The 72089-nt window shown below is 46.5% G+C and overlaps 2 protein-coding genes across 4 annotated transcripts; one reads left to right on the top strand and one right to left on the bottom strand.

The window, feature by feature from the left end:
- Positions 1-31996: 31996 nt before the first annotated feature.
- On the bottom strand, positions 31997-57816 carry LOC115475483 (immunity-related GTPase family Q protein-like). 3 transcript variants are annotated; one of them, XR_003943041.1, is made up of 7 exons: positions 57560-57816; positions 50670-51252; positions 44121-44738; positions 42255-43684; positions 37628-37632; positions 36611-36616; positions 31997-32007 (listed from the first exon to the last, which is right to left on the bottom strand). XR_003943041.1 is itself a non-coding variant. In XM_030211236.1 (4 exons), the coding sequence occupies exons 2-4, from the start codon at positions 51239-51241 to the stop codon at positions 42478-42480; spliced, it is 2397 nt and encodes a 798-aa protein (XP_030067096.1). In that variant the 5' UTR covers positions 51242-51252; positions 57560-57816; the 3' UTR covers positions 41704-42477. The 3 variants fall into 3 exon arrangements, 1 of the variants encoding a protein (XP_030067096.1); XR_003943040.1 differs by lacking the exons at positions 31997-32007; positions 36611-36616; positions 37628-37632 and adding an exon at positions 35983-35995 and having other exon boundaries at positions 42118-43684; XM_030211236.1 differs by lacking the exons at positions 31997-32007; positions 36611-36616; positions 37628-37632 and having other exon boundaries at positions 41704-43684.
- Positions 57580-71447, top strand: LOC115475484 (interferon-inducible GTPase 5-like). Its single transcript, XM_030211237.1, has 4 exons — positions 57580-57637; positions 57737-57822; positions 63754-64456; positions 69788-71447. The coding sequence occupies exons 3-4, from the start codon at positions 63768-63770 to the stop codon at positions 70971-70973; spliced, it is 1875 nt and encodes a 624-aa protein (XP_030067097.1). The 5' UTR covers positions 57580-57637; positions 57737-57822; positions 63754-63767; the 3' UTR covers positions 70974-71447.
- Positions 71448-72089: the final 642 nt, after the last annotated feature.

Below are 72089 nucleotides of genomic sequence, written 5' to 3'. Positions count from 1 at the left end.
GCGGCTAGATTTTTGTTTTATTTATGGCATTTATATCCCACAATATTCCCACCCAGAGGCAGGCTCAATGTGGCGTACAGTAGTCTATTAAGCAAACATAAATTCAAAATACAGTATTCAGAGTCGTGAAAGGGATTTTCCCCTTCCTCTTCCCCATATTCTATAGAGGCTAGAGAAAACTTAATTGTCAGCGTTTGCTGGAGTAGGGAGCTCAGGAGCGCACATCCTCGATCGACGCCATCTTGCTCCCCATTTGTCCTACAGGTTTTTGATATATGTTTTACACATCTCATCTGTCACTGTACAGCCCAAGTCCTGTGACCAACTAGATGCCAAGCGCGCATAATCCAGCTCTGTTGTTGTGTCTTTTTTGTTCTCCTCTCTGATTGATTGCTATTTTTTTTTTTTTGCCTTTTTATCATATTTTTTTCCACATCTTGTTCCCAAAAGTTGTGGTCAAATACAAAAAATTTAATTTCCTTTAATTCCAATTAGGAATTGTTTTTGTTATTTCCTTATGACTATTTTCTAATTCTGTGCATTTATATGATATGAATGTAAATTATATAATTGAATAAATAAAAATGTTTTTAAAAACCTGTATAGGCGGAGAATGTCAATAATCCAGAGGGAAAAGTTATATAAGTTTTTCTTGAGGATGTATGTGTCCCCACATAGGGCATATCGGGCAAAAATAACAACTGATGATCGGTGTCCAAAATATGGAAGTGGATTAGCCACCCTTGGGCATATGTTTTGGAAGTGCTCGGTGGTTAAGCAGTTTTGGATACATATTCTGAAGGCAACGGACTGGATGTGGGGGTGTACATTAAAACATGATCCTATGTTACTGTTTAATATATATAATTTTACAGATGAACCACCCAAAGGGATAAAGGGATTTTTGCAGACAGCCATATTTGTGGGAATAAATACTATTTTGGGGGCTTGGTTGTTGAAGGAGGGGCCCCCGCTGGTTCTTTGGAGATCACAACTGATACAGCTTATGCGGCTGGACAGATGTGGGGTACATTCAATGGACAGTGACCAAGGAGCCCGATTCAGAGAAAAATGGGAGCCTTTATGGTTAGCACTTCCATCGAAAGGGAGAAGTTATATCTTGAACCTTTAGATACGAACACATGCGAGGGAGGGGGAGAGGGTATAGAGATGGGTAAGAGGGGTAGGAGGGAGAAGGGTGGGTGGGGTGTTAGGGGAATAATAATGATGATGCAATAACAGAATGAAGAGGCATTATGGAATGTAAAATGTACCAATCTATTAATGTGTTGAGAATGTGTTAATCAGCATCAATAAAAATTATTGAAACATATATTATTAGTGGTATGTGTGTGTTTCCTGTCCTTTGGCCTTCTAGAGATGGAATAAAGAGCCGCTGCTCCAGTGGGGTCTTAGGCAGTCAGTGTCACTTTTGACTCACATTCAAATTTCACATTGATCACATTCTGTGTGTGTTTCTTTCTTTGCCCTTCACAGAATTCGTGCTATTTGACACCTATTAGCTCGAAACTGTATTTGCTCTCCAGTCATCTACCTAGTCATTTCCCACCTCATTACTGAAATTCTCTTTTTGCTGGTCTACTCCAACTCGCCCTTAAGCACCTTCAACTAATACAATCCACAGCCGTAAAACTAAGCCCTGTCATGGCACCTGTCTACATTAACTGCCTACTCATTTCTTATGCCCCAAATCATACACTCCACTTTTCCCATGGCTCACTTTTATATCTCAGAGTTAAAAATCAATGTAGAGGAAAAAAGAGAAACAATATACAATTCTTCACCAAAAACTCTTTTCTAAAATCAAAGTAGCAGGGAGAATTTCAATCTCCCACTTTTGTACAAAAAATCCTCAGGTGGAAAAAGCCTCAGAACCCTATCCTGTGCAACAGAAGAAAGTTATGGTAGGATTACTTAGGTAACTCTTCTGTCACTGGCATTAAAAAAAACCCTTGGGAAAAATTTGTTAAAACTCCAAACAAATTAGTTTTCAAGGGTCTATTCAACATATAGTGATAAAATCAAAAAGACATTCAAACTTTACTTAACCTGTGACAAACACCAACTGTGGCCAAAGTTTTGCTCGAAATTGCTGTGTCAAGGTGCTAATTGTAGTGCACCTTAGTAAACAGGGCCCTTAATGTGTTAATGCAATCTGGAGGAAAAGGATATAGAATGTTATTGAATGGATGTAAGAATAATCCACTATTTCTGGGATAGGCAGGAAGAAATGCTTGTTCTTTTGGTCGCTGTCGGAGACAGGGTGCTGGGCTCGATCGACCCTTGGTCTGTCCCAGCATGGCGATGCTTATGTCTTATTAGGAGCACAGTCTGATCAGGGGTGGATCTATTCATTTACACTTATGACATCACAATAATGTGTCATTTAACAAAAGACAGGAAGGTTGTCTTGACAGGACAAAAATCTGCCTGGATCTGATACATAAGAAGCTGCCAACAGTGGTCAATCCAGGTCACAAGTACTTGGCAGAAACTCAGTTAGTAGCAATATTCCATGCTACCAATCCCAGGGCAAGCAGTAGCTTTCCCATATCTCCTATATAATAATTTGTCAATCTGCGTCCCTGGCTGGCTGGGTTCGTAACCGTATGCAAATGAGGTGCTACATAATCGGCTCGCATCCAGCCTTCCCTTCCCTTTCAGTGTCCTGCCCTCACGGAAAGAGGAAATTATGTCAGAGGAGGGCAGGACACTAAGAGGGAAGGGAAGGCTGGAGGCGAGCCATCCAAGCCAAGCCTGCCGCTTTCACTGCGACTTGAGGTAAAATAAAGGTTTTAAAGGCAAGGTGGCAGGAAGGAAAGGAGGGCTGTTGTGCGAGAAGAGGGCAGGCAGGTGAGGGCTGGGGTTGAACTGGAACTTGGGTGCTTAAAAGGGGGGCAGGTGGGGGCTGGGGCGAGTCACTGGACATGGATGGGATGGGAGGGAAGGGCAGAGGAGAAGCGCTGGACATGGAGGGGATGGGACTGGGGAGGGCAGGGGAGAATCGCTGGACATGGAGGGGAGGGCAGAGGAGAATTGCTGGACATGGAGGGGATGGGACTGGGGAGGGCAGGGGAGAATCGCTGGACATGGAGGGGAGGGCAGGGGAGAATCGCTGGACATGGAGGGGAGAGGAGGGTAATGATGGGAGTAACATTTGCTCCAACATTAGCCAATTTGTTTATGGCAGCGTTTGAAGATTGATGGCTGCACCGTTCTCCTTTCCAGTCTAAGATTGGCATCTGGCATCGCTTTATAGATGACGTTTTTTTATTATGGCTTGGGAATGCAGAGGAGTTAACGGATTTCCATACATGGTTTAACCAATGCCATTTGAAGATACAATTTACTCTTTCGTGGTCAAACACAAAGATCCATTTCCTGGATGCTGAAGTGCAATTAACCCAACGAATGTTTACCACTAAAGTATTTAACAACTAAAGCGGCAACATCAGCCCCATTGATACCTGAATGGGGAGTTCCCCAAGGATCCCCCCTGTCACCAACCCTCTTTAACCTAATGATGTTACCTCTAGCCAAGCTCCTGGACAATCAAAACCTTAATCCATATATATATGCAGATGACGTCACGATCTACATCCCGTTCAAACGCAATCTAAAAGAAATCATCAACGAGATTAACCAAAGCTTCCAAATCATGCACTCCTGGACGGACGCATTTCAGCTAAAACTCAACGCAGAAAAAACACAATGTCTTATACTTACCTCACAACACAACACAAGTAAATTCTCCACAATAACCACCCCAAACTTCTCCCTTCCCATCTCTAACACTCTGAAAATTCTCGGAGTTACCATTGATCGAAATCTTACACTTGAAAACCATGTGAAGAATACAACTAAGAAAATGTTCCCGTCCATGTGGAAACTCAAAAGAGTAAAACCATTTTTCCCAAGGGCCATTTTTCGAAACCTGGTACAGTCATTGGTACTAAGTCACCTGGACTACTGCAATGCACTTTACGCTGGCTGTAAAGAACAGATTATCAAGAAACATCAAACTGCCCAAAACACTGCAGCCAGACTTATATTTGGAAGAACAAAATATGAAACCCCTAAGAGAGAAATTACACTGGCTCTCACTTAAAGAACGGATCACCTTCAAAATCTGCAAGACTGTTCACAAAATCATTCAAGGAGAAGCCCCGTCTTACATGCTTGACCTCGTGGACCTCCCACCCAGAAATGCCAAAAGATCTGCCCGCACTTTCCTTAATCTACACTTCCCCAGTTGCAAAGGATTAAAATACAAATTAACACATGCATCAAGCTTTTCCTACACAAGCACGCAGATGTGGAATGCTCTTCCAAACCACTTGAAAACAATTAACGAAATAACAAACTTTCACAAATCGTTGAAAACTTATCTCTTCACCAAAGCCTACCACGAGAATCCATAACCAACTACAACACATTACTACCCCTCCCTACTATGATCGCCACTTTCTGTAATTGCTTGATTAGACCTACTGTTAGCCTTGTTATTATTGTTATCCTGTAACACCAATTGTATCTCTGTACCCTGAAATTGATGCCATGACAGGTTTTTGTAAGCCACATTGAGCCTGCAAACAGGTGGGAAAATGTGGGATACAAGTGCAATAAATAAATAAATAAAACCAACAGATAAGAATACATTTTTGGAGTATAGAAGTTGTCATCCAAGGGCGCTGCGGGAGAGTCTCCCTTTTTCACAGTTTCTCCGCTTCAAAAGGATTTGCATATCAGTTGATGACTATAAGACACATGCACAACAGTTTACTGCAAAATTGACAGAAACAATATCCACAAAAAGTGTTGAGGAGAGCTTATTGTAGGGCGAAGTACAATGACAGGGAACTCCTGTTACAAGAAAAGCAAAAAGAAGCAGATGAAGATCCCACAATGACATTCGTCATGAGATTTGCCCCGGAAGGTGACGCAGCAGCAAGTATCATAAGTAATCATTGGGATGTGATGAAGTCACACCCCCTGTTTGGTGAATACCATTTAAGAACGGCATTCTCCCGGTCGAGAAATCTGAAAGAAATATTGAGTCCAGCACAATTGCCAGAAGTTGATATAGCTATCTCAGAATTAAGATTAGGACATTTAAATGACATTGCAAGACTTGCGATTTAACACAGGAGACAGCTAATTTTACCCACAATGGCCGGCTTTACAAGTTAAGACACCATACCACATGCCATACTTTAGGGATTATATACTACACTCGCTGCCCATGTAATAAGGTCTATATAGGGAAATAGACGAGATCACTGCGTGCTAGAATGACCGAACATCGTTCAAGAATAATAGCTCGAAATGTTGGAGCTCTGCTGGTTCAACACTGTATACAAAATAGCATTGAAGTGTATGGTGATTGATCAGATTTATCCAGCGCCAAGGGGTGGTGATTACAACAGGAGATTGTTACAGAGAGAAACCTTTTGGATTTATCATTTAAATACCCTAGTACCAGAAGGGTTAAATACATATGTACATTGGGGGTGTTTCATTTAATTAGATTTAGACACCCGGAAGTGCGTAGAGAGATCAGCTGTTTCCGATTGAGCAGGTACAGATAAGACGCCGCCGCCGCCATGATGTGTCTTTCGATACACAGCGACAGGAAGGCAATAAGACAGTAAGACTGGGAGCCAAGGTTATATGTGAATGGGAGCATTCGACACGAGCTGTAGGCTAACAGTTTTCTTTATTATTTTTTGTATTATTGTAGGTCCGGTGCTATGACTCCCCCTTGACAAAGCTTGCACAGTGAAACAGGCACCCGTCGGGGAATATGAGCACACCAGCGGATTCAGATAAGTGTTACTGAGCCATCAGCACGAATAGTATTAACCAAATGATTATTTCTGTAAAGCACAGAGCGAATTAAGTTCTGCACATTAAGGATAGGTGGGGGGTGAGTCTGTGATTAAAAAACACACACAAGCAGAAGTTCACCGCATGGGTGAAGTGAAATCGGCCGTGGTGATTATATGAGACTCTTCCCTTATTATTATATACTAGTAAAAGAGGCCCGTTTCGTAGAGGAATGAAATGGGCGCTAGCAAGGTTCCACGCCCCCCTCCCTACCTCTCTGTCATCCGAGTTCCAGCCCCCTCCCCTCCGAGTTCCATGGCCCCCTCCCTTCCTCTGTCCCTGTCATCCGAGTTCCAGCCCCCCTCCCTCCCTCTCCACCGAGTTCCAGGCCCCCCTCCCCTTCGAGTTACAGGACCCCCCCTTGCCCTTCGAGTTCTACGGCCCCCTCCCCTTCAAGTTGCAGGACGCCCCCCTCCCTCCCTTCACTCCCCTCTGAGTTCTACAAATTATTATAGTAGAAGTGTGTGAAAAATTACTCCAAGGAGTGCTCTACTGTCTCCAGTTTTGTATGCAGGATAATATCAGGAGAGGAGTGCCTTACATATTTGACAGTTCCCTTTACCATCCCAGCATAACCAGAGGGTGCTACATAGGGTTACCTTTGGACTTCTTCAGATATGTCCTCCAGGATTTTTAATTTCTAGGCAAATGTCCTCTTTTTCTTTTATGTGCCTATGACCAACACACCTATCCACATAATGAGAGAAACCATCTGTGGCCTAGTGGTCAATGAGGGTACTAAAGAGAGAGAAAGGCATGATCCCCTCTCTGTTCCCCTGCTGGTTGAATCTGTCAAAGGAATTTTGTTTGTGCAGCACAGCTTTAAGCATGTCAAGCAAAGGCTTTCACATGTATCTCAGACGCCAGCCAAAGTGGTTGAGGGATATGCGCTCTTCTGATAAGTACGCTTGGGCTCAGACTCGGTCAAACTCAAATCCTGAAGTTTTTGAAAGTAGATTGTCTACTGCTGTACTGTAAGTCACTGTACTTTCATTAACTAAACGCTACGATTAAATATTTCTTTAGCATTTTTATTTCTTCTGGCTTTTTTTTGTCTCCACAAATATGGTAACCCTAGTGCTACAGCAATCAGAGACCATATTCAGTGGCACTGTCTGGTTAACTGGTACTGAATATTGGCTCCAAGCCCACTTGGTGTGGTTTAAAAGGGCAAAAGCCTCTCCTGTTCACTTAACCACATCGATATCGAGCCCTGAACTAATAAGGGAAACAGTGAGATTTATATGCGCTGAAAGATTGCCCAAAATGGGTTTATTTATATTGCAAAAACATGTTTAAGAAATTTAGGGGAGGAGTAGTTATTAAGGTGTGTTATGGCAATAATGCACATTATTTACTCCTTAATGCATAAGTACATAAGTACTTATGTATTAAATGGCAATAATATGCATTATTTGACTGTAATATATGCATTGAACAATGCAGGTTGCAGTGGTTATTCCTGGAAAAATAACATTAGCTCAAAACTGGTGTTAGGTTTCCTGCCCAGGAGCAGCAGTCCAATGCTCCCAGGTACCGTTTAAAAAAGGCCATCACTGGTAAAAAGCATTGGTACCCCCTCCCCTTTCCTCTTGAGGATACCCCTGAACTCCCCTCCCCAGCAGCCATGCCCCATTTCCCCCAACCAGGACCTGTACAAATCCCCCGAAAGAACTTACACACACCCTGTACTGGAAGACAGCCTTAGAGATCTAAAGGAAGCTGGGCAGAAGTAATCCCCAATCACACCTGCCCATGTATCACTGGGTTCAAAATGGCAGCCATGACCCCCTAGCAGTAGTACCACCATACTACCACTAGGGATCAGGCTGCCCTATAAAGTCTTTTTGCCCAGTCTGGCTTCCGCTAGACCAACAGGAACGCTTTCCAGTAGGCCAAGGAGGGCTCACAGAGGGAGTATGGCTTCTTGTGAGGGGAAGCTGGGGTATGGACCTGTTGGGAGGCAAGACTTGGCTGGTGGAGTTTAGGGATTATCTTGGGGGAGGGCAGGGTAGGGCTTGGTTTCTGGAGAGATGTGGGGGTATTTTGGAGGAAGCGGCAGTATAAATAACGCAGCTTGTGAGGTTGATTACAAGCTGTGTTATTCATGTACTGTGGGAGTTGCTTACCTTCATTACCGAGATACTGCAGGTTAGTGACTTCCATAGTAAACCAAGATGTGGTAAAAGCCCAACTTTTACCGCATCTTAATAATTATTCCCCTAGGAGAGTCACGTGATGGGCTGAGAGAAGAGGTCGCAGCCTTCTTCACTCTCGGGCTCTCCCTCCCTCAGACCCTCCATAAACTGGCCTGATTCGCTAAGAAACAAGGAAGCGTTAATAGGAGCAGATTTAAAACACATGGACTCTTACATAATTCGAGAAACCAGAGCGATGACCGGGAAAACAACGAAAAAAGAACCCGAGAAACAGCGAGGGCTCGGCGAAAGCAAGATGGCGCCGAGCCCGGCAGCAGACCCAGTGCCGCGGTTCCATCAAGCTCAACTGGAACAACTCACAGAAGCGGTAAAGACCGCACTAGAGCTGCAACTAAAACAAATCTCCGAGCGGCTGGCAAGTGTGGAGACGCAGCTTGGCGAAACAACTAAGAGAACAGGTGAGCTTGAGGTACGATTGTCGGAGGTAGAGGACGCAGCAGTAATAGCGGCAGCGTCAATGCAAGAGATGCAAAAAGAACTGAAATCGCACGCCGCGAAGCTGGATGACCTCGAGAATAGGTCTCGAAGGTCTAACCTGAGGCTTATCGGTGTCCCAGAGTCGATACCGGACCGCTCCCTGACAGAACAATTAGAACGCTGGCTAAAATCAGAATTCGCCCTCTCTGACAGCATGGGGCCGCTCTGCCTCGAAAGGGCTCACAGATTGGGGAAACGACTTAACAATGGAACTCGACCAAGAGCCGTGATTGTCAAGGTGCATAATTTTGTGCACAAAGAAGAAATTCTACGGGGGGCGCGTTTAAAATGGGACTCCCTAAACTTGGATGGAGCTAGCATTAAAGTGTTCCAGGACTATTCCCAAGCTCTGCAGGAACGTAGGAAAGCTTTCACCCCAATCTGCAGGCAGCTTACAGAGAGGAACCAGCGGTTTTTGCTGCTCTACCCTGCGCAACTAAAAATTAACATGGACGGCACCTGGAGAATTTTCAACTCTCCAGTAGAAGCTCAGGAAGCTCTTCAAAGCCAGGATTGCAAAAGCTCGGAACAGGGGTGAATTGATAGTTTGAAATGCATAATATTATGCTTCAGGAACTAGAACGCCCTGTTTACCAAAAGTTACGTCCCAGTTGGACAGCAGAATGTTGGTTGAATAGCTAAGTAATAAACTGTAAGTAACGTATGAAGCAATTCACAGCGTTGTACTTTTACTACAGGGGGAGATGGCTATGTTTCAGTTGTGTTTTACTGTGTTTAGCAGAATGTGGAGGGGGGATGGGGGAGGGAGGAAGTCCCACCATTGTTGACTCTGCACACCCGATCTAGGATAGGAGAGGGGAGTGCAAGGTTGGAGATAAGAGAGAGAGGAGGGGAAGGGAGGGAGGGTGGTTGGAGGGAAGGGAAGGGTGGTAAGAGAGATGGGGCAGAGGGAGGGGAAGCACCACGAAAAGATTTCTGGGATAACTAGAGAGCGGCAAAATGCTGGACACAAAGAGGGGGAAAGGTCAATAGAACATGACGCAGGAGTTAATTGGTTAGACAGGAAGGGACACGGGTGGAGCTGGGCCCCGGAGTTCCGCATATCAAGGAAATTTCACCGCTACATGACAACTGGGCATAGCAATGACTAAGAGTAACTCGGTCCGGTTCCTTACTTGGAACGTGGGTGGTATTTCCTCCCCAATTAAAAGAACAAAAATTTTAGCGGCCCTTAAAAAACACAGAGCGGACGTGGCCTGCTTACAGGAAACCCGCCTTACCGCAGAAGAACACCAGAAATTAAAGCATGCATGGGTAGGGGAAGTACATGCGGCTCCTGCTGAGGGGAGAAGTAGAGGGGTGGCCATCTTGATTCGCAAGGGACTAGTAGCCAAATCAGAAGTCATAGAGAGAGATCCCCAGGGGAGATTCCTGATGGTTCACTTGTGGCTTCAACACCGAGAATATATGATAGTGGCAATGTATGGGCCGAACCTATTTGACAAATCATTTTATGAGCGGGTAGTTCAGCGCTGTACCTCCCGTAGAGCAGTCCCTCTGCTTATAATGGGAGATTTTAATCTTGTAGCAGATCCAACATTAGATTGCTCAACACCTAGACGGGCTAGCAGGGGGGGAACAAGATCGAGAGCCCTCCCACAGTTCATGCAATCACTAAATTTGGTGGACGCGTGGCGGACCCTACACCCGGACTCGCGAGATTACACTCACTTGTCGCGGGCACATGGTAGCTGGTCAAGGATAGACTATATCCTTGTAGACCAATGCTTGTTTCACAGGGTAGTAGACGCAGTGATTGGACCAGAAGAGGTGTCCGACCACGCAATGACATGGATAGACTTGATGGACCCAGAAACATCTCGAGGCGGGGCGGGTTGGCGTTTCCCAGCATATTTAGCTGCGGATAAGGAATTCATACGATATATACAAGAAAGTTGGGAGGAATATGTGAAGTTTAATGCAGCTCACAAAAATCAGCCATCCCTGTTCTGGCAAGCAGCTAAAGCAGTTTTAAGAGGGGCAATCATAGCCTACACAGCTAAGCGGGAGCGACGAATTACTGGGGCGATTACCAATCTAGAAAAAAGATTCCAAAAAGCAAAACGCAGGTATATTAGCAACCCTAACTCTTACTTTAAAGAACAAATGCAGTCAGCACGAATAGCATTGAACACCCTCCTTCATGAAAGAGCTTCTAGGGCGCTAGTATATAGGAAATATCGGCTACAGCGCTTTGGGAACAAGGCAGGGGCCATGTTGGCACGAATAATTAAAACCTGGGGAGGAAATAGAGCAATCATGGCAGTTAAAGACAAAGAGGGCCATATTCAAAATCAAAAAGAAAAGGTAGCGAAGGTATTCCAAGACTTCTACCAAGATTTGTATTCGGCACCATTGCCCCACTCTACGAGTTCCATTAATCAGTATTTAGAGCGTGCAGGTCTGGCCAGGCTAGGCGAGACAGAGCTAGACGAGCTTAATAAACCAATATCCGGGAGGGAAATGCAGGAGACAATTAAGGCCCTTCCTACCCACTCAGCTCCGGGGCCCGATGGGTTCTCCAGTGAGTTTTACCAAATACTAGGTCAGTCAGTAATAGGACCGCTGCTATCATACTATGAGGAGGTGGTGGAACTTGGAGAATTTCCAGCTTATGCTAATGAAGCGTTAATTACGTTACTTTTGAAGCCCGGAAGAAAGGAAATACAGGCAGATTCTTATAGGCCCATATCACTAATCAATGTAGATACAAAAATCCTGGCCAAGCTTCTAGCAAACAGAGTACAGAGATTGCTGCCGATTTTAATAGAACCAGAGCAAGTGGGCTTTGTGCGCAACAGACATGCTGTAGTAAATGTGAGGCGTCTTCTTTTGGCAATGGGACAATGCTGTTGTGCAGATAAAGAGGCAATATTGGTGAGTCTGGACGCCGAGAAGGCGTTCGACAGAGTGGGATGGGAGTACATGTTCGCAGTGTTACATCATATGGGTGTTAAGGGATGGGCGTACCAGGTGATCCAATCTCTGTACTCGGGCCCCACAGCTGCAGTACTGATTAATGGCTCAAGAACAACTCAATTCCCCATAGCGAGGGGTACGAGGCAGGGCTGTCCATTGTCTCCGGCCCTGTTTCTTCTCTCGATAGAACCCCTGTTGAGGAGTCTAAAAAGGGAAAGGGAGATAGCTGGAGTGGAGGTAGGGGGAGAGACGGTGAAAGCTTTAGCGTTTGCAGACGACTTACTGATAATGACCACTAGACCGGCTGCATCCCTCAGTGTGCTGATAGATAGGGTCTCTCACTTTGGTACGCTCTCGGGATTCAAAGTCAACTTAGAGAAATCCCGTATCATGCACATTCAATCCAGTCCCGATGGCATGGAGGGGTTTAAGTTCCCATTATGCAGAGCAGAAGGAGCCATCAAGTACCTGGGGGTGCAGATCCCGAATGACATGTCCCAGCTTTATGGCTTGAACATTCAAAAGCTGATGTCTGAAATGGCAATAAGGCTGGGTCAATGGCAGGGGCTACCTCTCTCTCTCATGGGACGCATAGCGCTGTACAATATGATGATAGTTCCACGCTGGTTGTATGTTTTTCAGGTATTGCCATTGTATCTCTCTAATAAAGATGAGAAACAACTGAATGTAATGTTACGAAAATACTTATGGCGGGGGAAAAGACCACGATTGTCATTGGAAGTGATGCAGATACCAAAGGAGTATGGGGGAATGGGTTTGCTAAGCATGCGGCATATGACGGTAGCATGTGCAATGAGACATATTAATGACTGGTTCCGCAATACTACGGATTTCTCGGCAACCCAAATTGAGAAAAACTTACTTAACCCCCTTCATTTTAGCAGTGCCCTGCATGGCTTGGATAGAGGAACTTCCCCTGTTTTGAAGTTCACTAACATCTTACAAACTGCGCAAAAAACATGAAAGTGGATTTGCAAAATGCATCATTTCTCCCATAAAACTACTCTGTACTTACCACTGAGGGGGAACCCGGACTTCCCACCTGGAGACTTATATGCTGTGTTCAAACGCTGGGAAGGACAAGGAACAATTTATTTTCAACAGATACTTACAGAGGAAGGGAGACTAAAAGCCTTCGCAGAACTTCAAAGGTTAAAACTGTTAACTCCGAGGGACTACTTTCACTATTGGCAACTACAACACTATGTGTCTAGCCTGGAATGGGAAGACCTAGCAGAAGATGTCCAAGTGGAAGTAGCGGAGGCGTTTTCACTGAACTCCCAACAGAAGGTGCCTTTGAAATACCACCACAGACATATTAAAGATCATAAATTAGAGCTGGAATATGCAAAATATGCTGGGGAATGGGAGAAAGATCTGAACGTAGCTACTACGCTCGAAGTGTTCAAAAATCTTGTCCTGACCATACATCGAACTTCTCCGCTGTTGGCACACTGGGAGATGCAGTATCGCTTTGCCCTTAGACTTCATATCCCTCCACGGCGAGCGTTCCATATGGGAGCTTCCTCGGATGGGGCATGCCCCAAATGTGGGAGAGAGGGAGCGACTTTGGGACATATGTTCTGGCGCTGTGCACAGGTGGAGAAATTCTGGAAGAGTATTTTGGAACAGATCTCTAAACTGTGGGCCATAGTCTGCCGCTATTCTCCGTTGCTGTTGTTTGGTAAACCTGAACTGAGCCCCCCAGTCCCAGGGGGATGCATAGCCTTTATAAAACGAGCTACTGTTATAGCAAAGGCAACTATTCTTGCAGATTGGCTCTCTCCTGATGGTCCCTCAGCACAGAAGTGGAGAATGCAAATGGTGACTTTGATGCGTTTGGAAAGACAGATGTGTCAGGGTAAATCTGAGCCGGACTTGCAACAATTCTTAAAGAGATGGAGTCCATTCTTAGAGACATTACCCCCTGCTTCTAGGAGTCAGCTGCTGAACTTCTTAGTAGCTTTTAGATTAACTAACTGAGTATATCCCAGAACTTGAGGAATAGGGGAAGGATAGGGAGGGATGGGTGGGTAGTTAAGGAAGGGTAGGGAAGTTAGATGGTTACGTAGGGGCTAAGGGGTTATAATATGGTCTCATGGGAAATGTATAATGGAAATATGTGGATCTAGTGGTATAATGACTGCTAATTATTGTACATTCTGAAAGAGCATATGTTGTTTCTGTTATTGCTAATAAAAATGATTTAAACATAATTATTCCCCTAAATTACACTAACAAATATATCAAAGAATTTCCCAGGGACATTTTTATGAAATGGCAAACTATAAGTACATAAGTATTGCCATACTGGGAAAGACCAAAGGTCCATCGAGCCCAGCATCCTGTTTCCAACAGTGACCAATCCAGGTCACAAATACCTGGCAAGATCCCAAATATATACAAAACATTTTATACTGCTTATCCCAGAAATAGTGGATTTTCCCCAAGTCCATTTAATAACGGTCTATGGACTTTTCCTTTAGGAAGCCATCCAAACCTTTTTTAAACTCCGCTAAGCTAACTGCCTTTACCACATTCTCTGGCAACGAATTCCAGAGTTTAATTACACGTTGAGTGAAAAAACATTTTCTCCGATTTGTTTTAAATTTTACTACACTATAGCTTCATCGCATGCCCCCTAGTCCAAGTATTTTTGGAAAGCGTGAACAGACGCTTCACATCTACCTGTTCAACTCCACTCATTATTTTATAAACCTCTATCATATCTTCCCTCAGCCGCCTTTTCTCCAAGCTGAAGAGCCCTAGCCGCTTTAGCCTTTCCTCATAGGGAAGTCGTCCCATCCCCGCTATCATTTTCGTCGCCGTTCTCTGCACCTTCTCTAATTCCACTATATCTTTTTTTAGATGCGGCGACCAGAATTGAACACAATATTCGAGGTGCGGTTGCACCATGGAGCGATACAGAGGCATTATAACATCCTCATTTTTGTTTTCCATTCCTTTCCTAATAATTCCTAACATTCTATTTGCTTTCTTAGCCGCAGAAGCACACTGAGCAGAAGGTTTCAACGTATCATCAACGACGACACCTAGATTCCTTTCTTGGTCCGTGACTCCTAACGTGGAACCTTGCATGACATAGCTATAATTCGGGTTCCTCTTTCCTACATGTATCACTTTGCACTTGCTCACATTAAACGTTATCTGCCATTTAGACGCCAGTCTTCCAAGGTCCTCTTGTAATTTTTCACAATCCTCCCACGATTTAACAACTTTGAATAGCTTTGTGTCATCAGCAAATTTAATTACCTTACCTCACTAGTTACTCCCATGTCTAGGTTATTTATAAATATGTTAAAAAGCAGCGGTCCAAGCACAGACCCCTGAGAAACCCCACTAACTACCCTTCTCCATTGAGAATACTGACCATTTAACCCTACTCTCTGTTTTCTATCTTTTAACCAGTTTTTAATCCACAATAGAACACTACCTTCTATCCCATGACTCTCCAATTTCCTCTGGAGTCTTTCATGAGGTACTTTGTCAACCTATCTTTATTAACAGAGCAGCTAGAGAGAGCCCACTAAAATTAAGGGCTAACAGACCTTACCATCTTCAAAGAAAATATGTTTTAACTCAGGGGCAGTTGGAACAATTAGGCGGCACAAGTAGTTATGAATGTTACACCAGGTGCCTGAGTCATGAAGGCTTTTCTCCTATAGTCTATCAGAAAGAAAATAAAAGCTTAGGGGGTCTTTTATTAAAGCTTAGCTCGAGTTATCTGCAGCAGGGCCTATTTTATTCCTATGGGCTCTACTGCAGATAACTCGAGCTAAGCTTTAGTAAAAGACCTTCTTAGTGAATCTAGTCTTAAAACGATTCAAAAGTAGATTGGCAAATTGCCAGAGGAAAAAGATACTGATGGGTAGGATGCTTCGTGCTGGGTAAAAATGTGAATAATGGAGACTGGAACAGTTCACACGATGGGAGGGAGGCCCAGGGTGAGACTCCATCAAAGACTCATAGTGTATGAGATAAGTAATGGGAGGAATAAGGAAGATCCAATTTCAGTGTGAGGGAAAAGAAACTGATGGGTAGGATGCTTCGTGTTGGGTAAAAATGTGAATGCAGACTGGAACAGTTCACACGATGGGAGGGAGGCCCAGGGCGAGACTCCATCAGAGACTCATAGTGTATGAGATAATTAATGGGAGGAATGAGCAAGATCCAATTTAAGTGTGTGAAGTCAGGAACCAGAGAAAAGAGGAAGACTTCATTGTTATTCTCTACATTATCTGGAAAGAGAGATGATCTTCAAGTACTAAGAAATACGAACAAAGACCAAGAAAATGGGCAGAAAGACATGTGACACCAAAAGTGGTTTATGTGAGTTAGTTATACCACAAGATAGAGGGATATCAACTGAACATAAGAGCAGCAATACTAGACCAGACCAATGGTCCATCTAGCCCAGTATACTGCTTCCAACAGTGGCCAATCCAGATCACAAGTATCTTGCAGAAACCCAAATAATAGCAACATTCCATGTTACCAATCCCAGGGCAAGCAGTGGATTCCCCATGTCTGTGTCAATAGCAAAATATGAACTTTTCCTCCAGGAACTTGTCCAAACCCTCTTTTTAACCCAGATATGCTAATCAATGTTACCACATCCTTTGGCAACGAGTTCCAGAGCATATCTATTCATTGAGTGAAAAAATATTTCCTCCTATTTGTTTTAAAAGTATTGACATGTATCTTCATTGAGTGCTCCTTAGTCTTTGGACGTAATGCTAAACGCGAGTACTTTTCAAAGCATATCGCTCTTGCTATTAACCGGCCCCAAGCCGCGCATCACATACTAGCTGAATTTGCTCCTTCTCATGCAGTCCCCCCTCTTCTCCAATAAGATAATTTGGCTGGTGCATGGCTCTCTAAAATTAATACTCTCTGTCAAGCTGTCACACCCTCACCTCCTTTTTCCCTCACTGTGGCTCTGCAACCTGTTACAGCACCCATGGCCACTGTCTCACATGCTCTCTCTTTCCCTCCGTTACCTGCAGGTCCTTTCATGGAATCCTCTCTCCCCTCTCTTTCTACATCCCTCCCTGCCACATAGTCTTCCTTCAATCTCCCTTCTGGCCTGTATGTTCTTAGATTGGTTTGCACTCTCAAACCCTCCTTCTCCCCTCTCAATCCCTGGCCTGCTCGCCTTGCGAGCTGTTTGTTTTCTGTTCTCTCTCCTCTACTTTGACCTGTACTACAATCTAGCCTTTCACTAGGCCAGTTCCCACCCTCCTGGAAACAAACTTTGGTGTAATCCCTATTGAAGAAACCCCTTCTTGACCTCAGTCCCATCTAATTTTTGTCCTATCCTCAATCTGTGCTTTTTCTCTAAAATCCTAGAAAAGATTGTCTCCATCCAGCTTGACAGTTTCCTTCAGAATACTAAAACTCCATCTCTGTCAATCTGGCTTCAGTCACCATCATAGTACTGAAACCCTATTATCTTTTTATGACACAATCCATATTCTGCTATTGTTGTTTCAATGGATCTCTCTTCTGCCTTCAACATGGTAGATCATTCCCTTCTCCTGGCTAGACTCCATTCCATTGGCATAACCAGTATGGTTCTTAAATGGTTCACTGACTACCTCTCGGGACAGTCCTTTCAATTATTTCACGTTTTGTTATGTGGATGGTGTTCAGGTACTTGTCAAGGTCACTGACCCTACTATGGCTCTTTCCACCATCAACTCCTGTTTTAGTCACATCTCCTCCTGGCTTAAGAAGAATCGCTTATTCCTAAATATCTCTAAAAGTGAATCCATTTGGTTCCCTAACCCTGGTGTTGCTCCTCCCCACCACCCACAACTGATGGTCTTCTTCCTTATTCGGATACCATCAAAATTCTGGGCATGATTTTTGATTCTAAGTTGTCAATTAAGCACCAAATCGATTCTGTTCTTCATTCCACGTTCTTTGTACTTCACCACATTCATTCTCTCCATCCTTTTCTGGATTAATGTGAATGCTTCTTCTGTTATTATATCCCAATTAGCCTACCGTAATTCTCTTTACACAGGTCTCCCTCTCTATTCCATAAAACGCCAACTCACCCAATCCACCGCTGCAAAATTTCTGCACTCTGCCCATTAATTTGATCATGTCACTCCCCTTCTTTGTTCTGAAAACTGTCTCCCTGTTTCTGCCTGGATTAAGTTCAAACTTCTCTGCTTGGTCTATTAAGCACGCCTTCCATCCGCACCCTCCTACCTTCATTCAGCCCTCATTCCTTATAGCCCAGCTCACCTTCTTTGTTCTTGAGGTACTAATCTTCTTGTTGTGCCCTCTATGCCATCATTTCGCGAATCCTCCTTCAGCTTCTTAGGCCCCTCCCTTTGGATCTCTCTTCCTATGGCTCTATGCTTGGAGATTTACCCCAAATTCAAGAATCTTCTTGACTCATTTCTGTACTAAGGCCTTTGGCTAACGTGCAGTGTGTGACATCACTGTGTCGTTCCCTCTCCTTCTGTTTCTGTACCCCAGAATTTGAAGTTTATTATAAACTGCGCAGTAGCTGTGCGTTATATCAAGCGCTTGGAAATAAAGATATGGGTGTCTGCACGGAAATTTAGGCCCGTGCATTTCCACCATGTTTTCATGACCTGTTTGCTTAAGTGTTATTCTATAAACCATGCTGAATTTTAGGTGTGGCTTAAAGAATACCGCTTAAGCGTTTTTTTTTCAGCGCCATTTACACTAGTTACATGCAAATGTTTCAAATACTTGCATATATGTGTGTATGTGTGTCACCCATAGCATGCAGTCTGCAGGTGGGTATGCACATGGATGATGTCAGGCAAAACATGGGAGGGGCAAGTGTAAGCATCTACACAAGCTGTACTGCTTGCATAAGTGCATGTGCCTAAGCATATATAGACCCAGTTACACTAATATTCCATTTAGGAAAGTAGGTGCCTACTTTCCTTTAGAGAATATGTGCCAATTACCTATATACAGAATTCCCCCATCCCCCAGATTCTATATATGGAGCCAAAAACTGGGCGCCAATCAAAGATGTGCACCCAATTAAATTGGCTAAGGAGCCAAAGTGTCAATAATCGGGTGCTAATTGGCACTAATCGGTACCAATTTGGAACTGGGTGCACCTTCTATAACAGATGCTTTTTGGCTAGGATCAGGGGACCATCAGGGGGAGGAATGCTGGCTTCGGCCTAACCCCTGGTAAGCCTTTCCTCAGCTGAGAGGTGCCCAACTCTACCACTGGCTGCCTTTCAGGTGATGTGGAGGACTTGCACCACATCTGCATATCCTGCCTTCTCCGGGGTGACTCCCAGGTCCACTCCGATCCACTCAGGGCCTCAGCTCTAGGTGCCCAGCATAAGTACATAAGTAATGCCACACTGGGAAAAGACCAAGGGTCCATCGAGCCCAGCATCCTGTCCACGACAGCGGCCAATCCAGGCCAAGGGCACCTGGCAAGCTTCCCAAACGTACAAACAATCTATACATGTTATTCCCGGAATTGTGGATTTTTCCCAAGTCCATTTAGTAGCGGTTTATGGACTTGTCCTTTAGGAAACAGTCTAACCCCTTTTTAAACTCTGCCAAGCTAACCGCCTTCACCACGTTCTCCGGCAACAAATTCCAGAGTTTAATTATGCGTTGGGTGAAGAAAACTTTTCTCAGATTTGTTTTAAATTTACTACACTGTAGTTTCATCGCATGCCCCCTAGTCCTAGTATTTTTGGAAAGCGTGAACAGACGCTTCACATCCACCTGTTCCACTTCACTCATTATTTTATATACCTCTATCATGTCTCCCCTCAGCCATCTCTTCTCCAAGCTGAAAAGCCCTAGCCTCCTTAGTCTTTCTTCATAGGGAAGTCGTCCCATCCCCGCTATCATTTTCGTCGCCTTTCACTTCACCTTTTCCAATTCCACTATATCTTTCTTGAGATGCGGCGACCAGAATTGAACACAATACTCAAGGCGCGGTCGCACCATGGAGCGATACAACGGCATTATAACATCCTCACACCTGTTTTCCATACCTTTCCTAATAACACCCAACATTCTATTCGCTTTCCGAGCCGCAGCAGCACACTGAGCAGAAAGTTTCAGTGTATTATCGACGACACCCAGATCCCTTTCTTGGTCCGTAACTTCTAACGTGGAACCTTGCATGACATAGCTATAATTCGGGTTCTTTTTTTCCCACATGCATCACCTTGCACTTGCTCACATTAAACGTCATCTGCCATCTAGCCGCCCAGTCTCCCAGTCTCGTGAGGTCCTTCTCTAATTTTTCACAATCCTGACGCAAGTTAATAACTTTGTGTTGTCAGCAAATTTAATTACCTCGCTAGTTACTCCTATCTCTAACTCATTTATAAATATATTAAAAAGCAGCGGTCCTAGCACAGACCCCTGAGGAACCCCACTAACTACCCTTCTCCATTGTGAATACTGCCCATTTAACTCCACTCTCTGTTTCCTATCCTTCAACCAGTTTTTAATCCACAATAGGACTTTTCCTCCTATCTCAATGACCCTCCAATTTCCTCTGTAGCCTTTCATGAGGTACCTTGTCAAACGCCTTTTGAAAATCCAGATATACATAATCAACCAGCTCCCCTTTGTCCACATGTTTGTTTACTCATTCAAAGAATTGAACTAAATTGGTCAGGCAAGATTTCCCCACACAAAAGCCGTGCTGACTTGGTCTCAGTAATCCATGTCCTTGGATGTGCTCTGTAATTTTGTTTTTAATAATAGCTTCTACCATTTTCCCCTGCATCGACGTCAGACTCACCGGTCTATAATTTTCCGGATCTCCCCTGGAACCTTTTTTTAAAATGGGCGTTACATTGGCCACCCTCCAATCTTCCGGTACCACGCTCGATTTTAAGGATAAATTGCATATCACTAGCAGTAGCTCCGCAAGCTCATTTTTCAGTTCTATCAGTACTCTAGGATGAATACCATCCAGTCCAGGAGATTTGCTACTCTTCAGTTTGCTGAACTGCCCCATTACGTCCTCCAGGTTTACCGTGAAGTCAGTAAATTTCTCCGACTCGTCTGCTTGAAATATCATTTCCGACACCGGTATCCCACCCAAATCTTCCTCGGTGAAGACCGAAGCAAAGAATTCATTCAATCTCTCTGCTACGTCATTGTCTTCCTTGATCGCCCGTTTTACCCCTCGGTCATCCAGCAGCCCAACCGATTCTTTTGTCGGCTTCCTGCTTTTAATATACCAAAAAAATTTTTTACTACGTTTTTTTGCCGCTAATGCTATCTTTTTTTCGTAATCTCTCTTGGCCTTCTTTATCTGCGCCTTGCATTTGCTTTGACACTTCTTATGCTGCTTCTTGTTATTTTCAGACGGTTCCTTCTTCCATTTTCTGAAGGCATTTCTTTTAGCCCTAATAGCTTCCTTCACCTCACTTTTCAACCAGGCCGGCTGTCTTTTGGAGTTCCGTCTTTCTTTTCTAATTAGTGGAATATGTTTGACCTGGGCCTCCAGGATGGTATTTTTGAACAGCGTCCATGCCTGTTGTACAGTTTTTACCCTCTTAGTTGTCCCCCTAAGTTTTTTTTTCACCGTTCTTTTTATCATAGTCTCCTTTTTTAAAGTTAAACGCTAACGTATTTGACTTCCTGTGTATAGTTACTTCAAGGTTGATATTAAAACTGATCATATTATGATCACTGTTATCAAGCGGCCCCAGTACCATAACGTCCCTCACCAGATCATGCGCTCCACTAAGGACCAAGTCTAGAATTTTTCCTTCTCTCGTCGGCTCCTGCACCAGCTGCTCAATAAAGCTGTCCTTGAGTTCATCAAGGAATTGTACCTCTCTAGCATGTCCCAATGTTACATTTACCCAGTCTATATTTGGATAACTGAAGTCACCCATTATTATCACATTGCCCATTTTGTTAGCGTCTCTGATTTCTTTTATCATTTCTGCGTCTACCTGCTCATCCTGGCGAGACGAACGGTAGTACACTCCTATCATCGTCCTTTTCCCTTTTCTACATGGAATTTCAACCCACAATGATTCAAAGGTGTGATTTGTGTCCTGCTGAATTTGTAATCTATCTGACTCAAGGCTCTCCTTAATATACAATGCTACCCCTCCACCAGTCCGGTCTGGTGGAGGGGTAGCATTGTAGAAAAGGGAAAAGGACGGTGATAGGAGTGTACTACCGTCCATCTCACCAGGATGAGCAAGTAGACGCAGAAATGATAAAAGAAATCAGAGACGCTAACAAAATGGGCAATGTGATAATAATGGGTGACTTCAGTTATCCAAATATAGACTGGGTAAATGTAACATCGGGACATGCTAGAGAGGTACAATTCCTTGATGAACTCAAGGACAGCTTTATGGAGCAGCTGGTGCAGGAGCCGATGAGAGAAGGAAAAATTCTAGACTTGGTCCTTAGTGGCGTGCATGATCTGGTGAGGGACGTTATGGTACTGGGGCTGCTTGATAACAGTGATCATAATATGATCAGTTTTAATATCAACCTTGAAGTAACTATACACAGGAAGTCAAATACCTTAGCGTTTAACTTTAAAAAAGGAGACTATGATAAAATGAGAAGAACGGTGAAAAAAAAAACTTAGGGGGGCAATTGAGAAGTAAAAACTGTACAACAGGCATGGACGCTGTTCAAAAATACCAACCTGGAGGCCCAGGCCAAACATATTCCGCGAATTAGAAAATAAAGAAGGCAGTCCAAAAGACAGCCGGCGTGGTTGAAAAGTGAGGTGAAAGATGCTATTAGGGCTAAAAGAAACGCCTTCAGAAAATGGAAGATGGAACCGTCTGAAAATAACAAGAAGAAGTATAAGGAGTGTCAAAGCAAATGCATTGCGCAGATAAAGAAGGCCAAGAGGGATTATGAAAAAAAAGATAGCATTAGAGGCAAAAAAACATAGTAAAAAATGTTTCTGGTATATTAAAAGCAGGAAGCCGGCAAAAGAATCGGTTGGGCCGCTGGATGACCGAGGGGTAAAAGGGGCAATCAAGGAAGACAAAGACGTAGCAAAGAGATTGAATGAATTCTTTGCTTCGGTCTTCACCGAGGAAGATTTGGGTGGGATACCGGTGTCGGAAATGGTATTTCAAGCGGACGAGTCGGAGAAACTTACTGACTTCGCGGTAAACCTGGAGGACGTAATGGGGCAGCTCAGCAAACTGAAGAGTAGCAAATCTCCTGGACCGGATGGTATTCATCCTAGAGTACTGATAGAACTGAAAAATGAGCTTGCGGAGCTACTGTTAGTAATATGCAATTTATCCTTAAAATCAAGCGTGGTACCGGAAGACTGGAGGGTGGCTAATGTAACGCCAATTTTCAAAAAAGGTTCCAGGGGAGATCCTGGAAATTATAGACTGGTGAGTCTGACGTTGGTGCCAGAGATAATGGTAGATGCTATTATTAAAAACAAAATTACAGAGCACATCCGAGGACATGGATTACTGAGACCAAGTCAGCACGGCTTTTGTGTGGGGAAATCTTGCCTGACCAATTTACTTCAATTCTTTGAAGGAGTAAACAAACGTCTGGACAAAGGGGAGCCGGTTGATATTGTGTATCTGGATTTTCAAAAGGCGTTTGACACGGTACCTCATGAAAGGCTACAGAGGAAATTGGAGGGTCATGGGATAGGAGGTAACGTCCTAGTGTGAATTAAAAACCGGCTGAAGGATAGGAATCAGAGAGTGGGATTAAATGGGCAGTATTCACAATGGAGAAGGGTAGCTAGTGGGGTTCCTCAGGGGTCTGTGCTAGGACCGCTGCTTTTTAATATATTTATAAATGATTCAGAGATGGGAGTAACTAGCGAGGTAATTAAATTTGCTGATGACACAAAGTTATTCAGTCGTTAACTCGCGACAGGATTGTGAAAAATTACAGAAGGACCTTACGAGACTGGGAGGTTAAATGGCAGATGACGTTTAATGTGAGCAAGTGCAAGGTGATGCATGTGGGAAAAAAGAACCCAAATTATAGCTATGTCATGCAAGGTTCCACATTAGGAGTTATGGACCAAGAAAGGGATCTGGGTGTCGTTGTCAATAATACACTGAAACCTTCTGCTCAGTGTGCTGCTGCGGCTCGGAAAGCGAATAGAATGTTGGGTATTAGTAGGAAAGGTATGGAAAACAAGTGTGAGGATGTTATAATGCCGTTGTATCGCTCCATGGTGCGACCGCACCTTGAGTATTGTGTTCAATTCTGGTCGCCACATCTCAAGAAAGATATAGTGGAATTGGAAAAGGTGCAGCGAAGGGCGACTAAAATGATAGCAGGGATGGGACGATTTCCCTATGAAGAAAGACTAAGGAGGCTAGGGCTTTTCAGTTTGGAGAAGAGGCGGCTGACGGGAGACATGATAGAGGCATATAAAATAATGAGTGGAGTGGAACAGGTGGATGTGAAGCGTCTGTTCACGCTTTCCAAAAATACTAGGACTAGGGGGCATGCGATGAAACTTCAGTGTAGTAAATTTAAAACAAATCTGAGAAAATCTTTCTTCACCCAATGCATAATTAAACTCTGGAATTTGTTGCCGTAGAACGTGGTGAAGGTGGTTAGCTTGGCAGAGTTTAAAAAGGGGTTAGACGGTTTCCTAAAGGATAAGTCCATAAACCATTACTAAATGGACTTGGGAAAAATCTACAATTCCAGGAATAACATGTATAGAATGTTTGTACGTTTGGGAAGCTTGCCAGGTGCCCTTGGCCTGGATTGGCCGCTGTCGTGGACAGGATGCTGGGCTCGATGGACCCTTGGTCTTTTCCCAGTGTGGCATTATTTAGCGAATGCTACATACCTGTAGAAGGTATTCTCCGAGGACAGCAGGCTGATTGTTCTCACTGATGGGTGACGTCCACGGCAGCCCCTCCAATCGGAACACTTTCTAGCAAAGTCCTTTGCTAGACCTCGCGCGCCGATGCGCACCGCGCATGCGCGGCCGTCTTCCCGCCCGAACCGGCTCGTGCCGGCCAGTCTCATATGTAGCAAAACAAAGAGAAGGGAAGACACAACTCCAAAGGGGAGGCGGGCGGGTTTGTGAGAACAATCAGCCTTCTGTCCTCGAAGAATACCTTCTACAGGTATGTAGCATTCGCTTTCTCCAAGGACAAGCAGGCTGCTTGTTCTCACTGATGGGGTATCCCTAGCCCCCAGGCTCACTCAAAACAACAACCATGGTCAATTGGGCCTCGCAACGGCAAGGCCATAACTGAGATTGACCTAAAAAATTTACCAACTAACTGAGAGTGCAGCCTGGAACAGAACAAACATGGGCCTAGGGGGGTGGAGTTGGATTCTAAACCCCGAACAGATTCTGAAGCACTGACTGCCCGAACCGACTGTCGCGTCAGGTATCCTGCTGCAGGCAGTAATGAGATGTGAATGTGTGGACAGATGACCACGTCGCAGCTTTGCAAATCTCTTCAATAGTGGCTGACTTCAAGTGGGCTACCGACGCTGCCATGGCTCTAACATTATGAGCCATGACATGACCCTCAAGAGCCAGCCCAGCCTGGGCGTAAGTGAAGGAAATGCAATCTGCTAGCCAATTGGATATGGTGCGTTTTCCCACAGCCACTCCCCTCCTGTTGCGATCAAAAGAAACAAACAATTGGGCGGACTGTCTGTTGGGCTGTGTCCACTCCAGATAGAAGGCCAATGCTCTTTTGCAGTCCAAAGTGTGCAGCTGACGTTCAGCAGGGCAGGAATGAGGACGGGGAAAGAATGTTGGCAAGACAATTGACTGGTTCAGATGGAACTCCGACACAACTACTCTGTTATGATGAAATTTAGTGTAAGGGGCCTGGGCTACCAGGGCCTGAAGCTCACTGACTCTACGAGCTGAAGTAACTGCCACCAAGAAAATGACCTTCCATGTCAAGTACTTCAGATGGCAGGAATTCAGTGGCTAAAAAGGAGGTTTCATCAGCTGGGTGAGAACGACATTGAGATCCCATGACACTGTAGGAGGCTTGACAGGGGGCTTTGACAAAAGCAAACCTCTCATGAAGCGAACAACTAAAGGCTGTCCTGAGATCGGCTTACCTTCCACACGGTAATGGTATGCACTGATTGCACTAAGGTGAACCCTTACAGAGTTGGTCTTGAGACCAGACTCAGACAAGTGCAGAAGGTATTCAAGCAGGGTCTGTGTAGGACAAGAGCGAGGATCTAGGGCCTTGCTGTCACACCAGACGGCAAACCTCCTCCACAGAAAGAAGTAACTCCTCTTAGTGGAATCTTTCCTGGAAGCAAGCAAGATGCGGGAGACACCCTCTGACAGACCCAAAGAGGCAAAGTCTACGCTCTCAACATCCAGGCCATGAGAGCCAGGGACCGGAGGCTGGGATGCAGAAGCGCCCCTTCGTCCTGTGTGATGAGGGTCGGAAAACACTCCAATCTCCACGGTTCTTCGGAGGACAACTCCAGAAGAAGAGAGAACCAGATCTGACGTGGCCAAAAAGGAGCAATCAGAATCATGGTGCCTCGGTCTTGCTTGAGTTTCAACAAAGTCTTCCCCACCAGAGGTATGGGAGGATAAGCATACAGCAGACCCTCCCCCCAGTCCAGGAGGAAGGCATCCGATGCCAGTCTGCCGTGGGCCTGAAGCCTGGAACAGAACTGAGGGACCTTGTGGTTGGCTCGAGATGCGAAGAGATCTACCAAGGGGGTGCCCCACACCTGGAAGATCTGCCGCACTACCCGGGAATTGAGCGACCACTCGTGAGGTTGCATAATCCTGCTCAGCCTGTCGGCCAGACTGTTGTTTACGCCTGCCAGATATGTGGCTTGGAGCACCATGCCGTGACGGCGAGCCCAGAGCCACATGCTGACGGCTTCCTGACACAGGGGGCGAGATCCGGTGCCCCCCTGCTTGTTGACGTAATACATGGCAACCTGGTTGTCTATCTGAATTTGGATAATTTGGTGGGAAAGCCGATCTCTGAAAGCCTTCAGAGCGTTCCAGATCGCTTGTAACTCCAGAAGATTGATCTGCAGATCGCGTTCCTGGAGGGACCAGCTTCCTTGGGTGTGAAGCCCATCGACATGAGCTCCCCATCCCAGGAGAGACGCATCCGTGGTCAGCACTTTTTGTGGCTGAGGAATTTGGAAAGGACGTCCCAGAGTCAAATTGGACCAAATCGTCCACCAATACAGGGATTTGAGAAAACTCGTGGACAGGTGGATCACGTCTTCTAGATCCCCAGCAGCCTGAAACCACTGGGAAGCTAGGGTCCATTGAGCAGATCTCATGTGAAGGCGGGCCATGGGAGTCACATGAACTGTGGAGGCCATATGGCCCAGCAACCTCAACATCTGCCGAGCTGTGATCTGCTGGGACGCTCGCACCCGCGAGACGAGGGACAAGTTGTTGGCTCTCGTCTCTGGGAGATAGGCGCGAGCCGTCCGAGAATCCAGCAGAGCTCCTATGAATTCGAGATTCTGCACTGGGAGAAGATGGGACTTTGGATAATTTATCACAAACCCCAGTAGCTCCAGGAGGCGAATAGTCATCTGCATGGACTGCAGGGCTCCTGCCTCGGATGTGTTCTTCACCAGCCAATCGTCGAGATATGGGAACACGTGAACCCCCAGTCTGCGAAGTGCCGCTGCTACTACAGCCAAGCACTTTGTGAACACTCTGGGCGCAGAGGCGAGCCCAAAGGGTAGCACACAGTACTGGAAGTGACGTGTGCCCAGCTGAAATCGCAGATACTGTCTGTGAGCTGGCAGTATCGGGATGTGCGTGTAGGCGTCCTTCAAGTCCAGAGAGCATAGCCAATCGTTTTCCTGAATCATGGGAAGAAGGGTGCCCAGGGAAAGCATCCTGAACTTTTCTTTGACCAGATATTTATTCAGGGCCCTTAGGTCTAGGATGGGACGCATCCCCCGTTTTCTTTTCCACAAGGAAGTACCTGGAATAGAATCCCAGCCCTTCTTGCCCAGATGGCACGGGCTCGACCGCATTGGCGCTGAGAAGGGCGGAGAGTTCCTCTGCAAGTACCTGCTTGTGCTGGAAGCTGTAAGACTGAGCTCCCGGTGGACAATTTGGAGGTTTTGAGGCCAAATTGAGGGTGTATCCTTGCCGGACTATTTGGAGAACCCACTGATCGGAGGTTATGAGAGGCCACCTTTGGTGAAAAGCTTTCAACCTCCCTCCGACTGGCAGGTCGCCCGGCACTGACACTTGGATGTCAGCTATGCTCTGCTGGAGCCAGTCAAAAGCTCGTCCCTTGCTTTTGCTGGGGAGCCGAGGGGCCTTGCTGAGGCGCACGCTGCTGACGAGAGCGAGCGCGCTGGGGCTTAGCCTGGGCCGCAGGCTGTCGAGAAGGAGGATTGTACCTACGCTTGCCAGAAGAGTAGGGAACAGTCTTCCTTTCCCCGAAAAATCTTCTACCTGTAGAGGTAGAGGCTGAAGGCTGCCGGCGGGAGAACTTGTCGAATGCGGTGTCCCGCTGGTGGAGCTGCTCTACCACCTGCTCGACTTTTTCTCCAAAAATATTATCCGCACGGCAAGGCGAGTCCGCAATCCGCTGCTGGATTCTATTCTCCAGGTCGGAGGCACGCAGCCATGAGAGTCTGCGCATCACCACACCTTGAGCAGCGGCCCTGGACGCAACATCAAAGGTGTCATACACCCCTCTGGCCAGGAATTTTCTGCACGCCTTCAGCTGCCTGACCACCTCCTGAAATGGCTTGGCTTGCTCAGGGGGGAGCGTGTCCACCAAGCCCGCCAACTGCCGCACATTGTTCCGCATGTGTATGCTCGTGTAGAGCTGGTAGGTCTGAATCTTGGCCACGAGCATAGAAGAATGGTAGGCCTTCCTCCCAAAGGAGTCCAAGGTTCTAGAGTCCTTGCCCGGGGGCGCCGAAGCATGTTCTCTAGAACTCTTGGCCTTCTTTAGGGCCAAATCCACAACTCCAGAGTCGTGAGGCAACTGAGTGCGCATCAGCTCTGGGTCCCCATGGATCCGGTACTGGGACTCGATCTTCTTGGGAATGTGGGGATTAGTTAATGGTTTGGTCCAGTTCGCCAGCAATGTCTTTTTGAGGACATGATGCATGGGTACTGTGGACGCTTCCTTAGGTGGAGAAGGATAGTCCAGGAGCTCAAACATTTCAGCCCTTGGCTCGTCCTCCACAACCACCGGGAAGGGGATGGCCGTAGACATCTCCCGGACAAAGGAAGCGAAAGACAGGCTCTCAGGAGGGGAAAGCTGTCTTTCAGGAGAGGGAGTGGGATCGGAAAGAAGACCCTCAGACTCCTCGTCAGAGAAATATCTGATGTCTTCTTCCTCTTCCCACGAGGCCTCACCATCGGTGTCAAACACAAGTTCACGGACCTGTGTCTGCAACCGTGCCCGGCTCGACTCTGTGGAACCACGGCCACGGTGGGAGCGTCGAGAGGTAGACTCCCTCGCCCGCACCGGCGAAGCTCCCTCCGCCGACGTAGTCGGGGAGCCTTCCTGGGAGGCTACCGCAGTCAGTACCGCAAGCGGCACCGATGTCGGAGACCTCACCCCGGACAATGGGCCAGCCAGCGCCTGGCTCGACGGTACCGGTGGCGCAAGCACCCCCGGTACCGGAGGGGTAGGGCGCAACAGCTCTCCCAGGATCTCTGGGAGAACGGCCCGGAGACTCTCGTTCAGAGCGGCTGTAGAAAAAGGCATGGAAGCCGATGCAGGCGTCAACGTCAGAGTCTGTTCCGGGTGTGGAGGCTGTTCCGGCCTGTCCAAAGGGGAGCGCATCGACACCTCTTGAACAGAGGGCGAGCGGTCCTCTCGGTGCTGATGCCTACTGGGTGCCGACTCCCTCGGCGACCCAGAGCTCTCGGTGCCGACATGGGAAGGGGACCGGTGACGATGCTTCTTCGACTTCTTGGGACGAAGCATGTCACCGGAGCTTCCCGGCACCGACGAGGAGGATGTAGAATCCAGCCGTCGCTTCCTCGGGGCCGAGACCGAAGGAGGTCGGTCTCGGGGGGGGGGGGGGGGGGCTGTACCGCAGGAGCCCTCGGAATGGGGGGAGACCCACCCGAAGGCTCATCGCCACCAGCAGGGGAATGGACAGCCCTCACCTGCACTCCAGACGAAGCACCACCATCCGACGACATCAGCAGCCGAGGAGGTCTCGATACCGACGCCGACGCAGCCTTCCGATGTCGCCCCGATGCAGAGGGCCGATGCCTCGATGCACTCGATGCAATAGGGGGCGAAGATGAAGGTCCAGGCGCCGACGACGTCGAACAAGTCGATACTCCCGGTGCCGATGCCGACGAAGAGCCCGAGAACAAAATGTTCCACTGGGCTAACCTCGCTACCTGAGTCCGCTTTTGTAAAAGGGAACACAGACTACAGGCCTGAGGGCGGTGCCCAGCCCCCAGACACTGAAGACACGACGCGTGCCTGTCAGTGAGCGAGATTACCCGGGCGCACTGGGTGCACTTCTTGAAGCCGCTGGAAGACTTCGATGTCATGGGCGGAAAAATCGCGCCGGCGAGATCAAAACTCGAAATGGTGAAAATGGCACCGCAAAAATAGGGGGAAGAAAAACTTCGACCGAGGCCTAAATAGGGCCTACCCCGACGACGAAAGAAAACTTACCGGGGCAAAGACTGGAAGTACGGGAAGGGAGAAAACCATAAAGGTCTCCTTCCGACACCTTTTTTTTTTTTTTTTTTTTAACAGTCGATAAAACGACGCGTGAGGTCAACTTTGGGGCGCGAACGGTGAAACACGACCGTACCGAGCGCGGACAAAAGAAGACTGGCCGGCACGAGCCGGTTCGGGCGGGAAGATGGCCGCGCATGCGCGGTGTGCATTGGCGCGCGAGGACTAGCAAAGGACTTTGCTAGAAAGTGTTCCGATTGGAGGGGCTGCCGTGGACGTCACCCATCAGTGAGAACAAGCAGCCTGCTTGTCCTCGGAGAAATGTACTTATAATGTGCACTCAAATCCCACAGTGCAAAACCAAAAAGGGGGTGTAGCCATGGGAGGTGCATGGGCGGGTCAGGGGCGTTTCTAAAATTTGCATGCAGTGTTATAGAATACCAGGGATGTGCACCCATATTGGGCTCCGGGAATTACACCTGGTTTCAGCAGACGTAACTCTTGGCACCCAAATCGGCACACAATGCTATTCTATAAAGGGTGCTCATCTTTGAGTGCTTATTATAGAATAGCATCGAATGCCAATTTTTTTTTGGCGATGATGTTTGACCGCCATTTACTGAATCTAGCCCTATGAGTGTAGTTTCACTCTGAAAGTTGCCAAGGGGCTTCTGAATAGGTAGATTTCCTATGGAAAATAATGCATGTAGACTTGAAAATAAAATCGATGCCTGTTATTTCCTGATCTCACCCAAAATGGTTCTAGGTCATTTCCCACGCACCAATTCCCATCTGGAAAACTGCCACCTAGGACAATTACCACCGCTCCAGGGAGGACAATTCCCACCCTTAACAATCATGAAGCATGACAGTCTGAAATTTATCTCCTTCCCTTTCCAGATCATTTGGGGGGGGGGGGCAATGCCCCCCCCCCCAAACATTACCTTTAACACACCAAACCACACAACAAAAATGAAAATAAACCAAAATCCAAATTAATAAAAAGCATAAAATATATATTGTGAGGAACCCGAGGGTCAGGGAAGAAGAGATCCAGGAAAGGGGCAAGATGGGTAGGTTTCATACCCGGGATTCCAACTACAAGTCCAAGGATCCTAGGGGCTGGGAAGCCATGCCCCCACGGAGGCATAAGTTTCCCAAGAGCCGAAGGGAGAACTACAGTTCCAAAGAACCCCTGCAAAGCCCAGGGGGCAAGCAAAGGGAGCAGCAAGGGAACTACAAGTCCCAGGATCCTGAGGGAGAGGAGGGGGATTGGCTGAGGAGGAATAATCAGGAGGGAGAGGACCAGCTGGGGACAATAAAGGGAGAGGAGCCCATGGAATGGGAGGTGGAGAAAGAGGACGGAGAGGAGATCCAAGCCCAAGATGACTGGGGAAGTGAGCCCATGGAGATTGCTGCTCTAGCTCAGGTACAAGGGAAGAAGTTGAAAGGCTTCATAACAAACCTTCTTCAAGGCTGGGGAAAGCTTGGAGGAAAAGTTAAGCAGCTGTTCCACTCAAGGGGGAGAGAGGTGCCGTGCTGTAAAATAGTGAATGATTTCAGCTGTGGCCAGAAATCAAGACCCAGCTGGAGAAACAGGTAGTGAGTGACTTGAACTGTGTCCAGGAACCTGGCCATGCTGGGAAAGCAGTGAGTAATTTGAACTATGTCCAGAAGTCATGCCATGCTGGGGAAGCAGTGAGTGATTTAAACTGTGTCCAGAAGTCATGCCATGCTGGGGAAGCAGTGAGTAATTTAACCCACTCCCTCAACCAATCAACCCAGGCCTCTTTCTCCTCTTTTCCTGATATCACCGAAGAGGAAACCGCCCATCTTCTTTCCTCATCGAAATGCACTACCTGTTCCGCTGACCCCATCCCCACCAACTTACTCAACACCATCTCTCCCACTGTCACTCCCACCATCTGTCATATCGTCAACCTCTCTCTCTCCACTGCAACTGTCCCTAACACCTTCAAGCATGCTGTAGTCACACCACTCCTCAAAAAACCATCACTTGACCCTACCTGTCCCTCCAACTACCGCCCAATTTCCCTCCTACCCTTCCTCTCCAAGATACTTGAACGCGCCGTTCGTAGCCATTGCCTTGATTTTCTCTCCTCTAATGCCATCCTCGATCTGCTTCAATCCGGCTTTCGCCCCCTACATTCGACAGAAACGGCACTTGCTAAAGTCTGTAATGACCTGTTCCTTGCCAAATCCAAAGGCCACTACTCCATCCTCATCAACCTATCTGCCGCTTTTGACACTGTCAATCACAATTTACTTCTTGCCATACTGTCCTCATTTGGGTTCCATGGCTCTGTCCTCTCCTGGTTCTCCTCTTATCTCTCCCACCGTACCTTCAAAGTACATTCTCATGGTTCTTCCTCCACCCCCATCACGCACTCTGTTGGAGTTCCTCAGGGATCTGTCCTTGGTCCCCTTCTTTTTTCAATCTACACCTCTTCCCTGGGCTCACTGATCTCATCTCATGGTTTCCAATATCATCTTTAAGCCAACGACACCCAGCTTTATCTCTCCACACCGGACATCACTGCGGAAACCCAGGCCAAGGTATCGGCCTGCTTATCCGACATTGCTGCCTGGATGTCCAACCGCCACCTGAAACTGAACATGGCCAAGACCGAGCTTATTGTCTTCCCACCCAAACCCACTTCTCCTCTTCCTCCACTCTCTATCTCAGTTCATAACACTCTCATCCTCCCCGTCTCATCTGCCCGCAACCTCGGAGTCATCTTCGACTCCTCCCTCTCCTTCTCTGCGCATATCCAGCAGATAGCCAAGACCTGTTGCTTCTTCCTCTATAACATTAGCAAAATTCGCCCTTTCCTCTCTGAGCACACCACCCGAACTCTCATCCACTCTCTCATTACCTCTTGCCTTGACTACTGCAACCTACTCCTCACTGGCCTCCCACTTAGCCATCTATCCCCCCTTCAGTCTGTTCAGAACTCTGCTGCACGTCTTATCTTCTGCCTGGACCGATATACTCATATCACCCCTCTCCTCAAGTCACTGCACTGGCTTCTAATTAGGTACCGCATACAGTTCAAGCTTCTCCTACTAACCTACAAATGCACTTGTTCTGCAGCCCCTCCCTACCTCTCTACCCTCATCTCCCCCTACGTTCCTACCCGTAACCTCTGCTCTCAAGACAAATCCCTCCTCTCAGTACCCTTCTCCACCACCGCCAACTCCAGGCTCCGCCCTTTCTGCCTCGCCTCACCCCATGCTTGGAATAAACTCCCTGAGCCCATTCGCCAGGCCCCCTCCCTGCCCATCTTCAAATCCTTGCTCAAAGCCCACCTCTTCAATGTCGCTTTCAGCACCTAACCACCATACCTCTATTCAGGAAATCTAGACTGCCCCAACTTGACATTACGTCCTTTAGATTGTAAGCTCCTTCGAGCAGGGACTGTCCTTTGTTAAACAGTACAGCGCTGCGTAACCCTAGTAGCGCTCTAGAAATGTTAAGTAGTAGTAGTAATTTAAACTGTGTCCAGAAGTCATGCCATGCTGGGGAAGCAGTGAGTGATTTAAATTGTGTCCAGAAGTGGTGCCATGCTGGGGAAACAGTGAGTAATTTAAACTGTGTCCAGGAATCAGGCCATGCTGGGGAAGCAGTGAATGATTTAAACTGTATCCAGAAACAGTGGCTGGCGGGGGGAAGGAACAAGGGGTGATATGTGCTGTAACCAAGGACTGTCTGGAAGAGGAAATATCTTGGCCTTGCTGATGGAAAAAAGCGGTTTTAAGCATATTTTTGGAGTCTGCTTCTGGGAGTGCTGTGTCCAGGGAAGGGCCCTTCCAGGGTCAGCCGAGTTCATACCTGCAAGAAGGCCTGAAGGTGGTGGCCTGCTGACAATACCTATATAAAAACTTACACAAAATATTACCAACAAATCCACACCACAAAACAACACTTCTGATGAAAAAAACAATGTATAAGAAAAAAAAAAACCCAACAGAACACCAACACAAGAAAAAACAACGAAAACTACATGGCAGTAAGAAATAGCCAGGGAGGAACAGTTCTAGGAGGGAATTGGTGGGTGGGAACTGTCTGGGTGGCAACTAGCCAGATACCCCCAAAACATTACATTCAGCCAGATTACGGGCGTAAATCACTCACATACTTAAAATAAATGGCTTCAAAAAAACGTACTCTAATTTGCTTCATCATTCTAAGCAAATAACATATTATACATTTTATTTAAAACTACACTTGTACAGTGATAATAAAATACAGAATTGGATTGTGATAGTCTACGCCTTTCTCTGTCTTATTTTCTTGCAGATGAAATCACTATGATCAGTTCGGCGACATCTGCAAATTTTCTGTGTATGAAGCAAGCAGGGACAGCAGTCAGAAAAATCAGCTTGATACCAAACAGGAACACCCTCAATTCAATACCCTCTGTATTTCTTTTACAAAGGTGTCAAATGTGCCTCCACCTGTGCCCCACTCTAAATCACTTGCCAGCTGTGAAGTGGAAAGATCTGATGTTTCTGCAAGGACTTATGTCCACATAAAGTTTGATAGAGCTATATCCAACCATCTCAATGCTCTGAGGAACACATACAAACACACAAAGACCACATAGTATGTTTCTTATTGGATTGAAGGTCTCAAGTTTCACATTTTAGCTTTGGTTGGATAGTACAGGAAACCTTATGAGTTTGTACCGAATTTCAGTACAAACATACAAATCATACCACACTAATACAAAGTTTTACGTTTATTAATACATGTTCTATCAGTCATAACACAGTGTATTTTATAATTTGATTGTGGATCGTTGTCTAAACAAGAGATCTGGGGCACAGATTCTGATGTCATCATTTTTTATAAATGTTCACCACCAAGGGGGGGGGGGGCAAGGGGGAGGGGTCATGATTATTTATAACACTAGTTTAATTTTTCATCGGGTAGCGATACCTAGTGATACTTCGCTGCAGTTACTTGTTATCACATCAATGTTTGTAACTCTCTATTTAATGTGTTGTCCTTCAAAATTTACTATCTGCAAATTATTCTTTAGTTGCAGAGGACATATTATTCTAGAGAACTGTATTGTACTGGGTGATTTCAATATGCATGTGAATGAGACACCACTGTCACCTCCTTATGTAGATTTTTGGGACTGTCTGTGTCAGGTGTTCAGCACTGCGTGCGTCTGGTAGCGCTATACAAATGTTAATAAGAATAATAATAATTTTTAAAAACTATAATGGATGCCTTAGGCTTTGAACAATTTGGACAGAATATACAAAATTGTTTTGCTACTTCGATTGTTTCTGAACAATGTTCATGTTGGGTTAGGTCATTGCTGTTGCAGTAACATAATGATGATGATCCCACTGGCCAAGTCCTTATCAAAGCAAGGCCTCAACCCGTTCATCTAGGCAGACGATGTCACAATATACATTCCCTTCAGACATGATCTAACAGAAATCACCAACAAAATCAGACTCGGTTTGAACACCATGGGCAAACTCTTTTCAACTGAAACTGAACACTGAAAAAACACACTGCCTCATCCTCTCATCTCAACACAATACGTAGCCTGGAACAGAATAAAAATGGGCCTAGGGGGGTGGAGTTGGATTCTAAACCCCGAACAGATTCTGAAGCACTGACTGCCCGAACCGACTGTCGCGTCAGGTATCCTGCTGCAGGCAGTAATGAGATGTGAATGTGTGGACAGATGACCACGTCGCAGCTTTGCAAATCTCTTCAATAGTGGCTGACTTCAAGTGGGCTACCGACGCTGCCATGGCTCTAACATTATGAGCCATGACATGACCCTCAAGAGCCAGCCCAGCCTGGGCGTAAGTGAAGGAAATGCAATCTGCTAGCCAATTGGATATGGTGCGTTTCCCCACAGCCACTCCCCTCCTGTTGGGATCAAAAGAAACAAACGATTGGGCGGACTGTCTGTTGGGCTGTGTCCGCTCCAGATAGAAGGCCAATGCTCTTTTGCAGTCCAATGTGTGCAGCTGACGTTCAGCAGGGCAGGAATGAGGACGGGGAAAAAATGTTGGCAAGACAATTGACTGGTTCAGATGGAACTCCGACACTACCTTCGGCAAGAACTTAGGGTGAGTGCGGAGAACTACTCTATTATGATGAAATTTGGTGTAGGGGGCCTGGGCTACCAGGGCCTGAAGCTCACTGACTCTACGAGCTGAAGTAACTGCCACCAAGAAAATGACCTTCCAGGTCAAGTACTTCAGATGGCAGGAGTTCAGTGGCTCAAAAGGAGGTTTCATCAGCTGGGTGAGAACGACATTGAGATCCCATGACACTGTAGGAGGTTTGACGGGGGGCTTTGACAAAAGCAAACCTCTCATGAAGCGAACAACTAAAGGCTGTCCTGAGATCGGCTTACCTTCCACACGGTAATGGTATGCACTGATTGCGCTAAGGTGAACTCTTACAGAGTTGGTCTTGAGACAAGTGCAGAAGGTATTCAAGCAGGGTCTGTGTAGGACAGGAGCGAGGATCTAAGGCCTTGCTGTCACACCAGACGGCAAACCTCCTCCATAAAAAGAAGTAACTCCTCTTAGTGGAATCTTTCCTGGAAGCAAACAAGACACGGGAGACACCCTCTGACAGACCCAAAGAGGCAAAGTCTACGCTCTCAACATCCAGGCCGTGAGAGCCAGAGACCGGAGGCTGGGATGCAGAAGCGCCCCTTCGTCCTGTGTGATGAGGGTCGGAAAACACTCCAATCTCCAGGGTTCTTCGGAGGACAACTCCAGAAGAAGAGGGAACCAGATCTGACGCGGCCAAAAGGGAGCAATCAGAATCATTGTGCACCGGTCTTGCTTGAGTTTCAACAAAGTCTTCCCCACCAGAGGTATGGGAGGATAAGCATACAGCAGGCCTTCCCCCCAGTCCAGGAGGAAGGCATCCGATGCCAGTCAACCGTGGGCCTGAAGTCTGGAACAGAACTGAGGGACCTTGTGGTTGGCTCGAGATGCGAAGAGATCTACCAAGGGGGTGCCCCACACTTGGAAGATCTGGCGCACCACTCTGGAGTTGAGCGACCACTCGTGAGGTTGCATAATCCTGCTCAACCTGTCGGCCAGACAGTTGTTTACGCCTGCCAGATATGTGGCCTGGAGCCACATGCCGTAACGGCAAGCCCAGAGCCACATGCTGACGGCTTCCTGACACAGGGGGCGAGATCCGGTGCCCCCCTGCTTGTTGATGTAATACATGGCAACCTGGTTGTCCGTCTGAATTTGGATAATTTGATGGGACAGCCGATCTCTGAAAGCCTTCAGAGCGTTCCAGATCGCTCGCAACTCCAGGAGATTGATCTGCAGATTGCGTTCCTGGAGGGACCAGCTTCCTTGGGTGTGAAGTCCATCGACATGAGCTCCCCACCCCAGGAGAGACGCATCCATAGTCAGCACCTTTTGTGGCTGAGGAATTTGGAAGGGGCGTCCCAGAGTCAAATTGGTCCAAATTGTCCACCAATACAGGGATTTGAGAAAACTCGTGGACAGGTGGATCACGTCCTCTAGATCCCCAGCAGCCTGAAACCACTGGGAAGCTAGAGTCCATTGAGCAGATCGCATGTGAAGGCATGCCATGGGAGTCACATGGACTGTGGAGGCCATGTGGCCAAGCAATCTCAACATCTGCCGAGCTGTGATCTGCTGGGACACTCGTACCCGGGAGACGCGGGACAGCAGATTGTTGGCCCTCGTCTCTGGGAGAAAGGCCCGAGCCGTCCGAGAATCCAGCAGAGCTCCTATGAATTCGAGTCTCTGTACTGGGAGAAGGTGGGATTTTGGATAATTTATCACAAACCCCAATAGCTCCAGGAGTCGAATAGTCATCTGCATGGACTGTAGAGCTCCTGCCTCGGATGTATTCTTCACCAGCCAATTGTCGAGATAAGGGAACACGTGCACTCCGAGCCTGCGAAGCGCTGTTGCTACCACAGCTAGGCACTTCGTGAACACTCTGGGCGCAGAGGCGAGCCCAAAGGGTAGCACACAGTACTGGAAGTGACGTGATCCCAGATGAAATCGAAGATACTGTCTGTGGGCTGGCAGTATCGGGATGTGTCTATAAGCATCCTTTAAGTCCAGAGAGCACAGCCAATCGTTTTGCTGAATCATGGGAAGAAGGATGCCCAGGGAAAGCATCCTGAACTTTTCCTTGACCAGATATTTGTTCAGGGCCCTTAGGTCTAGGATGGGACGCATCCCCCCTGTTTTCCTTTCCACAAGAAAGTACCTGGAATAGAATCCCAGCCCTTCTTGCCCGGATGGCACGGCTCGACCGCATTGGCGCTGAGAAGGGCGGAGAGTTCCTCTGCAAGTACCTGCTTGTGCTGGAAGCTGAAGGATTGAGCTCCCGGTGGGCAATTTGGAGGTTTTGAGGCCAAATTGAGGGTGTATCCTTGCCGGACTATTTGGAGGACCCACTGGTCGGAGGTTATGAGAGGCCACCTTTGGTGAAAAACTTTCAACCTCCCCGCGACCGGCAGATCGCCCTGCACAGACACTTTGACATCGGCTATGCTCTTCTGGAGCCAGTCAAAAGCTCGCCCCCTGCTTTTGCTGGGGAGCTGTGGGGCCTTGCTGAGGCGCATGCTGCTGACGAGAGCAAGCGCGCTGGGGCTTAGCCTGGGCCGCAGGCTGTCGAGAGGGAGGATTGTACCTACGCTTACCAGAAGAGTAGGGAACAGTCCTCCTTCCCCCATAAAAACGTCTACCTGAAGAGGTAGATGCTGAAGGCTGCCGGCGGGAGAATTTGTTGAAAGCGTTATCCCGCTGGTGGAGCTGCTCTACCACCTGTTCGACTTTTTCTCCAAAAATGTTGTCCGTTCGGCAAGGGGAGTCCGCAATCCGCTGCTGGATTCTATTCTCGAGGTCGGAGGCACGCAGCCATGAGAGTCTGTGCATCACCACACCTTGAGCAGCGGCCCTGGACGCAACATCAAAGGTATCATATATCCCTCTGGCCAGGAATTTTCTGCACGCCTTCAGCTGCCTGACCACCTCCTGAAACGGCTTGGCTTGCTCAGAAGGGAGCTTGTCCACCAAGCCCGCCAACTGCCGCACATTGTTCCGAATGTGAATGCTCGTGTAGAGCTGGTAGGACTGAATCTTGGCCACGAGCATTGAAGAATGGTAGGCCTTCCTCCCAAAGGAGTCTAAGGTTCTAGAGTCCTTGCCCGGGGGCGCCGAAGCATGTTCCCTAGAACTCTTAGCCTTCTTTAGGGCCAGATCCACCACCCCAGAGTCGTGAGGCAACTGAGTGCGCATCAGCTCTGGGTCCCCATGGATCCGGTACTGGGACTCGAACTTCTTGGGAATGTGGGGATTAGTTAAAGGCTTGGTCCAGTTCGCCAGCAATGTCTTTTTTAGGACATGATGCATGGGTACTGTGGACGCTTCCTTAGGTGGAGAAGGACAGTCCAAGAGCTCAAACATTTCAGCCCTGGGCTCATCCTCCACAACCACCGGGAAGGGGATGGCCGTAGACATCTCTCGAACAAAGGCCGCAAAAGACAGACTCTCGGGAGTAGAAAGCTGCCTTTCAGGGGAGGGAGTGGGATCAGAAGGAAGGCCATCAGACTCCTCGTCAGAGAAATATCTGATGTCCTCCTCCTCCTCCCACGAGGCCTCACCATCGGTATCAGACACAAGTTAGTGAACCTGTGTCTGAAGCCGTGCCCGACTCGACTCCGTGGAAACACGGCCATGGTGGGAGCGTCGAGAGGTAGACTCCCTCGCCAGCACCGGCAAAGCTCCCTCCACCGACGTCGTCGGGGAGTCTTCCTGGGAGGCGGCGGCAACCGGTACCGCAAGCGGTACCGATGTCGGAGACCTCACCCCGGGGAAAGGGCCAGCCGGCGCCTCGCTCGACGGTACCGGTGGCGCAAGCACCCCCGGTACCGGAGGGGAAGGGCGCAACAGGTCTCCCAGGATCTCTGGGAGAACGGCCCGGAGACTCTCGTGCAGAGCGGCTGTGGAGAAAGACATGGAAGCCGATGCAGGCGTCGAGGTCAGAGTCTGTTCTGGGCGTGGAGGCGGTTCCGGGCTGTCCAAGGTGGAGCGCATCGACACCTCCTGAACAGAGGGTGAGCGATCCTCCCGGTGCCGATGCCTACTGGGTGCCGACTCCCTCGGTGACCCAGAGCTCTCGGTACCGATGCGGGAAGGAGACCGGTGTCGATGCTTCTTTGATTTCTTCAAACGAAGCATGTCACCGGAGCTTCCCAGTACTGACGAGGAGGACGTAGAATCCAGCCGTCGCTTCCTCAGGGCCGAGGCCGAAGGTCGGTCTCAGGGGGGCTGTACCGCAGGAGCCCTCAGGGCAGGAGGAGACCCACCCGAAAGCTCACTGCCACCAGCAGGGGAATGGACAGCACTCACCTGCACTCCAGTCGAAGCACCACCGTCCGACGACATCAGCAACAGCGGAGGTCCCAGTACCACCGACGCCGACGCAGCCTTCCGATGTCTCGGTACCGACGATGCAGAGGGTCAAAACCTTGATGCTGTCGATGCAGTCGATGCCGAGGTCGAAGACTTCGATGCTGTCAACGTCGATGCACTCGATGCCTCCGGTGCTGTTGTCGACGAAGAGCCCGAGAACAACACTTTCCACTGGGCCAATCTCGCTACCTGAGTCCTCTTCAATAAAAGAGCACAAAGACTACAGGCCTGCGGGCGGTGCCCAGCCCCCAGAAACTGAAGACACGAAGTGTGCCTATCAGTGAGCGAGATTACCCGGGCGCACTGGGTGCACTTCTTGAAGCCGCTGGGAGACTTCGATGACATGGGCGGAAAAATCGCGCCGGCGAAATCAAAATTCGTGATAGCGACGAAGGCACCAAAAATAAGGGAGAGAGAAAAAACCCGTACCGAGGCCACGAAACAGGCCTACCCCGAAGCAAAAGGAAACTTACGCCGGGGAAAACAAACTGGACACACGGGAAGGGACAAAGACCAAAAGGTCTCTCTTTTTTTTTTTTTAACGAAAATCTCGAAGACGCGCAAGGGTCAACTTGAGGGGCACGAAACGGCGGCAAAACACGACCGTCCCGAGCGCGGACAAAAGAAGACTGACGAACACGAGCCGGTTCGGGCGGGAAGACGGCCGCGCATGCGCGGTGCGCCTGGGCGCGCGAGGACTAGCAAAGGCCTTTGCTAGTGAAGTTTCCGGTTGGAGGGGGCTGCCGTGGACGTCACCCATGAGTGAGAACAAGCAGCCTGCTTGTCCTTGGAGAATGGACACTACATAACCTTTCCCCTCCTCGACCCCCATTGTACCTGAAACACACGTACCTTTATTCGACCACAATATCACCTTGTATTTGTTTCTCTACCGGACTTGGTAAATGCCTTTACGGTACTATGTAAGCCACATTGAGCCTGCAAATAGGTGGGAAAAAGTGGGATACAAATATAACAAATAAAAATAAAGTTCTTTGTATGGATCAAATAATTTGATAATTTGTAGACAGCCTTGTACAGTTCTGTATCTTAAGAATTCTTGGCTTCTGAGATTGAGGTCTCTTAATTTTAATAGGGTAAAGGGTCATGGATTTCATGTACCACCTTTCTGTGGTACAATCAAAGTGGTTTTAATTTTATTATATGGAGGTACTTTCTCTGCCCCTGGAGGGCTCACAATCTTAGTATTTGTATCTGGGAAAATGGAGGGTTGCGTGACTTACCCAGGGTCACAAGAAGCCGTATTAGGAACTGAACCCATTTCCAAACAATGCCGATTCAAACAGATCCACAAAAACTTGTATATTACACAATGCTAACACTGGATCTGTGGCATATAGTTAAATAGAATGCATGACCACACTAACCCCCCTGTTAGCGGCTACCATGTGGCAATGTCTACACAGCCCATTCAAAAGGGGAAAAGTTAGACGTACACCCAAGGATCTATCTCCATACAATGTTTGGTGGAGCCAGGTCTAGTCATTACAAAAATATGGAGGGAATGGAGGAAAGTGAGAACACCTGACATCTTCAATCCAATAAGAAACAAGGAACAAAGCTGGAGCATTGTATTCTGTTGTCATTGATGGTGTAGGAATTGTGAATTGGAGAAAAAATTATTTCAACTGTTACACTGAAATAGAGCTGAACTGACATATTTTACAACTGTAATACATTTAAAGTGCTTGCAATGGATATTGCCGCTTCATCTACTACAGGACAACAGCCTTCATTCTGCCTCATTAGACTTCTGTCTCAAAGGCCTTCATCAAGACTCTCTGGGAGTCAGAGGCAAGATCTTCAAGGGCCTGGGTCAGCATTGCATAAGTAGCCCTGAAGGCAATGCCTCCTGATGCCACCGAGCCAAAAACAGGAATTCTGTGGAAGAAGAGATTTGCCACAACAAGCCCAGTGCCTGTAGCCTTGGACAGCATGTGCACCACTAGGTCCTGGTTTATGGCTTTTCCCAGAGGACTCTGGATCACAGATTTCAGCACCCCTACAGGCTTTCCAGACTTTTCCGCAAGTTTGGCCAGGGATTCTTCATCCAAGTCAAAATCCTTACGGTAGGTGGACAACCTTGCCAGTAACATGGAGATGTCACAGACAAAGGCAATGCCTGGGATGGGCACTGCAGCCACCAAGCATGAGATCATTGCTAATTTAAAGATTTCCTGGCCCAGGAGCTGCTTCTTCTTTTGGATGATGCTTTCAGAGAGGTTGGGGAGGGACAGGAGGAATGCCCTTTTCTTATGTCCTGGGAGTTCCTGCTCCATGGTCTCCTGAAACCTCTGGAAGTCATATTTTTCCAGTTCATGGCTGGACAAAAGAAAGACCTTCACATTCTCCAGACCTTCTTTTGCTAGGTTTTCCTCACAGTTCTTTCTGATTGTTTCCAAAATGTCTTCCTCCTTTACATTCTGTCTTCTGCTTTTTTTCATTGAATGTACATCGTTGTCTACCTTGGTACGAACAAAGTAGAAACTCTTACCCTGTTTGCCTATATCCTTTGCCAGTTTGATGTGATTCTCCTTGAAGCGCTCTGAGGCAAGGAGAATGAAGAAATCATAGGTATGGAAGTTCACACGTTCCAGGTAATCCTCTGCTTTGAACATTGGGGTGCCAATACCAGGAAGGTCCCAGATCTTGACACTGGAGTATTTGGGGTGGATGTACTCTTGGGGAGCACGGGTACATTCTACTACACCAACTTCTGCTGCCCCTGGATCATCATCTTTAAGCCCCAGCAGCGCATTGACAAAGCTAGACTTTCCAGCACCAGATTCTCCAGTGATAGCAATGTCCAACCTGGTGTTGAGAATGATGTCCAGGCTGTGCTGGATACGGGCAACCACTGCGGGCACGCCCCCGCTTTCGTAGGCCGCCCTGATCTCCTCAATCTCCTTCTCATCAATGATGTCATACTCCTGACTTGAGGCTTGGTGTGAACTATGGGAGAAGACATAAGATGATGCTTTAATGATGCATACACATATATGCAACTCCAAAATATAAATAAACCAGTGCCCACATGCAATGCATCCCACCAGTAACCAACAACTTGAATTTATTTCCACGCATAAAGACAGACAGATATAAATACACACCTCAGCAACTCTATCACACTGCTGCTTAACCACCGCTAAAGAAATGTGCTACACATTATATATGAATGATCCTCTAGAAGGCAGTCTCACCCAACATGTACACACAAAGCTCAAGAACAGTACACATCCACATGCACACAGCTTCATGGAAAGTACTTCAGGTGAAAATTCTTTAAGAGAGAACAAAAATGTCTCTCACTTTTTCTGCTTTTCAAGGGTTAATAAAGAATTTAATTGTCACTACAGGGTCAAAAGGGTTTATCACATTAGACACAAACCGTTCACATGTTCGCACATCTTCCTTGAGAATTTGCTGTAGCTGTGGACAATCCAGCTTATAGGGCTCATAACTGGACACCAAAAAGATCTGGGAGTTCTGCAGGCCCTGACTCTGGAGAAATTCCATCTCAATGTTCTTCATCACCTGCAGAACCTTTTGCTCCTCATAGTTGGCCTTCATTTTACGTTTGACAGTATGAAGGTCCAGGTCCACCTTGCTGCGGACAAAATAGACCATCTTGTTCAGTGCCTGAACTCTCTTGGCTTGGGCTGTGTGCCACTCGCAGATCCGGTTGGCGGTAATTAGCACCAGGATGTCTGCCTCAGCCATCCAGTTCTCTGGATGGCTGGTAGGATCCTTGCTGTCGACACGCAGCTCCCACAGAAAAAAGTTAGGGTGAGCAGGCTGCATCTGGAGGATGGGGCCTTTGGTGCACACCTGGGGCTTCACTGTCTCTCTGTGCTCTCTATCAGCCAGACCCAGGAGGGTATTTATGAGGGAAGTCTTCCCAACTCCAGTTTCTCCAGCGATCATAACATTAACATCACCTCTCTCCCCAGATGGGGTGCTGGGCTCTGTACTCATGGGTGTCTCTGGTCCTGATGGTGTCTCCATCCTACCAACACAAAAGAAACATTTACAGCATCAATACTATAAAAACGTGAAACCCTGACTGACACTATAGCTCTATCAGTGCAAAGGTCAAAGAGCCCTGAAGGCCAAGACAGAGAAAAAGTGTGGAGAGAAGCAAAGGGAAAGGGACATGGGACTCGATATACCGCCTCTCTGTGGTTTTTGCAACTACATTCAAAGCAATTTACATAGTATATTCCGGTACTTTTCTGTACCTGGGGCAATGGAGGGTTAAGTGACTTGCCCAGAGTCACAAGGAGCTGCAGGAGATGATAAGCAGCAGGTGAATGTGCGTATACAGTGTGCTAGAAATTCAAGCGTGCTGTGAAAGACATGGGTTCCCTAGAAATCCAAGTGTTAGGCATGTAAACCACATGTTTCAATAGGAGAGTTCTCCCTAGGATAGTGCATAAACATCTGCCTACCATATTTTCTGGTATTTCCCATACTTATTTTGACTCTTGCGGGCCGATATTCAATGCGATTTAAACAGGCAGGAGCCTCTTCTGCGTGCTTAAATTGCTTCCCACCGCCTAAATGGAGATATTCAGCGGCACTTAACCGGAGAGTGCAACTGAATATCCCCACAGAACACTCAACAAAAAAGTGGGCAGTTCAGGAGCGGTGCTGGGGACAGCACGGGAGGAGCCTGAGGTTATGCGAGTGCCGGCAATATTCAGAGCTGGCACTCACATAGCTAAGCAGTTTAATTTAGGACAGCTTAATAAGGCCGCTTAGCTATGTTGGTGCCAGCATTGAATATTATCCCCCAATATTTTGGATCGGCGTTGCAAAAGGCAGGAGTGAGGGGGCTATGCTCCTGCCCCCAACGAACACCACTGGACTACCACGGATACAGGTACGCCCAGGAGGGGGCCTACCAGGACAGCCAGGGAGTAGGGGCATTCGGGGGGGGGGGGGTCTTATAGGCGAGGGCTGGGGGGACAGGAGGGGGGCATTGTCAAGGGGTAGGAGCCTTGTAGCACTATAGAAATGCTAAATAGTAGTAGTAGTAGCAGGCTCCAGAGAACTTAAAAATATATATAATATGCGCATCACAGCCCAATATTCAGCCAGGCCCCAGCTGAATATCATCCGGGCCTTCTTATGTTCCTGTGCCCAAAATTATCCCCCAATATTCAGTGCGGGTGCCTGGACATGGCCCAGCACTAAATATTAGGGGATAATTTAGCCGGCGACGATCATCGTTTAAAACAACGCTGAGTGCCGCCAGTTGAACATCGGGGGGGTTTGTGTTTAACCACATTAGTTAACCTCTAAAATCATACACAACTCTATTTCTGGCATTGCACTGCCTATACTCTAGGTATTTATTTAGTTTAGTTTTATGTATTTAATTTTAACGATTTATAACCTACTTTATCAAAGCAATTCTATGCAGCTTACAAAATAACATATATAATCAGGTGGAGGACAACAGATACTAAACTGAAATTAATATGAGCATAAGAAATAAGCCAAAATAAATTTTAAAATACTTAAAAAAATAACAACTGACTGTCCTCCAATTTAGCACAACAGAGTACCTGGGGTGGGGAGGGGGTGGGGGTAAGGAACAGGGAGGTCATATTAGTAATGGGGGAGGACTGCCAATTCCATTACAGCACCTGAAGCAGTTGGGGGGAAAGGCACCACAATCCTTGCCCCTTCCAAACTATGCTTAGACCCCAGGGAATTACTGGTAACTGGATGCCTTTAATGCTGTGCAGTAGTATCTCATGGCAGGAAAAAAAACAGGCATTCCTGTCACTGGTAATAGCACAGAGGGGTTTTTTGGGTTTTTTTTACAGTATCACAGTTGGGCTCATTTACAAAACAGAAAAACGTCTAAAAAGTAGCTTAAAGCAGCATTTGGATGTTTTTCTCACAAAGATGTCCAAATCAGTATTTTTGAAACCTATTTTTAGATGTTTTTCTTTCAAGTCCGTCAAGGGGGCATATCAGGGCAGGACTTGGGTATTCCTGAGACTTAGAAGTTTTTTCAGCCATAGGAGGAGATCCAGATCCAGATCCAGAGGAGATCTGGGAAATTATAGACCGGTGAGCCTGACGTCGGTACCGGGCAAAATGGTAGAGGCTATTATTAAGAATAAAATTACAGAGCACATACAAAAACATGGGCTGATGAAACAGAGTTAGCACGGATTTAGTGAAGGGAAGTCTTGCCTCACCAATCTACTGCATTTTTTTTGAGGGGGTGAACAAACGTGTGGACAATGGGGAGCTGGTGGATATTGTGTATCTGGATTTTCAAAAGGCATTTGATAAAGTGCCTCATGAAAGAATCCTGAGGAAAATGGAGAGTCATGGGATCAGAGGTAGGGTATGACTATGGATTAAGAACTGGTTGAAAGATAGGAAGCAGAGAGTAGGATTGAATGGTTAGTATTCTCAATGGAGAAGGGTAGTTAGTGGGGTCCCATAGGGGTCTGTGCTGGGACCGCTGCTTTTTAACATATTTATAAATGACCTTGAGATGGGATTAACTAGTGAGGTAATTAAATTTGCAGATGACAAAATTATTCAGGGTCGTCAAGTCACAGGAGGAGTGTGAAAGATTACAGGAGGACCTCCCGAGACTGGGAGATTGGGCATGCAAGTGGCAGATGAAGTTCAATGTTGACAAGTGCAAAGTGATGCATGTGGGTAAGAGGAACCCGAATTACAGCTATGTCATGCAAGGTTTCGCGTTAGGAGTTACGGACCTAGAAAGGGATCTGGGAGTCATCATTGATAAGATGTTGAAAACTTCTGCTCAGTGTGCTGCGGCGGCTAAGAAAGCGCACAGAATATTGAGTATTATTAGGAAAGGGATGGAAAACAAACACGAGGATGTTATAATGCCGTTGTATCGCTCCGTGGTGCGACCGCACCTTGAATATTGTGTTCAATTTTGGTCGCCGCATCTCAAAAAAAGATATAAAGGAATTGGAGAAGGGCGACGAAGATGATAAAAGGGATGGAACGACTTCCCTATGAGGAAAGGCTAAGACGGTTAGGTCTCTTCAGCTTGGAGAAAAGGCGGCTGGGGGGTGATATGATAGAAGTCTACAAGATAATGAGCGGAGTAGAGCGGACAGATGTGAAGCGTTTGTTTACACTTTCAAACAATAACAGAATCAGGGGACACAAGATGAAGCTAGAATATGGTAGATTTAAAACAAATAGGAGAATGTTTTTCTTTACTCAGCATGTAGTTGGACTCTGGAACCCGTTGCCGGAGAATGTAGTGACAGCAGCTGACCTTACAGAGTTTAAAGGGGGTTTGGACAGATTCCTGAAGAAAAAGTCCATTGAACATTATTAATTTTTCTTTTTTTCTTGGGGGGGGGGGGGGGGGTGCCGGGTTCTTGAAACCTGGATTTGCCGCTGTCGGAGACAGGATGCTGGGCTTGACGGACCCTTGGTCTTTTCCCAGTATGGCGGTGCTTATATGCTAATGGAAGAAAACAAAAACGACAAAAAAACAGGAGTGGGAAGTGGACCAATGACTCCAGAGACTGGGACAGGAGGGTAAAACGAGAAAACCTTCATTACAGACTCGACACAGATCCGTGTTTCAGTCAGAGAGACTCCTGAGGCAGGCCTGTGGCCAAAACACGGATCTGTGTCGAGTCTGTAATAAAGGTTTTCTCGTTTTACCCTGCTGTCCCAGTGTCTGGAGTCATTGGTCCACTTCCCACTCCTGTTTTTTTTGTCTATTTGATTTGTGGGATTTCATTGTTCATCCACCTAGGTGGATTACCTGTCCCTACCCCATTTTTAGAAAACAAAAACGTCCAGGACTAAAACTAAGACATTTCGAGCTAGACCTGTTTTTATAACGAATAAGGCACAAAAAGGTGCCCTAAATAACCAGATGACCACTGGAGGGAATCAGGGATGACCTCCCCTTATTCCCCCAGTGGTCACTAACCTCCTCCCACCCCCAAAAAATGTGATGAAAAACATTACTTGCCAGCCTCTGTGCCAGATTTTATACTCAGGTCCATTAGAATAGCATGCAGGTCCCTGGAGTAATCTAGTGGTGGATGCAGTGTACTGCAGACAGTTGGACCCAGGCTTCTACCTCCCCCTACCCATTACACTTGTGGAGGAAACTGTGAGCCCTCCCAAACTCACCAGAAACCCGCTGTACTCAAATCAAGGTGTCCCCTTCACCCGTAAGGGTTATGGTAGTGGTGTACAGTTGAGGGTAGTGGGTTTTGGGGGGCTCAGAAGACACGGTAAGGGAGCAATGGTCAGATGTGTAACTGGGAGCATTTTATGAAGTCCACTGCAGTGCCCCCTAGGGTGCCCTAGTGCTTTCCTGAGATGTCAGGGGGACAAGTCTACTAAAATTGTTGGCTCCTCCTACAACCCAATGGCTTGATTTTCTGCGTTTTGCACTTGGATGGTTTTTTTTTTTTTTTTTCAAAAATGGACCAAAAAATAAAACATCCAAATCAGAAAACCTTCTATTTTCAAAAACAAAAGATAGACGTTTTTATTTTTTGAAAACGACCTTCTTTGCTATTCAGATTTTGGACGTTTTTTGCAAAATGTCCAAAGTCGGACTTAGACGTCATCGAAAATGCCCCTCCACGTATCTTAGTTCTGCAGATTATTTCCTTTCTAAAAGGGCAGCTCCCCTTATCTCTGTACATTAATACTCCCCATCCCCAGAGTTCTCTTTCCCTGTGTCTGACATTCACAGGTCCCTCCTCCAGCTCTGAGAAGTGTGATCTCACTTGCAATACACAATAGGAGTTTCTAAGGCTTGGAAACCAGAAAGGCCAACTGCCAAGGTCTCTGGTCGAAACACAGGCCACCACTAGAGATCAGAACCCTGGCAGAAAGCCAGTTCTGGTGGCAGTCTCGCAAGGCTGCCACGGGAACTCTCGGCAGCCATTTTGATGGAGGAGCTGGAGGGGGCAGGAGTAACTGGGATAGCTCTTGCCCCTTTGAGGCCACTAGGCCACAAGGGATGTTAAAGGTAGGCCCAGGGAGGGCCTTCGGGTGGGTGAGGGACTGGTTTTGTGGCACCTGTTCCGCTCCGGTGGGAGGGGTGGGGCAGGCAGTCATTTCAAGTCTCTGCAGAGGGGAGTGGTGGATAGTGGCTGCGGCGGAGGCTGGAGGACTCGCTCTGGTGGGGGGAGCAGATATTTCAGTTTCAGCTGAAAATGTACTTACATTTTCTGCAAAAACCTGAACTCCAATTTCGGCAAGGCTTCGGTAGGAGCCTCTGGAACAATCTGGGGCTAATCCGCAGTTGGTGCAAGCGACCTTGATGCCTGAGTGGAATGTATCTGCCCCAGCTCTTTTCTAAGCATGGCTCGGTACTGCTCATTGAAGGAAGGCATTGACAGAAGAGGGGGAGCCGGGACAGAGGCAGCCTGAGAAGGAGTTGGTGCTGAACTGGAAACAGGAACCTGGCTGCTCAGAGACTTGCTCACTGGCAACTCTACCATAAATGGGGAGCACTCCTCCCACTGAAGGCACTTCTTGGGTACTGGCAATGCTCATGCCTCAGCACTCCCTGCACCATACAAAAAAGAAAGGAAACTTAAAGAGCAGAAAATACTAAAAACTAAAATGAAACAAAATAAAATAAAAGATTAAGGATAAAAGAATTGCAAAAGGGACAAAAATGCTCGTACAGGAAGGCACTGCAATATCACAGAAAAAAAAACTGCGGAGTACATGACGATGTATCCTCCCTGCTCCATGGAAAAAATAAGACTGAAGGATTCATGCTCACACATCGGGCGGGAAGGCACCAGCGCATGCACGGTGAGACGCAGCTAGAAATTTCTACAATCATCTCGCTAGGAAGCATCCGCACTGGGATCTGTCGGATGTCGCTCAGATGTGAGAATACATCTGGCCTATTTGTCCTTGAAAAATCAGTTACCTGGGAAAAGGTGACATTTCTCTCTGCAGGATTTTGAAAAGTTCAAGGAAGTCAAATTTGTTTTGGTCAGATGGGGAGACCAGGAAGATCCTTGGGGAATCTGAGTGCTGTACTTGTGGGACTCTAGTAGTCTCTCTTCTTGCTTCTTCACCAAGTGCTGTTCCCATCTCATGATCTTCCACAGTACGGACAAGCAGCAGGCACCTGTTGCCCTTCATCAGGTGTTTGGCAAGTTGCTGATGCTCCTCTGCTAACCCCACACCAACAACAACGATGACAATGTCATAGAGCGCCCCTGGAAGCTGCTGAACATAGTCATTGCAGTTAGAACTCGGAATCTCTAGAAGCAGGGCGAAGTCAATCTTCCTTTGGGCAGGGTGAGACAGTTCTTCCCCAGAGAATGCGTTCTTGATCATCTCAGTCACAGCCTCAGCCCTGGAATCTGGGGTTCCCAGGACTGCCACCTTCAGTTCATGCTGATGCTGGGGATCTTTCTGCTGACCTTTCACCTCTAGCTCTCTGGGATCCATGTGGGCCTCTGTGTCCTTGCTCTGCTCAGCACCCTTGTCCATTGGTCCAGATCCTGCAACACAAGGTGAGGATACATTAATATCCTTTGTGTACTTGGATGTGGGACCTGTCAAAGGATGCTGATAGGGCCCATTTTTTCGGTGCTATGGCTGGTCAGTGATATTATTATTATGACCACACTCTGGAACTCACTCTCAGAGGGGTACACCAAACTCAAGACTACCTCTACTTCAAGAAGTAGGTGAATGCTTGGCTCTTCACCCAACAGATTCTATATATTGCACCCAAAGTTAGGCATGGAACTCCAGATGCAGTTTCCATTTCAGCGTGTAACTTAATAGGTTAATTGTCTCTTAATTGGTGCTAAGGATCAATTGACCTTAACAAGTTAATTGGACCCAATTTATAGTTACGTACGGAAATGCCTTGCATCCTACTCTATAACCTCCTTGCCTAATTTCCATCATGCTGAACTCCACAGTGGGCATGGCCATGGGAAGGGCATGGGCGAATCAGAGTCATGCCTGGAAATTAGGCATGGGGTTATAGAATACTATCATTACCAAGCCTAACTGCCAGGACTTTGGCACCAACATTTATACCAGCCTTTGGATGGCTGCGCCTACATTTAGGCATGAAAATGTGGACCTAGGCTAGTATTCTATAAAAGCAGTTCTGCGTGGAATTGCCATTAGAGAATTTGCATTTAGCGTGCATCATCCCGGTGCCTAACTTTGGTCAACCTTTACTGAATTCTCCCTCTGTGACTTAGACCATTTCCTCATTATCTTACTCAACTGCACTTGGCCCCTTGGCTACATGGTAAACTGTATTGTAGAAAAGCATTAGCATCATATATCTATGTTATTTGAATGTTCTAATGTGTGCTTATGAGGTGTTTCATTAGTATTATGCTGACATATTATATTTCTGTTGTTTGCATTTCAGTGCTGTTAAATGTGTACATTTTTGATCCTGTTTCATGGGAGTCTTAATATTGGGTTTCAATTTGCTGTTTTCAAGATTACCTCATTTATTATATTTATGTTTATATTTGGTCATTTTACTACCATATTGCTGTTAACAAAATTATGTTTTATGTCAAGTTGTACACCACCTTGGATGAATCTCTTCATAAAGACAGTATTTCCCAACAAATGTATGTGTTTCTTGATTTTTTTGCTGTGTGGTCTCTGGCAGTGGCAAGTTTATATACATTTGCTATCTGTATTTGAGGCTGCATGGGAGTGAATGTTTGATGAATCCTGGTCCCCTCTATTTCAACTGAGAACCCCCAGAATATACCTGCAGCTTGACTCGTATCAAAAGGAAATGGCCCTTTTGACACTGGTTAACACAAAACAGAAGAACAAAGTCCCTTGCAGAAAACGATATAACAAATACAGCAAAGACGATACCAAAAAGGATAGTTTATTTTTTTATTTTATTTAGATTTTGCTCACACCTTTTTCAGTAGTTGCTCAAGGTGAGTTACATTCAGGTACCCTGGATATTTCTCTGTCCCAGGAGGGCTCACAATCTAGATGATGTACAAAACTCATAGGTTTATTTGAAACATCCAAAGACCCGACACAAATCATGATTTGACCACAACGGCCTGCCTCAGGAGTCTTACAACCGGATGTCCTCTAACACTTTAACCCTGAGAATCTAGCATGATAGGTAAACACACCTTCTGTAATGCACTGGTTATTTCACTGATAGATGTAACTGTCTATTCGCTATAAAGTTTGTACATAATCTAACATTATCCTTTCTTGGTGTTACTTTTTGCCACTGGGACACATCTGTAAACACCCTAGAAACATGGTAAGGAGCATAAATACTTAAATGGTGGGTTCCAATATTCAACGCCAGCCTGCATCCAGGCATCAGCACTATCGGCATCTGACTAAACCCAGTCAGGCCACCAGCTTTTATGTGGGTCCCAGCCAATATTCAGTTGGGACCTGAATAAGACATTTATACGGGTCCCAGCTGAATATCAGCTAGGATCCACATAAGTGAAGAATGCATGTCCCCCCCTTTTCACCTTCCCCCCACCCCAACACAATCACTGACCCCTTCTCCCACTCCTTACTACTTACTACTACTACTACTTAACATTTCTAGAGCGCTACTAGGGTTACGCAGCGCTGTACAAAATAAACAAAGAAGGACGGTCCCTGCTCAAATGAGCCCACAATCCAAAGAACGAAATGTCAAGTTGGGCAGTCCAGATTTCCTGGGTAGAGGTGTAGAGGTTCTTGACACAAGAACTGCCCCCCACCCCCAAAATGGACTTTGTATCAAACATCTGCACCAATCACTCAAATGTCCTATTAATAGGTGACTTAAACCTGCACCTAGAAAAACAAAATGACACAAACACCAGAACACTAATGAACTTCATAAACCAATGGAACTTCACAACAGCACAAGGAGTCTCATCGCACATAAAAGAACACCAATTAGACATACTGGCCCACAGATTCTCAACAAGTAACAACCACATGTTAACAAACTACATATGGGAAGGGGTACCATGGTCAGACCACAGCAAGCTCACTTTCACACTACAATGGAAAGAAAGAGGCCAGAAAAGAGAGCCAAGAACCCAACACAGATTCACAACCGGAGGAAAAGTAGACAACCACACATTCTGGACAACAATAATAAATGAACTCAACGACATACCACCCAAGGATAAACACTTCATGAGAAACTGAGACAAAACAAAAACAAAAAAACAACCACATCCCCGGTTGTAATGGAAGGATTTTAGAGATTGCTTTTCAACTGTCTGAATGACCAACAGTGCACTCGCTCATTAAAATGATTGTTTATGAGCCCATATAGTAAGGTTTGATCCTAATTTGAGGCTTTGTGGCTGCACAGTTGACACAGGTAGGTGGATATAATTTGGGGGGCCCAGCGTTTGAACACACGGTGTCAATTGGCAGTAAGGAAAGTTGGGGGGAAAGGGAGGGGGAGAATTTGTTGTTATTAGAGGTTGATGATAACATGTTAGTTAATAATATAGGAGGGGGGGGGGGATAAAGTAAAAAGATTAATGGAGATAAGCAATATCGTATAATTTCAATACTTGGTGTGTGTTGATTGTTTGTAGAGACATTTACAAGATGTAACCACCATTTTTGAGCATTATTTCTGTGCTTCATTAATAAAAATGTTGAAACCCTAAAAAAAAAAAAAAAAAAAAAAAAAAAAAAAATGATTGTTTATTCTGTTTGTGTGAAAATGATTTGGAATGTGGAAGAAGATAAGACGCAGCTCTAATTAATCTGGTATGTGAAGGGAGAGGAGGAGCCTATTTCAAGTTCAGACTGGCCACCTGGACTGAGAAACATGTGACCACATTCCCACATTATGGCTTGTTTACCTAAACAGAGAAATTCTCAAGCATTCTGTAATTTTCCTTAGCTCTGAACATGAGTTCTAAGCCTAATAAAAAGGGGAATTTTTAACAGTGAAATGGGGAGCTCATCTGTGAGTAACCTACGTACTGCGCAGACAACTATATTTCCTGGTCAAAAGACTCCTGGCTTTCAATGTGAACAGGGCCCCCCCAGCTGACGAAAAGAGCCTGGATGTAGAGATTAAGGACCAGTGATGTACGTATATATGATGTACTATTGCTTCTTTTCCTGGTCAAGAGACTCCTAGCATTGCTTGGTTGTAGGGACCAGTGATGTAATGATTGTTTCTTTTTAACTATAGATAGGTATTGTTTCTTTTCAGTTATATAGCTTAATCATTGTGCATATATCTTAATCATTGTGTATCTTAGACAATAATGAACCTGTAATAAAAGTCTCATTTACCTTATATGAATCTAAACAAATATGAAAAAAATATTCAAACTCATGAACAAACTACTGAAAACCCAGAACATATTGGCAACAACTGAAACACCACAAACTGAGGACGAGCTTGCACAATACTTCAAAAACAAAATAAACACAAGATCAAACCTTGCAAAACCACAAATAAATATCACAGACTACCTACAGGACTGTGAAACACATGACAACCACACAGCAACAGACAGAATATGAACCACATTCAAACCACCCCAACTAGACAGTAAAGATACTATTGACAAAATGCACGTACTGCCTATTTGACAAATACCCCAACTACATGATAAAAACCCCACCAGACTGGTTCATCAAGTACCTCACCAAACACATCACATACATGTTTGAAAGAGGTCAATTTCCAACAGACAAAGGCGACATTATACTCACACCAATCCCCAAAAACTCCACCAGCAAGATCAGTGATATCACAAATTATAGACCAGTAGCCTCAATTCTACTACTGACCAAAACGAACACAGCAACTAATGGAATACTTGACAAAATTCTCAATAAATCCCAATCAGGTTTCAGCCGACAACACACCACTGAGATGGTCATAACCACCCTGATAACAAAATTCATAAGCATAATATGCCAAGGACAAAACGTATTACTACTGCAATTCGACATGTCAAGTGCGTTCGACCTAGTAGACCACACCACACTGACACTCCTTAACAACATAGGTATCAGCGGTGCCGTGGCAACACGGTTCAATGTTTTCCTAAAGACCAGATCCTACACTGTAAAGATGTCCAACCAAACAGGGATAACCAATATCACCAATACTGTTCAAAATAATGATGGTGCCACCCGGAAAAAAACTGGAATTAATGGGTTTATATAGGCAGATGATGTCACCATCTTCATACCTTTCCAAAACAATATCACAAACATACAGGACAAAATAAAAAATGGATTGGACTTCATGGAAGAATGGGCAACAATTTTCAAACTCAAACTGAACAGAGACAAAACCAAATTTCCCTCGACAATCTTTCCGGATACTGGTCCAATCAACGATACTATCGCAACAAGACTACTGCAATGCAGACTATGTAGGGAGCAAGGAAAACACACTAAAATCGCTGCAAACAGTCCAAAACACGGCAGTAAGACTGATTTTCAAGAAATCAAAATACGAAAGCGCAACCCCACTGCTTGAAACACTACACTGGCTACCAGTCAAGGCAAGAATATTTTTCAAAGCGAACATTCTAAAATTCAAGATACTATTTGGAATGGCACCTGAATATATGCTTAACATGATTGAACTATCCTCAAGAAATGCCAGCCCAGTAAACAGAAACTACCTACTCCTACATTTTTACCCAACTGCAAAAGCACCATCTACAAAACTATCTACACAGAAGGATTTAGCTACCAAGGTTCCAAATGGTGGAACTCGATACCAAAAACCATAAGCATCAAACTTCTCCAATTCAGAAAAGAAATGAAAACCTACCCCTTCAAAAAACTCTACAGCTAATCACAAAGATATCGTGGCCTTCCTTTTAAATCTACCCTTCAAAAACTATATGAATAACATCATCAAAACTGTACAACTGAACACAAAAGCTACCACTGCCTTCTCCTCTTCAAAACTCAATGACTAACCACACACACTACAGATGCCCTCTCCACATTGCACAACACTATTGTAACTCCACGAAAATGCCATTTGTAAGCCACTTTGAACTGAAATTTGTTTTGGATAATAGTGGTATAAATAAAACAAAAGCACTGAACCCTGAGACAAGCACTAACACCCTCCCCCCCCCCAAAAAAAAACAATCTCATACACCCTCTCCCCAACACTACTACTACTTAACATTTCTAGAGCGCTTGCAATGACCTCCCTTCCATCCTCCCCAACACAACCTCAGACCCCTCCCACCCCTCAACACAAATACTGATCCCCCTCCCAACTCCCTGATGCAAGCAGTAACCCCCTCCCACACCCAACATAAGCAGTGATGCCCACTTTCAACCCATCCACACAAGCACTAACCACCCTCCCACCCTGACAGAATCTCGTACCACGTTTTACTCCACAACGGACATAACAGCGGACCCCCCTCCCCCAGCTACAATAGGTCCCCCATGATGACCTTTTAGTCCCTGGTGCTTCAGTGGGGTGATGGGGCCAGGAAGGAACCCCACTAGCTCCTGGAGCCGTTGTTGGGCGAAAGAGCGAATGGGGTTGACTCCTGCCCCACTGGACCACCACCATCCGGGGATGGGGTCTATTTTAACTGGGGGTGGGGAAGAGGTGTCTGAGATTGTGTCGGGGAAGGGGGTGCATGCACACTGCGCTTATGCTGTCCCAGCTGGCAGCCTGATGGAGCCTAAATTCTGCCCGCGACGGTCAATGAGCTGTCTGTGCTATAAATAAGATCAGTAAATAAACAACTACAGATCGAAACCGGTAGGACTAGGAGAGAGTCAGCCTGAGATAACGAAACCTTTCCTCACCTGGGAAAAGGGTTGCAGGTCTGCTCTCTTCGGTGTTGAGATCTGGATCCTCTCCCTCCGAGTCCCCGATTCCCCTAGGTGCGGTGTGAAAGCAGCGGAAAGGAGGGGGAGTCGGGTTGGGGGTTGAAGGTTGCAGGTCACCGGTTGTTCAGTTTCGTTTCCCGATTTGCATTGCAGTGCGTACGAAAGCTTGGCAAAAACAACAGAACATCCGTCCAGGGCCTAACACTAATCCTCCAGAGCCCGGCTCTCGGCCCAGTCAGGTAGGTACCTGCAAGGAAACGAGGATTCAGTAGCCCACTGACAATCACCACCACCCGGTTCCGTTCGTGTTTTGCTGCATGCGTCTCCGGCCGGCCCCCAACTTGTATTTCTCCGGCAAGGTGATCGCCATTGCCCGCCCCCCAGAAAGCAGTCAGGAGATCTTTGGAGATGAGGAGGGGTCTTGAATACTAATAGTCATTGGATAGGGAGCGGTTCTGGAGGAGAAATTAGTAATTGCATAAGTTGTCAAATGTTGAAAGCACCAAGTGCCCAGACTGAAGAGGAGCTTTCTCCCACTTACCCCCCCCCCCCCCCCCCAGTAGTGCCACTTGAAAGAGACACACCACATTGTACTGTGGCTTAACGTGTCCCCACCCCTGCTTTCAAAGTCTCTAGGGAAGCCTGCTCTCCCTTTCTGCCCCCCCCCCCCCCCCCCCCGGTTCTCCAGTAGAGGATCCCTGTTGTTACCTTCATCATTTGTATAAGAAATCTGGTTTCCTGAGATTTCCCTCATATTTACGATGTAATTCTGAGGGATGTTTTTTCTCCAAGATTTCTTTTTGTAATCAGCACTGAGCCTTCGGGTAAGATATAGACAGTAAGTACCAGTAGAGAATGACACGGGGACGGGGAACCACAGTAACCGCAGAAATGGGGACAGGGATAGATCCAATGGGGGATGGGGACAGAGCCCACGGGGACAGGGGACGAACTTTGTCCCTGTGTCATTTTCTACTTTGAAGCCTGTTAATGAACTGGACTGTTATTTATGTTTAAGTGATGCGCACTAAATGCTATAAATAAATACATATTTTGATTTTTTGGAAAAACAAGCAAACATACTGGCATCAACTAGCAAAATTTGCATGGGAGATCCTGTACATCCTGCTACCAGCACATCTAATAAGAAGACAACTTCTATAACAGGAACGACTGTGGAAGACAGGAGAGATAGATTGAATCCTGAGATTGTTGATGATTTCTTATTTATCCACAGTTTAAAAAAGCATAACAGTGCTATATAGGGCATATTTTCCCCTCTAGGGCATATAGAATGGGTTGTATTTTATACCCCTGGACATTTTAACAGTGTGAATTAGGATTCCTTGGTGTAGTAGAAATCACCTATTGTTGGGGTTGGAAGGGTGGTGGTGGGAAGGAGGGTTATAGCTGCTCATTGTTATTATTATTCTCTATTTGTAATTTATACACAACAGGTGCACAGCATATTGTTCCTTTTTATATTTTAATAAAAAGATGTAAATATAAAATCATAAGTGTTCGAGGCTTCTGCAGATAAGAACAGAGACCATGGGGACGGGACGGGGACAGAACCTGCGGGGACAGGGCGGGGATGGAGATAGGGCCTGCGGGAACGGGGCAGGGATGGAGATAGAACCTGCGGGGATGGGGTGGGGACGGAGACAGAACCCACGGGGACGGGGCGGGGACAGAGACAAACTTTGTCCCCGTGTCATTCTCTTAAGTACCTGTATTGCAAATGCAGCCCTGATACAGAGGTCATACTGAGGACTTCAGATATTTACCCCCCCCCCCAAAACCACCAATATGATGACCTCCCAACTCTGAATACTAATAGGACCATTGGGAAGGGAAAATGAGGAGTCCAGGGACCAGTGGCAGCCCTCATTGTCTTTTTATTTTTTTCTGATATTCTGCTTGTCCACCTAGGCTAAGGGCAGAAAGGGAAAACTAGATTAGGAACAACTATGCTTAAAGGACAACTCATTCCTCAATAAACAACAGAAAATGCATTTGAAAATGTGTTATTCGTTCAAAAAATACTAAGACTAGGGGACACTCAGTGACGTAACATGGTAATACTTTAAAAGTTAATAGGAGGAAATATTTTTATATTCAATAAATAGTTAAGCTTAGAGGATGTGGTAACAGTGGTTAGCATATCTGGGTTTAAAAAGGTTTGGACAAGTTCCTGGAGGAAAAGTCCATAGTCTGCTATTGAGATAAAAATGGGGAAAGTTTCATTCGGGTTTACTATCCCGCCTATCAGAGCATGTGTCTAGGTGGCTTGCATACTGAAATGTAATATCAAAAAAAGTTTAGCATATATACGTTGAAAATACAGGGGACAAGAGAGAAGGATGGTAGAACTACAATATATGTATAGGAAAGGGGGAGGGGGAAAAAGAGAGGGGGAGTGCATTAAACAGTGCTGCAGTCAGCCAGGCTTATTCTCCAAGTTCACTGAATAGAGGGATATAAGTATAGATGAAGGATTATGAAAATGCATCTAGAAATAGGAAAGATTTATGCTGTGCTTCAAATCTTTGAAGGGAACTATGATGGCGAAGTAACTGTGGCAGCCTGTTCCAATGTTCTGGACCTAGTACAGAGAAAATAGCTTTTCTAGCGTGTGCATGAACAATCTTGCTATTGCTGTCACTGGAGTTGGTAGCATGGAGTCTTGTTACTATTTGGGATTTTGCCAGGTACTTGTGACCTGAATTGTTCACTGTTGGAAGCTGGATACTGGGCTAGATAGACCATCGGTCTGCCCCAGTATTCTTACTACTACTACTACTATTTAACATTTCTAGAGCGCTACTAGGGTTACGCAGCGCTGTACAATTTAACAAAGAGAGACAGTCCCTGCTCAAAGAGCTTGCAATCTAATAGACAATGAGGATACTGCCCCCCCCCCAAGGCAGTTTGAAGCTGGGTTGGTGAGGATGGATTTCATTGACACACACTGGTCAGCAGTGTCATGGCCCCACATGGGAAGATAGTTGGCCGCTCTCGATCAACTCATTAGAATCCGAAGTGGTCCCAGCTTAATAATTAAGAAAGACTGCTGTACTAGGGGATAGGGGCTTGCTCCCGTTAGCCTCACCAAACGTCCAGTACAAGCTCTCTCTCACCTCAAACAATCACATCAGTATGCCGTTCCTTATTTTTCAAAGCGGGGGTGGAGGGGAGAAGAAGCTTGATGTGGAAATAGTGATAGAGTACTCTGGGAGGGGATTGAGGCATCAGCTGAGAATTGTCTCACAAAGGATCACTTGAAGATCCACCACCTTGATGCTAACTATCTTCAGGCACCCTCCCACCCAAGGTACTCGGCTCCATAGATGTCAACAGTATCTTTTTTTAATGTAGAAATCAAGTTAATTCACCTGTGACTAGTTATCCTTATTTCTACACATCTAAGTACATGAGCATGGCAATCACCCATCTCTTAGGTGAGATCAGCTCCATCTGGTAGCATACTTTCATTATCCTTCACTTCCACCTTATGTTCCTGTGCAGTGGAACTGTGAAACTCAAATTGGCTTTAGAGGCCAACTGAATTTCATTTTTGGTTTCAGCACTGAAACTGGCCTGAAATCCATGTTTGGCCTTGTTTCAGTTTCACTCAAAAATGCTAGTGCATTTTCAGCTGAAACTGAAACTCTGGGCTGTGTCCCTCCCCCTTGCCCCGGAAGAACCATGTCTATCCTTCCCTGCCTACCTCCCCCATGACCACAGCGATCCGACCCTCCCCCTGACACACCCGAGCCCTCTTTATGGATCTATCTTAAACCTTGGTGGTGTAGTGGCCTAACCAGTTCAGGAGCAATTAAAATGGCTGCCGAGACCTTCAGTCTCTCCTGCCTATGCAGCCACTGCTGAAGGTCTTGGCATCCATTTTGAAAACGGAGATGGCAAGGGCAGGTGCGACTGAGGATCACTTTTCTGCCCCGGCTAGGCCACTATGTAACAGAATCTTCGGCTAAGTAAATCAGGAGACAAGAGGCAAATGGTTCCGAAGACAAGGCAGCTTTATTGCTAGCAATGAACAGTACTGAGTTCAATCTCAGGATACTGCGTCACGAGCGTCACTTGACACTCGTTCTTATACAGATTGCTGGTCATGCGCATAAAACGCACCATACATCACACATACACATGCGCAGTACAGGCACATGCGCAATACATTAGTAGTTCTGTAGTTCTCACAGAGAAAAGATACATCAGTTTCATAGCTTTCATAGAAATTGTTACTTTGCAAGAAATGTAACTTATTGCAGTGTTCCAGCACATTTACACAATACAGCCTCTATGCATGGATCACGAGACTGCGCTGGCAGAGCCAGCTGCCTTCCCTACAACCCTAAATTGCTGACTACTACAACTTGTTATCTAGCTGCTGGTTAACAAATACATACTACTAGTAAAAGTCCAAACTGCACAAGTTTAGGTCTTAGTCTAGGCTCATTATATGAAAGCTGAGGTTTTGGTACAAAGCTAAGGTGCAAGTGAGAATGCAAAGTCCAAATAGAAAATCCTGTTAGTGCAAAAGTCCAGATAAAGTAAACAGTGTGTAACGCGGTTTATCTAATGTGTCTGCATCCTGTCTCAAACAGTTATCTAGCTAGCAGGAGCTGACAGTTAATGGTTAAGACACAATACAAGAAGATGCAAATGCTCAGTCAACATTCAAGTATAAAGTGTGCCACAAAGAAGGCAAGGTCCATAAGTTGTGTGCAAAGAGCAAAGTCCATAGGTAGTATGCACAGAGCTTGAGGTTGTCCTGCCAGTCTAGTGATGGCTGCAGGCCGTGTATAGTGTTCTCTTGTCCACTCCTACAATTAGACCACCAAGGTTTAAGGTGGGTCTAGGGCGGGGAGGGGCTCTGTCTGGTTTGTAAGAGGAGGAAATGAGAGCCATTTTGGCAGGTTGAAACAAAAAAACCTACTTTCAGTCAGCCTGTAACTGGCATCTCCCTTCTAGAAACACTGACTATCATATGCTCACTTGTTTCCCCTTGCAAATAAGTTTGAATATAATTATATCCTTTAGTTTTGGAGAACAATTAATTCAGTATAGTTTACATGATTTTTTTTATGTTTAAATCTTTTTTATTGATAAACGACAACATAAACTTGATACAATTCTCATCATAGATTACAGAATCAAATGTCATTTATGAGACTAACACCATTGTATAAATTACAATTATGGAAATTTGTTTTCCCCATTTCCTCCCCCCCCCCCCTCCCTCCCTATTATACCTTGTGCTAACGCAAATTGGCTAACAAAATAGAACTATTCCAACAGATAACCTATTCAATATCGGAATCATTTCCTCATGTATTCCAATCCCCCCAGATTGTGCCCCTATCTCCCCAACTTCCAAGAATATTCAACAAGCATCAGCTCAATGGGTAACATAAACTTAAACATATATGATCATTTGGACTCTATGAGTGGAGGGGCTATTACTCTGGTATAATATGCATAATATAGCAATAGAGAGGCCTCACCATCTCGTCCGAATCTAGCCCAGACCAAAGACTTTGACTCTTATAGCCTCCAGTCTGTCCCCCAGATCACAAAGCGAGGGTGACCAAATTGTATTGGCTAGTCAAGCCGGAAACCATTTGCTCTATCCCCTATATCGGAGGCATATCCCGACGCCAAATAAACTGAGAAAGCACAGAGCCAAAGTCTCCGTTAATCCAACATATGATTTTTTTTAATAAAACGATGCACACTGGGGATAGTTTCTTCCATGTGCATTGATAAATATTGGATCACCACTCTATGATAGTGGTTGGGAACTGTGTTAGTGAGCACACAGTATTTCCTTCCAATTTTTTCTTTTGGGTTTTTTTCCCTTTGGTTTCTTTTTGTGTTTTTCCTCTCTGTGTTATGATTTATTATATTCCCTTATTTTTTGTTATTCACCCTGCTGTCGACATTTTCAAACCCAAAGAGCTGCTCACTGGCTGAGGAGGCCACAAGCAGGCAGACAGCAGCCTGAGCTTCCCAATCTATTTTAATTGCACAGGAAACAGAAAAAGGGAGAATTTATTTATCCTGGAATAGCTGTTTCCACAGTAAATAGCCTGAAATTCACAGGGACTGATGTGTGGTTGCTAAGTGTATATATTCTTGTTTTCTTGCAGACTATAAAAGAAAAATGGCGGATGCCACAGCTACTGATGAAGAAATGCTGAAAGGTGTGCTAGAGCAGCATGCGATGACGGACAACAAGGCCTGTGTTACTCAGATCCAAGCACTGCTGAATGCAGCCAAAGCCCTGAAGTTGAGCGTGGCAGTTATTGGAGAAAGCGGATCCGGGAAGTCCACCTTGGTTAACGCTCTACGTGGCCACCAAGAGTTCTATGATGAAAGTCACATCCCTTCATTCTTCAACAACACAGACGAGACGAAGGTGCCTGTTAGTTACCCATTCCCCGCTCACCCTAATGTCATGTTGTGGGACCTTCCAGGTTATGATACTGATGCTCCAGTGGCCCAGTGCCTGAAGAGCATCGACCTCAACTATGATATCTTCGTGTTGGTCATGGTCGGTTGCCTTACAGAAACCCATGTCAAACTACTGAAAACTATCAAACAGAAGAAGAAGATCTTCCAAGTGGTCCGCACCAAGGTGGATCTGGAGGTCCATACGGCCAAGCGGATCCTGGGATCTTGCTTCACAGTAAAGACCAGTCTACAGGATCTGCGAAAGGGATGCACAGAAAAGCTGAGCAAGGAGGGACTCGAAGCAGATCGATTCTTTCTGGTGGCTGGGCTGGAACCTGCAAAATATGACTTTACCCAACTGGAGGACAATCTGGAGAAAGACATCCTCAGCATGAAACGGTTAAAAACTGTTTTTTTTTCTTTAGTTTATATGAAACCAAGAGCAATAAATAGATCTATAACAGGGCCAGCTCAATCTATAGACCAGTTGAGGCACAGTGATGAAGGACACCAGAATCACTGTTCCTTCTAGGCCCCCGTGATCTGGCCTTTCTCCCTCTCTCTTCCTTCCCCCACCCACAGTCTAACATCCCCCTCTCTCTCAAATTCTCCCCCACCCCAGTCTATCTTCAGACTGCTAGAGGGCATCAACAGTGTCAGCGATTCACACATGCTACCTGTGGCCAGCCAGAGCCTTCCCTCTGATGCAACATTCTGTTTCTGGTAGGGTTGCCTGCAGCAGAGGGAAGGCTTGGAGCTGGCTGCAAGTAGCATTTGTAAATCACTGCCGCTATTGGCACCCTCTAGGAGTTTGAACTAGACCGGGGAGAGGGGATGAGTGGGGGGGGGGGGGGGAGGAAAGAGACTGGATTGCTGGGGGCTTAGAGGGAACAGTGATTTTGGTGCCCTTAATCACCAGCGAGGGGAGGGGGGACAAGATTAGAACCAGGATCTTCGGTTTCTGCTGAAATTGGCTGCTCGGTTTCGGTAGTAAACAAAAATGAAACTTTCCCCACTGCAACAGCCCCCACTCCCTCGCCCCGACCAAAAAAGCCCCGAGTGTACCCCTGGCAGCAGCCCCCCCCCCTTCCTCCCCATGAGGAGTAGCCTAGTGGTTAGTACAGTAGACTTTGATCCTGGGGAACTGGATTCAATTCCCACTGCAGCTCCTTGTAACTGGACAAGTCACTTAACCCTCCATTGCCCCAGGTACAAATAAGTACCTGTATATACTATGTAAACCGCTTTGTATGTAGTTGCAAAAAAACACAGAAAAGCAGTAATACAAGTCCCAATCCCTTTCCCTTACCTTGGTGGGTAGTGGGCACAGATCAAAATGGCTTCTGGGACTTCCAACAGCAGTCTTGCAAGGCTGCTGCAGGAAATCTTGGAAGCCATTTGACTGAGCAGCAGCTCCCAGTAGGAACTAGTGGGGTTCATTCCTGCCCCCAAAGAGGACACTGGACTACCAGAGCTTATTAAGATAGGCCTGAGGAGGGCCTATAGGTGGTCAAGCAGAATGGGGGGCCAGAAAGTGATCATGTGGGGGGGTGGGGGGGAAGAGTTTGGGATTCAGCTGAAAATGCATCGACATTTTTGGCCGAAACCCGAACCCAGATTTTGGGCTGGTTTTGGTGCAAAAACCAAAATCTGGTTGGCTGTACTTGAGAGAGGGTGAGAGATGCTAGATCACAGGTGAGGCGGGGGGGGGGGGGAGAAGAAAGGAAGAGATACTGGATTGTAGGCGGCAGACGCTAAAACGGGGGGAGGGCACCAATGCAAGCCCCTTGTGTTGGCCTTCTCTATAATAACTACTGAGGAAAGGGGTAGGCATCCTATCCATGCAAACGATTCCGGGATGTCTCCAATCTCATCTCTATTCCCCTCCTCCCCCCCTCTTCCCTCCCCTTCTCATGTGCCTTATAGAATGCCCGATCAGTCTGCAACAAACTTCCCTTCACCCATGATCTCTTCATCTCTCATTCCCTTCAACTGCTCGCCCTAACAGAAACCTGGCTCTCCCCTGATGTCTCTGCCTCAGTTGCGGCCCTATGCCATGGAGGTTATCTCTTCTCCCACACTCCCCGCACAGTTGGCCGCGGTGGTGGCATCGGGTTCCTACTCTCGCCCTCCTGTAGTTTCCAACCTCTCCTCCTACCGCAGTCTCACTGCTTCTCATCCTTTGAAGCCCATGCCATCCGTCTATTCTACCCGTTGCCACTCAGTGGCAGTCATTTACCGCCCCCCCTGATAAATCTCTCTCTTCCTTCCTCACTGACTTCGATGCCTGGCTTTCTGTTTTTCTTGAGCCCTCATTCTTGGAGACTTTAACATACACGCTGATGACCCATCTGACTCTCACGCTTCTCAGTTCCTCACTCTAACATCCTCCTTCAACCTCCAGCTGTGCTCCACCACCCCTACTCACCAAAATGGCGCCTTGACCTCATCCTCTCCTCTTCCGGCTCACCCTCCAATTTCCATGCCTCAGCTCTTCCTCTCTCTGATCATCACCTGATCACCTTCACATTTCTTCACCCCCCCCAGCCCTGCCCAACATTAACCACTTCTTCCAGGAATCTCCAGGCTATTGACCCTCCCACCTTATCCTCTAGTATCTCTAATCTCCTCCCCTCCATCATGTCCTCCGAGTCTGTCGACAAGGCGGTCTCTGCTTACAATGCCACTCTCTCCTCTGCTCTGGACACCCTCACACCATCCATCTCCCATCCCACAAGGCGTACTAATCCCCAGCCCTGGTTGACCCCTTGCATCCGTTACCTTCGCTCCTGCGCCCGATCTGCTGAACGCCTCTGGAGAAAGTCTCGCACCTATTCAGATTTCCTTCATTACAAATTCATGCTATCCTCCTTCCAGTCCTCCCTATTCCTTGCCAAACAGGACTACTACACCCAATTGACCAATTCTCTCAGCGCCAACCCTCGTCGTCTCTTCACCACCCTTAACTCCCTCCTGAAAGTGCCCTCCGCTCCCACCCCCCCACTCTCTCCTCAATCACTGGCTGACTACTTCTGCGACAAGGTGCAAAAGATCAACCTTGAGTTCACTACCAAGCCACCTCTTCCCCTTCACCCTTCAACCCTCTCCCTCAACCAACCAACCCTGGCCTCCTTCTCCTCCTTTCCTGATATCACCGAGGAGGAGACCGCCCGCCTTCTTTCTTCCTCGAAATGCACCACCTGTTCCTCCGATCCCATCCCCACCAACAACACCATCTCTCATACTGTCACCCCCTCCATCTGTCATATCCTCAACCTCTCTCTCTCCACTGCAACTGTCCCTGACACCTTCAAGCACGCCGTAGTCACACCTCTCCTCAAAAAACTTGACCCTACCTGTCCCTCCAACTACCGCCCCATCTCCCTCCTACCCTTCCTCTCCAAAATACTTGAGCGCGCCGTTCACAGCCGCTGCCTTGATTTTCTCTCCTCTCAGGCCATCCTCGATCCACTTCAATCCGGTTTTCGCCCTCTACACTCGACAGAGACAGCACTCTTTAAAATCTGTAATGACCTGTTCCTTGCCAAATCCAGAGGCCACTACTCCATCCTCATCCTCCTCGATCTGTCCGCCGCTTTTGACACTGTCAATCATGACTTACTTCTTGACACTGTCCTCATTTGGGTTCCAGGGCTCTGTCCTCTCCTGGTTCTCCTCCTATCTCTCCCACCGCACCTTCAGAGTACACTCTCATGGATCGTCCTCCACCCCCATCCCGCTCTCTGTTGGAGTTCACCAGGGATCTGTCCTTGGACCCCTTCTTTTTTCAATCTACACCTCTTCCCTGGGCTCATGGTTTCCAGTATCATCTCTATGCTGATGACACCCAGCTGTATCTCTCCACACCAGACATCACCGCAGAAACCCAGGCAAAGGTATCGGCCTGCTTATCCGACATTGCTGCTTGGATGTCCAACTGCCACCTGAAACTGAACATGGCTAAGACTGAGCTTATCATCTTTCCACCAAAACCCACTTCTCCTCTTCCTCCATTCTCGATCTCAGTTGATAACACCCTCATCCTCCCCGTCTCATCCGCCCGCAACCTCGGAGTCATCTTCGACTCATCCCTCTCCTTCTCTGCGCATATCCAGCAGACAGCCAAGACCTGTCGCTTCTTCCTCTTTAACACCAGCAAAATTCATCCTTTCCTCTCTGAGCATACCACCCGAACTCTCATCCACTCTCTCATTACCTCTTGCCTTGACTACTGCAACCTACTCCTCACTGGCCTCCCACTTAACCATGTTTCCCCCCTTCAATCCGTTCAGAACTCTGCTGCACGTCTTATATTCCGACTGAACCGATATACTCATATCACCCCTCTCCTCAGGTCACTTTACTGGCTTCCGATCAGATACCGCATACAGTTCAAGCTTCTCCTTCTTACCTACAAATGCACTCAGTCTGCAGCCCCTCACTACCTCTCTACCCTCATCTCCCCGTACGTTCCCGCCCGAAACCTCCGCTCACAGGACAAATCCCTCCTCTCACCCTTCTCCACCACCGCCAACTCCAGGCTCCGCCCATTCTGCCTCGCCTCACCCTATGCTTGGAACAAACTTCCTGAGCCTGTACGCCAAGCCCCCTCCCTACCCATCTTTAAATCCCTGCTCAGAGCCCACCTCTTCAATGTTGCTTTCGGCACCTAACTTTTTCAGGAAATCTAGACTGCCCCTACTGACTGACTGTCAATTTGTCCTTTAGATTGTAAGCTCTTAGAGCAGGGACTGTCCTTCTATGTTAATTGTACAGCGCTGCGTAACCCTAGTAGCGCTTTAGAAATGTTAAATAGTAGTAGTAGTAAAAAGCAGTAAAGAGTTCTTCAAAACAATGCCTAGGAGCCGCCATTGTCTTTCTGGGCTTTTTTTCCCCTATTACTCTACCTCTCTACCCAGGCTTAGTACAGAAAGGGGAAAGAGCCACTTGCTTGAGGACAAAGCATTTCTCAATAGTCAACAGAGAATGCATTTGGAAATGTATTCTTTCAAAAAGTTCTAAGATTAGGGGACACTCAATGAACTTACATAGTAATACTTTTAAACTGAATAGGAGGAAATATTTGTTTTACTCAACAAAGTTAAGCTCAGAGGATGTGGTAACAGTGGTTAGCATATCTGGGTTTAACAAAGATTTGGACAAGTTCCTGGAGGAAAAGTCCATAGTCTGCTATTGAGATAGAAATGGGTAAAGCCACTCCTGTCCCTGGACTTGGTAGCATGGAATTGTGTTACTATTTGGGATTTTGCCAGGTACTTGTGACCTGGATTGGCTACTGTTGGAAGCAGGATACTGGGTTAGATGGACCATCCGTTTGCCCCAGTATAGCTATTCTTCTGTTCAACCTTGAGGATAACCCCCCCCCCCCGCCCCAGCCCAATACAGTTTGAAGGTGGGTTGATGAGGATGGATGTCATTGATACACATTGGTCAGCAGTGTCATGGCAAAAATATTTTGCGGCTCTCTTTCAGCTCTTTAGAATCCAAAAGGACCCCAGTTTAAAAATTAATGAAGACCACTGAGCTACAGTAGTGGGTGAGGGAAGAGAAAGGGCAGATGGGTAAAGAGAGGCCATAAACAGACAATAAGTGAGGCAAAAGAGGGAAAAATAAAAGGCAATAAACAAAGACACAGTAAGTACTGAAGAGAATAAGAGATACAAATGAAAACCAGTCTGAAACCTTTCCCTTTTGTCTGTGTTTTCTCAGGAAGTTTGGGGCCGGTGCAGAAGGTTTAAGCTACAGGAGCCAGGAAAAGCTGCAGCAGATCTGTGAGGTCTGTGAGACGAGTTCACTGGTATGTTTCCCCATCATCATCAGCTCTGCCCTCTATGCCCCTATCAACATACCTCTAGACATCGCTGTCATGGGGGAGACTGGCTCTGGCAAATCATCCTTTGTCAACGCCTTGAGAAATGTGACAGCCGTTGGGGGAGAGGAGGCTGAGACAGGTGTAACTGCCACCACAAAGAAAGCAACTGCCTTCCCATTCTCAGGTGCACCCAACGTCCGTGTCTGGGATATGCCAGGTTTTGGGACTCCCGAACTGCCAATGGAGCTGTACCTTGAACATATGGAACTGGATCATTACGATTTCTTCATTGTGATAGCATCCGAGCGTTATAAGCATACACACAGCGTGCTGGTGAAGGCCATTGTTGCGCTGGGAAAGCGGTTCTTCTTTATCCGAAACAAGATTGATGCAGACATGGGAACTGGCCGTATACAAGAAACCCCCCTACCCCTGACAGAGGCACAAGAGCGTCAGAACAGAGTCAAACAGGATTGCATAGATGCTCTGAGGAAAGAGGGTATAACTGAGCCAAATGTCTTCCTAGTATCCAGCCTGGCTCCTGAAGAGTTTGACATGCAAGAAGTCCGGAAAACTCTGGATCAGCAAGTTCCAGGTTTGAAGAAGGAATCTTTGCTAAGAACAGTCCCAGCCCTCATCACCACTATTGTGAGGAAGAGGAGGAAGGAACTGATGAAAACTGTCTATGGGAAGGCCCTGCAGATATGTTTGCACTCCATTGAGGCCAACTGCAAGGAAGCTGTGTGCAGCCTGACCTCCATCCTCTCTGAGTACTGCAGAGAGCTTAGCTTGGATCAGGAGTCCCTTCAGCAGATAGCAGAATCCACCGGCACACCAATTGAGAGGCTGAAGAATGAGATCCAGTGCCCTCTGGCAAAGGAAATCAAGGAGGATGATGTTCTGAAGCAAGTTTGCAAATCTGTACCCCTCACCGCCTTGGTCTGGACATACGTTCCGTATTGGGGGCAGTCCAGTAGCCCTGAAATGTCTCTTGAGGCCACTTACAATCTGCTGAAGGATGCAGTGTGGGACCTGTCAGGGGATGCTGAGCGGGTGCTGCTGAAGGCATTTGCTGAGAACTAGAGCTACATGGGGATCACTGAGTGAGAGTGAGGCGATTTCACTGATATAGAACGAAACCATAGCCATCCTGCTAAGTGAGATCTGTGGCATAACCCATACATAATCTCAAACACTCATAGGGTGTTCAGCTTGGTGATGTGACATCTTCCTGTAGTAATTTAATTGGCATTTCGGAAGCAGCTGTAGCATAATACCCTATATTCTAATAGTGTGAACCAACCAGTTTATGGAATGACTCAAACATGAACTGTGAACTGTCTCATCTGGTAAATGACCCATCTTTCACTTAGGGGCCTTTATTACGAAGCTGCAGTAAGCATTAGCGCACGCTTACCACAACTTAAAATGGCTTACTGTGAGACGCACTCAGGCGTCCTGCAGGAAGTTCCAAATCAGCTCACGCTAAAAAATATATTTTCATTTTTGTTGGAGGGTTATGTCAGGGGGGTGGAGAGTGGGCATTCCTGTGATAATCAGTTAGTGTAGCTACATTACCGCATGCTAACTGGTTAGTGCAGGATTACTGCATGAGCCCTTACCGCCTACAAAATAGATGTCTGTAAGTGCCCACATGGTAATTTTTTGTAATGGCCACATGCAAATGGCAACATTAGTGCCCGTAATACAAAACAATGGCAAAAACAGTCCACTATTCAAAAAATAATGACCACTGAAATCAAAACAGAGGACTTCACAGATCCAAAAACCTTCGAATATTAGGGGAAAAACGGACCTCAGATATCGCCAGACATTAACATCTATCTGGAATTATTGTCACAAGTCCCGTCTTTAGCGATAATTCAGTCACTGGTCCAAAACCCCCCCTTGAAAATTTTATATAACCAAACGTCAATAACAATATTTCATGTTCATATTTGTATTAAATTTTTACATTTTTAGCCCATTATCATCAACTTAAAGAGGAATAAACAGTGTAGCACTTATCTTGAAAAAATCCTAACAGGTACCCGTTTGGCCTAAACAATGCTTCATCAGAGGATCTTCTTAAAACACTACTTTAAATGTCACCACTCTGGACTCAATTCCCTCTTCGCAGGGGTTTTTTGGACCAGCGATTGAATTATCGCTAAAGATGGGACATGATAATAAACTCGT

The sequence above is a fragment of the Microcaecilia unicolor genome, chromosome 8 (genome assembly GCF_901765095.1).
Source record: "Microcaecilia unicolor chromosome 8, aMicUni1.1, whole genome shotgun sequence".
Classification (NCBI taxonomy): Eukaryota; Metazoa; Chordata; class Amphibia; order Gymnophiona; family Siphonopidae; genus Microcaecilia; species Microcaecilia unicolor.
The sequence above is the reverse complement of the archived record's forward strand: the minus strand, read 5'-3'. Positions and strand labels throughout refer to the sequence as shown.

Excerpts from the sequence above, each read along its gene's own strand:
- LOC115475483 (XM_030211236.1), bottom strand. The coding sequence starts at position 51,241 with ATGGACAAGGGTGCTGAGCAGAGCAAGGACACAGAGGCCCACATGGAT. Across the intron at positions 44,739-50,669 it reads GAAATGTCACCTTTTCCCAG|GATGGAGACACCATCAGGAC; the intron begins GTAACTGATTTT and ends TTGTGTTGGTAG. Across the intron at positions 43,685-44,120 it reads GATGTGCGAACATGTGAACG|TTCACACCAAGCCTCAAGTC; the intron begins GTTTGTGTCTAA and ends CTTCTCCCATAG.
- LOC115475484 (XM_030211237.1), top strand. The coding sequence starts at position 63,768 with ATGGCGGATGCCACAGCTACTGATGAAGAAATGCTGAAAGGTGTGCTA. Across the intron at positions 64,457-69,787 it reads GACATCCTCAGCATGAAACG|GAAGTTTGGGGCCGGTGCAG; the intron begins GTTAAAAACTGT and ends GTGTTTTCTCAG.